Source organism: Rhagoletis zephyria, unplaced genomic scaffold (assembly GCF_001687245.7).
Source record: "Rhagoletis zephyria isolate East Lansing unplaced genomic scaffold, Rhagoletis_zephyria_1.1 Rzeph_scaffold_00029, whole genome shotgun sequence".
Taxonomy (NCBI): Eukaryota; Metazoa; Arthropoda; class Insecta; order Diptera; family Tephritidae; genus Rhagoletis; species Rhagoletis zephyria.
The window spans coordinates 50910-118593 of record NW_016157113.1 but is presented as its reverse complement, the minus strand read 5'-3'; the positions used below and the strand labels follow the sequence as shown (position 1 = coordinate 118593).

At 35.4% G+C, this 67684-nt stretch overlaps 2 protein-coding genes across 2 annotated transcripts; both read left to right on the top strand.

The window, feature by feature from the left end:
• Positions 1 to 13158: 13158 nt before the first annotated feature.
• unpg (homeobox protein unplugged) lies at positions 13159 to 29857 on the top strand. Its single transcript, XM_017617515.1, has 3 exons — positions 13159 to 14161; positions 28817 to 29055; positions 29462 to 29857. The coding sequence occupies exons 1-3, from the start codon at positions 13159 to 13161 to the stop codon at positions 29855 to 29857; spliced, it is 1638 nt and encodes a 545-aa protein (XP_017473004.1).
• A 25396-nt stretch (positions 29858 to 55253) lies between these two features.
• Pgant1 (Polypeptide N-Acetylgalactosaminyltransferase 1) lies at positions 55254 to 62774 on the top strand. The gene is made up of 4 exons (XM_017616885.1): positions 55254 to 57021; positions 58695 to 59094; positions 60087 to 60208; positions 61258 to 62774. The coding sequence occupies exons 1-4, from the start codon at positions 56294 to 56296 to the stop codon at positions 61889 to 61891; spliced, it is 1884 nt and encodes a 627-aa protein (XP_017472374.1). The 5' UTR covers positions 55254 to 56293; the 3' UTR covers positions 61892 to 62774.
• The last annotated feature ends 4910 nt before the right edge of the window (positions 62775 to 67684 follow it).

The window sequence follows — 67684 nt, the reverse complement described above, 5'->3', positions numbered from 1 at the left end:
CCTTATGCACCAAAAAATTTTATATTTTTCAATTCTACTGAATTTTATCTTTTATTTGGTATCCATATTGTTAATCTATATAGCACTGAACTTTCAAAATTTCAAAGTCCTTTTAAATATAATCCTGACCCCAGAGAAAGAAATTAAAAACGCAGTTTTACTATATTTGGCTCGGTATAATCCATGTTATCATTGACTTGCTTTTATTGAGGGACTTATGCCACTTTCAAAATATGTAAACATTTTCAACATTTCAATGCAGATTTTGTTTCTGTTTTTGTCTCTCCCTATTTATATTTTCGCCACTGTATGTCAAGCGCAGAAAGGAATTAGCTATCCTTCGGTTACCACTTATGTTTGCGCCTTAGTGGGGCGATGTGACGATCAGGTGAAATGAAATTTCTACGTATGGGTAGGCTTTAAGTTTTTGCTGTGGCACATCCGGGAATGGTTGACAAATTACATTGATATTCCTTTGTAATAAAAATTATCGACGGTTAAAATGCATCGTATCTCATATATGTACATATGTACATATATAAATATACATAACACATATGCATTTACTTTTTTATGTAAAAGTTAAAAGAGAAAATTATTCTAATATACGAGTAATTGACGAGCTTTGTTTGTTTTGTACATAGGTATGTAATAAATGTAATAAAGTTTTGTGGTTAAGAATTCTAAAAAACAAAATCAATAATTATTAAGTACATGTTATTATTATAATTTTAGCCGGTGCACATATGTATGTATGTATATAATAAAACACTTGCGAATTTTTTAACAAAAGGATTTGAAATTCATATTCGAGGGCACAGGGTCATAGGCAAACAGTATGTATGGCCCTCCTGTAGTTCAACCTAAGGGCCAACGCTGTTCAAGAACGGTTACTTCCTAATGGAGGGTATTACGCGATACCGTGTCAACGGTACCTTCTCGACATCGGGCCCGCGGGTAGGCGATCATAAGAACAAGATGAGGACGCTAAGAGCAGGAACCTTTTAAAACTCTGAAGGAGTGACTATGTACTGCGCTAATGCTAGCATACTCGGTTCCAGGATCAACGCTGATTTTGGATGCGGATGCTATTGGTTATGCAGAAGGAGGGGTATTGCCGCAAGTAATTGATAAGTAAAGTAGAGAGACAGTAGGTGTTGTCAATCTACTTCAAATAGTGAAGCTCTAAAAATCATCTTATATATAAATAATCAAATATATTTTCTTTACACCCCTTTTACGGCTAAACTATACTTCTAAGGTATAAACAATTATATATCATTATAAAGGTATTTTGATGCTGCTGTGCAGAGAGTTACTAAAATTTCAAATTAGTTTTAAATAAGGCGCAAAAATTAATTTAAAAGTGACACCAATACAAATACCATACATGTACATGGTTGGGCGGAAATGCCTCCTAAATGTATGTATGCTTTGATATTGATACTGAATTAAAGAAAAGTGCTAAACAGCAGTTTAGGATTAAGATATGTGTAGATTAAGATTCATGCAAGGAAGAAGGTAAAGTTCAAAATTAAAAGAAGAAAAGGATAAAGGCAAATATTAAAATAAAAGTAAAGAAACCTAATGTTAAAGACATGGAGGAAGGCAAATTTAAATACTTAATATAATGACAACGGTAAGGGTGAATATATAGGTGAAGAAAAGCATGAAGATAAAGATCAAGATAAATGCAAAGGAAAAGATACCGATAAAGATGAAAAGACAAATATATACATATATAATATAAAGGTAAACATAAAAATGAAAATAAGGATAAAAGTCTACAGAGACGAAAATAGAGAGCGAGAAAGTAATAGAGATAAAGGGAGATAAAACTGAAGAAAAAATACGTTATGTTCTTGTACATATATTATGTTGTGATATGTTGAGTTATGTTATACCATGATATGTCATGTTATGCTATTTTGTGTTATGTTATGTCATGTTATGTATGTTGTGATATGTTATGTTATGGTATGTTGGGTTATGCTATGCTATGCTATGGTATGTTATGTTTTTCTATGTTATGTTATGCTGTGCTATGTTATGTTATATTATGCTATGTTGTGTTATGTTATGGTATGTTATGTATGGTATGCTATGTTATGTTATGGTATTGCTGTGCTATGTTATGTTATGTTATGTTGTCCTATGTTATGTTATGTTATGCTAAGTGCTGAGTTCAACTCCCATCTACTCAACTCACCTCAACTGATGCTATTTCACCGCAACTCACCTTATCTCACCTCAACTAATATCAACTCAGCTCAACTCTCCCTAACCCCACCTTAACTTATCTAAACTCACTTCACTTCAACTTACCATAACCCACCTCAACTCCCCTTAATTTTAGCGGTTGAATTTCAACAGCTGGGCGAATACAAGTAACTTTAAATCCATTTGAAGATTTAAGAACATACAGTTTGAAACGGTAATACGATTACTTGTTTAATTTCTGAACCATGAAAAAAGCTACATATTTGAATAACATCCGGCTAGTTAATTTGTATACATATTTAATTTTAACTACCCAATAGCTCTTCAACCATTTTACTTTGCAACATTTAATAAGAGCTACTATGTAGATTTGTTTGTGTTGCAATTACTCGTAGCTACAATATATATGTATGTACATAAGTAAATAATTACGAAAACATTTTTAAACGCTGAGGTGTAACATCCGCTCGAATTAGAAAAGATTTGTCGTGACATCGTCTATGCATTTGGCATTTTGACAAATTTATAACAACTTCGAGGTAAAATGAGGTCAAAAAATGTTTGCTAAAACCCGTCAAATATTCATCAACGAATTTAGAAGTCATGAATCCCCAAGAATTAGACTTAAGCATTATACAAGAATTTGCAGTGGAAAATAGAAGAAAAAAAAGGCAAGCAATTTGATCGAAGCTACATTTTTAGTGCACTAAACGAATTTACTACTCTCGCACAGAAAATAAAAAACACATTGCAAGCTGTACATACATACATAGTACATATGCATATATGTACATATGTAAGTACAATTATTCCATCCCAATATGCCTCTTGCAACTTGCAACGCGCTTCTGTATTGTCTCTTTTATTTATTTTTGTAGGGGAAAGAAGTCAAATTAACGAAAGGCACCGAAGCGTTTCATGCGCCGAAATAAATCAGCACATCGTTGACGTCCGGGTCTCGCCCAATCGCCAAATAGTTATCGCTCGCTGATTCCCCAACTCCAACCATATCTATTCGCTTCCCTTTCCCCACACTGTGAGGCATTTTTGTTCGCACCAAGTCTTTTTTTTATTTAGAGTTTATGTTGAACTTTCATTTTTTCCTTTTCGCTGCTGGGCTGACTGGCGGAGGAATTGCAGTAGTTTGTAAGTGTTTAATATGTTGTCGATTGTCTGTAACAGCAAAATATACAACAGCAACAACAAGGAAAACCAGCAGCAATGACACGACAGTACAATAAAAACATATTCACTGGCAGTTCAATTACTTGCAACGAATATGTACTATATTTGTACGGACGTGTGTGTGTGGAAAACTGCGTTATTTACTGACAAATTGTCTGGCATTGCTGAAATAATTGTGCGACGCTGAGAGCTCACAAAAATTCATTGCAACAACATTGCTGCAACCGATTGCATTTTATAGTTTGTTGTATATATTTACATATGTGCATGTATGTATATATATAGTTTGTTGTATATATCTGCATACATATGTATGCAGACAACTGCAAATTGTTTTGTTGATACATTGTTTGGGATTTTCGTTCTTGTCTAGAGAGTGAAATCGTCCAATTGTGTTTATTTTTAATTTTTTATAAGTGTGAACCGGATGGACGGCCATTCTTCTGGTAGAGATGTTGGAGAAAACTACTACTCTGCTGCCTCATTTTCAGGAATATTTTGATAGCCAGGGACTCAAATTAAATCTATAACGAAGCGACTATACTTAAGACTCTTTAGATAGCTTCGACGTTGTTGTAAGCTGGCTAAAGTAGCTGTTAGAAGTTATGAAAAGTCTGTCAAACTCAAGGATTTCCAAAACTGATTGCATGAGCCAAGGCGAATTTCACTGAGAATCAACTATGATGATTTTTTCAACCAAGTTACTCTTTGTTTTTTTGTTTTTATGGTAAACAGTGCGGCCGAATCCCAAAAGAGCGACCGAAATTCGAGAAAACAAAGTTCCTAGATAGGCCTTTTTTACACATAGTTGGCTAAAGGGATCACCTAAGAAGCGAAAACTATTCCCTGTAACGACCTGTACCCTAAGTCCTCTCTTTATATTCATTTGTAGTGTGACCTTCTCCCAAGCACAACACGCTAGAGAAAAGGAAATCAAACAGAATCAAATGGATTTTACGTCTGAATTTTTAAGAAACAAAAATGTAAAGGTATTTTTAATCGACTTCACAAAAAGGAGAAGGTTATCAGTGCGTCGGAGTTTTTTTATGGATGTTACCGCATAACTTTGGACCACGTTAACCGATTTCTATAATTCTTTTTTTAGAGGAAAGGTGTTACCTCACAGGTGGTCCCATACTAATTTGGTATAAATTTTTATATGGGAATTGAAGTAAGTTTTGTTTTTTGCTTAAAAATTACTTGTTTATTTTTAAATTCGAGTTGTTAAATGCAACCGTAACACCACGCTGTCGGATGCTGCCTTTAAACCTATTGGAGTTTATGTAGAAAAGTATTAGCTACAAAAAAAAAATTCTCAAAAATCAACTTAAAATTTTGCACTTAGTGACACTAACTTTGAGTGGGCTATAAAACTGTAAAATCTTTCTAAGATCCGCTATTTCGAATTTTGAAATTCTGACAGCGGATTCGCCACCGCACATAAGAACAAAGTGGCCAATTACGACGACAGAAGTAGAAAAGCAAAATTCTTTAAATCATATCACACATACATACGTTTATAATACTCTTTATAAACCAATCCACAATGTAACATAGAAATTTTGACTTTAACGCAACGCAGTAGCTCTAGCAGAAGCCCAAAGTTGGGTTTTCCATCGCTCGTGGAAATACATAATTTTTTCTTTGAAGCGGTGATAAAATAATTTCGAACTTCGCTTGTCTAAATGGGGATAGTGAGACGTCAGTTAAGTACTTTATTTTGAGATTTTTGTTAATAATATAGTTGTTTATAGAATGGTTATAGTACGTATTTTATAAAACAACATTTATTATTTAAAAAATTTGTAAGTTTTTATATAACTAGAGTTATAAGAAAAGTTCCTAAGAGTACAGCGATCTCTCTTCAATAGTTCGAAAATCTAACAAATTGCCAATGTAAAAATATCAAGTACTCGTTCCCCCGTTTCCCCATTCATTAAATAGAGGATCTTTTTCTTATATTAAATTTTCGAAATTCAAAACGGCAGATCAATATGGCGGACGAATAAAAAAAAAAAAAAAAACTATAGATTATTATGAAAATTGGAATCCAGGAGTTTTCAGGGTCGCTGATTATGAAATTGATAATATATTTTCAAAATTCAAAATGGCGTAAATGGTTACTCATACGTCATGTACTACGAGTATGACTCACGATATTTTGTCGTCTTTTCTGCTCATATTTACATTTATCATACAAAAAAAAAATCTAATTTTTATTTGCTTATTCACCGTTCCTTTATTTAACCATAGATTTTCTTCATTAGTAGCTTGCTTTTTCGTAAAATAAAGGTTTTAATACAAATGAAAACATTTACAAAACCTTCGTTATTTTTTTAATTTTTTCTCTGTTAAAGTTTAAATTTTTTTCATAAAATATCCACACTAAATATCTTAAAATTTTGACGCGATACGGATTTTCTGATAACGGTATGGAAACAGCGATGACCTCTCCTCCTGGATATTAAGTTTCATAACAATCACTAATGTTTTAAAAAAGTCGTCCGCCATATTTGATTCGCCATTTAGAATTTTGAAAATTTAATATATATTTCGAAATCAATGATAACGAAAACCCCTAAATACCAACTTCCATTGAAATCTGCCAAATACATATGGAGTAAACATTTTTGTCGTGTTATATTCTCGATTACAGTGAATAAAACATGGCTACCTAATGAAATAACTTTACGAGCCAAAGTGAACAAAATTGGTTAAATGGCGGCTCTTAAAAAAAGCATGAATGAAAAGGGTACATTATACATACGTAAATATTTATATATGTACATAAAGCCATATGGATATATATATATGTATTTATATACACACAAGCGTTTGTGTAGAAAACTTCATGCTTATCCATTTAAATTTTGCACTTATGTAGATAAAAAAGTATTTCAAAAGCCACCATACGAATAAAAGTTTATTTTATACATACATAGGTACATACATATGTATGTATGCATGAAAGTATGAATGCTAAGTAGCGCGGAATTTCGAGCAAAACGGCGTTAATGACAGCCAACCAACCAACAGCTGCTACATACAATACAAGTCTCAAGTGCTGAAAATATAATTTTTTACAAATTACACAAATCGAATGGAATCGAAGCTGTTAATAACGCCTGAAAACGCCATTGGCATACAAATGTCTCAATTAGCAATCAAATGGCTCAATTCATCTTTTTTTTATAAATATTTTTTCATCGCCAATTGTTATGTTCTTTTATTGGAGTTTTATACATGTACATATATCGTCGTTTAAAGTACAAAACCGCGTATCAACAAAATGCAAAACCGTATATGTGAGGTTGCATAAATTAGTTTCTAGAGAGCAAAAACACTCTGTTTTCAAAATGGTTCCCTCTGTCTGCGCATGCGTACCGTTTACTTACTTTCCGGCTCGAGCACTCGAGCATTTAGAAAAAATTTTATATTTAACAATAAATCGAACTAAAAAATTAAAAATAAATATAGTTTAAAAAAACTAAAAAACACGCTTTTAAAACATATCAAACTAAAAAGTAAAAAATAATTCTTAATATAAGTTGAAAATAATAATGAACAAAAAATACTAGTATTATTGTGAAAAATGGTGGGGCGCTCTTTGCCATATTTTTCGTCTATCGAGCAACCCACACTTTTTCACAATAATACTAGTATTTTTTGTTCATTATTATTTTCAACTTATATTAAGAATTATTTTTTACTTTTTAGTTTGATATGTTTTAAAAGCGTGTTTTTTAGTTTTTTTAAACTATATTTACCTCCCTTTTATTAGCCCGGGATGTAACTATGTAATATTGATACGCCTAAAAGATGCAGCGATTTCTATTCTCCAGCTACATACGTGATGACAGTACGAATGGAAATTATAATAGCGAGGTTTTAGTTTTTTAAACTATAATTTTATTTATTTATAAAGCAATCGCACTCTGGCTAGTATATTTTAGGACGAATGGATAAGGTTTGAGCCAAGAGCTTGTGTGTGCAAATCCAATTTTTGGCAACAAATGTCAGTTACGCCGTTTTGCAGAATGACGATACGCGATTTTGTACTTTTTTAAACGACGATATGTATATATGTATATTAGGGTGGACATAAAATACATGCGGGTAAAAAGTTTAAAATGTTAAGCTCTCAGCTTCTACGATTTTTCTAAATGGAAAAAATATTATCCGTATTTTTTTGTTTACAGAAACCATATTTAGAACAGCCTCAAAACAAATGCAATTTTTTGTATGGGGAAAAACACGTACTCATATAAACGGTATAGAAGTCTTGAAAATCAATATTTTTCGATCGGAAAAGTCTATTTCTTTTAAGTAAGGTTGCAGTAACAATACCCATTTGTTTATTTGACCATTTTTTATTATTAACTATTATTTATAGGTCCCCCAAAACCCAAAAACATACAATGGGGGTACTAATAAAAAATCGTTTGGATTAAAAAATGGTAAAATTGATAACAGGGTGTCTCCTGAAGAGAAACAGAGTTTTCCGATCGAAAAATATAGATTTCCAAGAATTTGATTCCACGTCCCCATATAAAATACATGGAAAACTTCATGAGCTTTGAGGCAGTTCTAAATATCATGTTTTTTTTTTAACAAAAAATACGGTTATTCTTTTTAACCGACTTCTAAAAAAGGAGGAGGTTATCAGTTCGTCGGTATATTTTTTTTTTTATGTATGTTACCGCATAACTTTGGACCACGTCAACCGATTTCGATAATTCTTTGTGCATCGGAAAGGTAGTGTCTCAGGTGGTCCCATACTAATCTGGTTAAGATCCGATCAGCGGATCATGAGATATATATATATATATTTTTTTTTATATGGGAGTTGAAGTCGGTTTTTTTTTGCTAAAAATTACTTGATTCCATTTAGAAAAAGCCTAGACGGTGAGAGCTTAACATTTAAAATTTTTTTTTACTACAATAATGTACATATGTACATACATATCCATCTATACACATTGTACACGATACAGTAACTACGTATGTATGTTACCAGCTTTAGACAACTGACTTGGTGGTGGTTAAAGAAACCACAATTATGATTAACTGAGGATAGTGCCAAGTAGATGCACCTTGTGACTGACGGCATCACAACAGGAACGTACGATCGAGCTGAGGCGCCCGCCCTGCGACGAAATACTTTACGGTGGTACCGGGGCGACACCGTACAGCGGACATACAGGGAGTTTAATTTCGGGGTTCAGGCTTTCGAAACTTTCTCCTTGTATAAAAAAATAAGAAAATTTTCATACTACATCTCACGCGGAGGCATTTTTTCATAACTTTTTCGCACACCGTCTTCAAAAGAGTCACAACTCAAAATTTGACATTTTTGAAATTATGCGCTAAAAATGTACACAGAGGTTTTATTTACGCTTCAGTAAAAGCTGGAGCAAATTTTTGTTATAATTTGTTGAAAAAAACATCATGGTACCTATATATTCGTCCGATGCATTGGGTTGTTTGTCTACTGTTCATCGAAATACAGTGGAGTGCTATTATTTGAAATTTATGCTGTCTACAATCAAAGGACCAATACCTGTTATTCTTTGCTTTGAGAACCGCTGAATGCCAAACGTACCTATAGGGGAGCATGCTTTTATTTGTGCTTACTTGAGAATGATCAACATTGAAACAAATTGCTGACCGAAGCTCCACTCACGTGCCATCCAAAGCAAATACGAACTTTGTTTGCGATAATGTTAACAACATGCGCACCATCAAACCCTTGAGAACTGTAGGAAATGCATCGTGAAAGCCTCAGTGAAGATATGCTAAGGCAAGCACGTGTAACCGCTCCAAATCACAAATGAAATGAAAGCTCTAATATCGATTGAGGGTTCATCCAGGCCAATTAACCACAAAGTCATTTGCCAACTCGGTATGCCAGCATCGACACGAGATAGAAAGGCTGGGCAAGACAGAGACTTGATGTGAGAAAAGCAGTTTGATGAAAATCAGTTCAAAAATTTTGTGCAAAAGCACAAAAGATTTTAGTTGTGGATCCGTAGAAAGCTTATAACAAAATCAAGCAACGTACATATCACCAATTAAAAAAAAAAAAAAGAAAAACAAAAATATTTGTTTGGTTAGCGTTTACGAAAATAAAAAACTTTTTTCAATTTTAAAAACCCAATTGCGAATGTATGTTCTTCTTCGGCGTAGCAATGTGCGCCAGATATTGCTAGTATTTATATATAAAAAAAAAATTAAATTCATTGAGGCGACGATAAATAGTATGCCGTGCAAATTATTTGGTATGTTCACACAAATTATGAATTAATTTAAACGTAACGCTGCCCACAACAAGCACATATGTATGTATGTAGGTATGCAATTACATATAGGCTATGCCATGAGGTGTTGTTATGCATACTTAAGCTATGCATTCATGTGCCACTAGCCAAAAGGGAAACATTTATTCGCAAATAGTTGTTTTCGATTTCAATCAGTACAAACTGAAATAAAGGCGATTAATAACAAAGTAAATTAATTTCAAAAACCTCTGTAATGATATAAGCTAGCAAATAAATTTAAGTTTACTGCTGTATGTACGTACACACAAAAACTTGCATACATGTAAACTTATGTACATAGATACACTCCCAGTCATTTGAATAGCACGCCCTTTTAATCCTCAGTATGCACAGTTTTCCTTTTTTTTTTTTGTTCGGTATTCATTAATTTTTTATAAAAATGTAGCACACTCTTCGTCTAAATCCGATTTTAAAATTTTATACAAATTTAAAAAATATTTCGACAAATTTAAAAAATATTTATCCTAATGAACTGCGGTGCATAAGTTAGTAATATTTTTAGAAACAATTTTTGGGAATGCAAATTTCAAGTGGCTACAAAATACTGTTGATTTTTGAAAATTCTTCTTGTTGACGGTGCTGCGCATTTTCTTCCATATACAAAGTATGCTCGACAAAATTTATATACCTATTCAAATGACTGAGACTGTACATACCCGTAGGTATGCGTTTGTATTTGAAAATTAATTATGACTTCGTAATTGTATCAAAAAATTAAAAATGTCTATCGTGCTTTCCTGCTCCGTTAGCCTCTTGGCTAATCGCTAATGATGCATATCCGATATATCATCCGTCACACTCAGTTTCCTTGAAGTCTTATTAAAGTGCCAACAAATTGGTCACTAATCTTTGCCAGCCGCGCCAAAGTCATCAACACTAACACATTAACTGCGCTCCTTTATTCGGTAACGTGTGTATATATGTATTTATGCATACACCAATATTAGGGTCGCACTTATTTATTTTAGATGTTTAGAATGCAGTTAATTTATTTTCTTCGCTTTAATTAATTTTAATTGAAGCAACGACCGTTCGCAACGTCATCCGGATGAAATTCGAATGCGATACGCATATTAAAAATATGTATTTTCTTTTTTAAGCTATACTGAGCTTCTCAAGCTCTCAAGCAAAATCCGAAGAGATTGGTTTCATTATATCTGTTGCTTGAAAAGGTACTTTGCAATTGCTGTAAATTTTCTTGAAGAAATAAATACACAAGCCAAGGCACATTAAACAGTAGGTAGTAGTAGTAGAGCAGCTAATAAGATTTTTTTTAAGTATTTGGTCTCTAAACTGCCAAATATTGTTAATTTATTTCATAAAAATTCTCAACCGAAATCTTTCAGTTTCTATACAAAACATTGATTTATAAGGTTTTGGGATAATGTTCAGCATCTTGCACAGCACACTGACGAGTTCGAGCTAAAAAAAAATGTGGCTCACCCTAACGTACCATATCTACAGTCAGTGTTGCCAAGTTTTGAATTTGAAAAAGCACTTAAACCCAAGAAAAAGGTTTTTTTTTTCTCGAATAAAGCACGAAATTTTTTTATTGGAGGATTTAATGGACTTTGTATGCATATGAAATTTTATTGTAGGCGTGCCGATTCAAATTTTTCAAAATTAATGTTTCTTGCTCGGCGGCCGAATTTATTCTGTTTTCTATAAATTCAAATATTTTCGTCCAAACGACGCGACGTAAATATTTTTGTTCTTATTTTCTAATTTGCAACTGTGTCCAGCGTTGCTCTTTCGCTTAGATTTGTGCTGTTTTTTCTACAATTCCTACCAAACTAAAGTAACAATAAAAAATGAAGTTTCATAAACTATGTGGAAGTTCAAATCTATGCTGAGGTCTGTTATGATCTCGTGTACTAAAGTAACATAAAGAACTTTTCTTTCCGACCGCTTCACACCTGAAGCATAACAAAATTTGATTTCCCTTTTTAAAGTTTCTTATTTGAGTGCGAATAGTGGAAAAAAGCTGCGTACTCGATTATTGCTTTTTACAACGATACAGTATTCATTTTACTGTTAGGAGATGCTGGTGTTTTTTTTTTTTTAATTTTCGTAAAAAATTATAACAAATTCAGCTCAAACTTAAGGCCTAAAGATCGATTCCTGGTCCCAGAAACATGGACGTTTTTGCAGGCAATGGCAAATTACCGTATGTAATTTTGACATGATTGAAAGTGCTGCCACATATTTTTTTTGGCAAACATATGCTCTTTCGCTTATAATTGTCATTGTGCCATGATTTTGTTTCCATTTTTATTAAGCTCCGTACGAAACTTCCAATTGCTCTAAATTTAACTTTCATTTTGGTTTCAGATTTACAGTCTTGGTGTCTTCAAAGTAAAAACAGAAAAACACCAAAAGACGAACCAAGCCGTAAACTCAAAAATTTTTTCATTTTGAATTAAGAAATGCACTAAATTTAGTGCAAAAAGCACCAAGTTGGCAACAGTGTCTACAGTATAATCACTCACTAATGGGAAGGCGTATTCAAAGCAGCAGCGTATGCGAACAATTTTATTATAACCCGATTCAAGCAGAAAGCAATTATGGGGAGGTAAAAAATAAAACATCAACAACCACAAACAACTACAATAATGAGCACCGGTAGAAGTGAGCAAATTAGCCTGCAGCTTACATACGAACAAGTTGCTGTGAATATGTGTACGAATGTATGTACATATGTGTGCGCCTGTGTGTTTGTGCGCAGCCAATACCGGTTGGCCGCCTGCTGTGCGCTCTTTACTTGTAAACTCATTCATTGGCATGCGCCATATTGGATTTGCTGTACTATGAGGCGGAGCTTGTGCTCGTTGTTGGTACATCAGACAACAAGAACGGAACTTTTCCAACAAACACCACCATTACGGCCGACTGGCGAACACCAAGCACGCAGCCAACCAAGTGTCGTGTGTTGTCGCACCAAGTATATGTTGATGGTGATGTGACGCTTCTGCTTGGCAGCGCAGTGCGGTGTGTAATTGTTTGTTTGCTCGCGTGTGTGTTCGTTTCGTCAGTGCCAACAGTGGGAACAGTCGCAGGCAGCGAGCGACAGTTAGTTTGCTGTCGACTTTTCAACGGTTCAGTGGTTCGTACTGTTTACTCGCCTAAACTTGTGGGCGCACGGATAACTCTCAAGTGGTTAACAATAGAAATTCCAAAGCGATCTTTAGTTGTGTGTGAAGGTGTTGGTAGCATAAATTTTTATATAAGTGCAATGTCACAAGCACTACGCTGTGCTCGCTAATGTGTAACTACATATTTTTTTGAAAATACTTTTAGTTATTTAAAACGAGCATTAAAAAATTGCGTGGCACAAAAATCTTTGAAAAATATTAATAAGATAAAAAAGTGTGAAAAACAGCAAACAAAAAAATAATAGAAATTGCTCGAAAACGCCATGGAGGGCGCTCGACCTCTGGAATCGGACACCACTAATAAACTCACAAAATTCTCTACACCCTTCTCCATTGAGAGTTTGATTGCGAATCATCATCACCACCAGCAACAGCAGCAACAGCAACAACAACAACAACAACAACAACACGATCAAGAAAGAAGCCCACAAAAGCTAGTCAACGCCAATAATCGCGACCAAGACCAGCTAAATGCACGCGCCTTAGTCGCCACCTCTGCCTTGGGTCTCACAAATTTCCCCTTCTACAATCCCTGGCTACATGGTTACTTTGCACAGAATCACGATCGATTAACGCAGCTGATTTCTAGCGGTTGTTATCTGTCAAACTTCACAAAAGCTGAGCAAAATCTAAGTTCAACGCCACTGCCGGCACCCCTACTCGCGCAACTGGCGGCAAAAAGTGCCTCATCACTGCCATCGCATCCGCATCTTATGCCAGCTAGTGGCAGCAGCTTTCCACCCAGCTCGAGTAACGGTGACCATCATGTACGACCGGTGCCGTCGGTGTCAGCGCATTCGTTAGATTCACAAATGCCAGCGCGTTTTTTGTTCAATCCGTCGGATGCGAATTATCGCGAGAAGGTTTTGTTGAGTAATTTCGGTGGTCTCGGCTCAAGTGGTGCGTCAGTAAACGCGTCTCATTCGAATCTTGCCAATGATTTAAGTGACGATCATCAACGTTCAAATTTTGAATTCATAGGTGATGATTATGTTCATAATTTAACGGTACATACGCGCCTGCAGAGTCCTAACCAGAATAACTTGGTTTTAAGTGATCCAAATGCCAGCGATATGACGTTGGGTGCTTCGTCCGCCTCCAGCTGTGGTAATACCAACAGTCGTGACTCGGACAAATCGCATACGTCCGAAGCGTTGTTGGATGTGGGCGTGGACGAGGATTTTGATTGTAGCGGCGATTCCTGCAGTGACATAAGCCTTACAATGTCGCCGAAAAACTATAGCACTGATATGGATAAGAGCAGAGGTAAATTTAAAGAGGTTTTTTTATTTATCCATTTGACTTAAACATTTTCCTGACGAAATAGTTTTTGTTTGAACACAAACGAAAAATGCAACCAAACAATTGCATGCCAGTGCAGAACCTAAACGAATGGGAAACGTCAGGCGGAATGCGAAAACCAGCCAGGCAAGATGAGGCTAATAAGAGCCGCATGTAGATTTTCTAAATATTAAAAAGAGTCACACAAAAAGTACGTACGATGGTCCTCTGCAATAGATACACAATTCAAAATTCAAGAAATAAAATCCCTTACTATTTTTAGTGGCTCATGTCTCTAATCCTTTTCTAATCGATGTTTAATCCTTGCTAAAGTGGGTAGTAAAGGCTACTAATATCAGTATTAAGCATTAGAAATGGATTAGACACATACACATGCACATATTAGAGACCTGATCCCCTTAACAGTAGTAACAGTTTTTATTTTTTGAATTTTGGAATGTGTCGTTATTGCAGAGGGCCGCCGATGTAAATATAATCTCAATTAAAGCTCGTTCGTTAATCACCCCGTTTACACAGTTAAATCTCGAGTTATTAGCTGTGCAATTTGTTGTGCTGGTTTTTCTCACAACTCAAGGATAAGTTAAATTTCTTCTCTGCGCCACTGGTATGACTTGTTTGTGTTTTAATTTAATATTTTATTAAAACCTAGGAAATACCCGGCGTACTTCACTGCGTCTTAAAAGTATTTTTGTGTAGTTACTCCCTCCCGAAACTCTTATGGCTTCATTCATAAAAAATAAATAGATTTGAGGAGCTTTATGAATTGAGATTTTCAAACAAATTTTCGATTTATGAAACATTCTCAGGGTATTCATCTAAACACGTAAATGCCTCGTAACTGTGTAAACCTCATATATAAACCGGTTTCCCATACAAAATTAACCAAGTTTACGAGATTTACTTGCTTACGAGGCGTTTACGAGTTTAGATGAATTGCCCTACTTTTTTTTTATGAATTAGGGACCTTTTTTAATATATTTTCGAAGGTATTTAATCCTGGAAATTTAATTTATAATCTTCCAACTCGATTCTGTATATTGTGCACTTTCTTCAAAGGTGCATTAATTTAGTGTTTAGCTTGAGATAAGATCACTTTATCTGAATAAAATTTTTCAAATAGGTGGCAACCCGCTACAAAAATATTTATGGCAGTAAATTTTCTTAAACGTCTTTAGTTTGATACCTGTGTTGTAATGCTGCATTTATTTTATCTGCTTAATAATTTAATAAAATTAGGTGGCAATCCTACCCAAAAATATTTTTGGCAGTCAAATTTGCTTGAATTTTTTTCCATATAATCAATTCCACCAGATATGCTTATATTTTATTTTATTTTTTTTTTTAATAATTCGAGTGCTTGCGTACAGTTATCCACAAAATAAGAGGGGTGCAATATTTTGGCCGGTGTGGCTATTTGTCTTTTGTTTATTTAAAGTTTTTTAATTATTTTTTTTTTTAATTTGTAGAAAAATTATAAAAATGCCGCAAGTTTCCACCAAAATTTCAAATTTTGTTATCAGAACCTTTAGACAAAATTTGGTATGCAGTTTTGTAGCCAATTTAACTCTAGTATAACAGTATAGAGCAAGTTTCAAGTTGGTAAAAAATCTCGTTGATTTCTGAGAATTTTTTGGTTGAAGGTGTTTCACGTTTTTTACATACAAAGTATCGAGCCCTAACCNCAAAATTTTCTTTTTGATGCAGAAATGTATCTCGATGCTCTAGTAATATTTCTGCATCAAAAACAAAATTTTGAAAAATATGTCGCTTACGTTATTTTGGCGGTTAGGGCTCGGTATGTTCGAAAAAATATTCTTTTATATATCGAGCCCTAACCCCAAAATAACGTAAGCGACATTTTTTTCAAAATAGAAAATAGAAAATATTCCTAGAGCATCTAGATACATTTCTGCATCAAAAAGAAAATTTNGTTCGAAAAAATATTCTTTTATATATCGAGCCCTAACCCCAAAATAACGTAAGCGACATTTTTTTCAAAATAGAAAATAGAAAATATTCCTAGAGCATCTAGATACATTTCTGCATCAAAAAGAAAATTTTGAAAAAAATGTCGCTTACGTTATTTTGGCGGTTAGGGCTCGATATGTATGTACAGAGGGGACACTGCCAGCAAAAAAAAATTTACGAAATAAAAGGGATTTTTAGCAGCTTAGAACTTGCCTTTATCAGACCTAACTTAAATGGGCTACAAAACTTCAAACCAAAATTTTAAAATATCGATAACAAAATCGATAATAATATCGATAAAAAAAAAATCGATAACAATATGGATAACAAATTCGATAAAAATATCGATAGCAAAATCGATAAAAATATCGATTATAAAATCGATAAAAATATCCATAACAAAATCGATAAAAATATCGATAGCAAAATCGATAAAGATATCGATTATCATATCGATAAGTTCCGAAAATATCTCAAATCTGAAAATCGCTCAAATTATTTGTAATGTAAATTTAATAGTAATAATTGACCTCATTAATTTTTTTCTTTTTAACCAGCTTCAAAAAAAGGAGGAGGTTATCAATTCATCGGAATATTTTTTTTTATGTATGGTACCGTATACTTTTAGACCACATTAGCCGATTTCGATAATTCTTTTTCTATCGGAAAGGTGATGCCTCAGGGGTGGTTCCATACTAATTTGATTTACATCCGATCATTGGAATATGAAGAAATTAACTGTTTTACTTCTGAATTTTTATTTTAGAATTGAAGTCGGTTGTGTTTTTTGCTTAAAAATTACTTGTTATTGTAACAATTGAGTTGTACCGAGCCCTAGAAAGGAATTTATATTGCATGGAGTTTATTATAAACTTATTGAGGAGTTAAAATAAAAATTTGTTAGTTACCTTAATTGCATGAAAATTTTAAAATTCGACTTCGTCTTTACACCAAAATCGTAATTTTTTCAGTATTTTTAACCGACTTCAAAAAAGGAAGAGGCTATCTATTCGTCGGAATATTTGTTTTTATGGGCTAATTTCACAATGCGTAGTTAACTCGGAATCGGGAGTTAACTACAGATTTTTGTACTGAAAATCTCTAGTTAACTGTCGATTCGGAGTTAACTACGCACTGTGAAATTGGCCCTTAGTATGTTACCACATAACCCATTACGATAATTCTTTTTTTAAAGGAAAGGCGGTACCTCAGATGTGGTCCCATCCTAATTTGGTTTAGATTGGATAGTGAATCATGAAGTAATTAACGATAATCGTAAAGTTTTAAATGAGAATTGAAGTCGGTTTTATTTTTTGCTAAAAAATTACTTGTTTATCTAAACAATAGCCTTCGAAAAAGAAATCGATAAATTGTTTTAGGGCCAAATTCACAGTGCGTAGCTAACAACTGATAAGAGTTTAACTATTGATTTTCATATTCACAACGCTCAGTTAACAAAATTTTAAACCAGCTTGCCCCCATAGTTAAACTGTTGTGAAATTAAATTTTTATTGTGGAACGAATTTCAAATTTGAATAGAAAAGTCTTGATTTTTAGAATTTGTATATTTTCAGGCGATATGAATTTGCGTAGTTATCTATGTAACTCTGAATATAAATTCATAGTTAAACTCAGGTTGATACACCGTGTTACACTGGTCATGAACTTTTTAAGTTCCGTTGGCTGGTCGCGTAATTCAAGAAACTGCGTTTTAAATTTTTGTAACACCCTCAAATTCTCAACTTATTCTTAAAAAAGCATTTGCACATGACTTCCCGCACTAAACCATTTTTAGCTCTGTTATTTTTTACCCAATTTCAAGTTTTTATATAGCTCTGAAAACAAGAAAATTTTTACTATTTAAAGAAATAATAAGTTTTGTGAGTACATTGTAAATGTGTGGACTAAGTCTGAAGTTAACAAAGATTTTTATTATTTTTCGTAATTAGGCATTATTTTTTTTCCAAAATTTCCAAATAAAGTAGTCTCTTTCAGTCATTACTTCAAAAAAAAAAAAGTTCAATTCCGAGTAAAACTAGGTACCATTTATAAAAATCAATAAACAATTTCGGAAGTTTTGAATTTTCTTAAAATTTTTCAAAAATCACTTCGATGTAATTTTACAGAAAAATGGAATCAGTTGGATTGCATTCATTTTCAGGTTTCAATAGTTCATTATAAATAAATTCGAATTTTTCTCTTTAAAAAAATGTCATGACTTTATAATCTGTTTATCGATTTTAATGATAATGGTACCTAGTTTTACTCAGAATTAAACATTCTTTTAGAAGTAATGACTAAAAGATACTACTATCTTTTGAAATTTTGGCAAAAAATGTAGTAGAAGCGGAAGAAATAATAAAAATTGGTGTAAATTTCATATATATTCCACAAAATTTTCACATAATTACAATTCACTTAAAAACCTTAATATTTCCTTAAAAAAGACAAATATTCTCCTTTTTAAGGCCATATAAAAACTTAAAATTGGTTTAAAAATAACCGAGCTACAAACTGTTTAGTGCCGGAAGTCATGCAAAACTGGTTTTTTAAGAATAAGTTAAGAATTTGAGGGTGTTAGACAATTTTTTAAAACAGTTTCATCAATTACCCGGCCAGCTCTACGACCTGTACTAGGTCACTTAAAAAGTTCGCGATTTTTTTTTGTATTTTGTAGCACCGTGTTTTTACCATTTTTTTTTTAAGTACATAAATGACTGATATGATTGAGTAAAAATTATTAAATTTACTGTTACAACTTATTTGAAGGTGATTGCGCCCGTACCTGCGTACGCCCATGAATACACTTCCATGGGCGTAGCCAGGTAGGGGCAGGGGGGTGCTCGAGCCCCCCCTAACTTTTAAATTGTCCTTATATATATATAAAATAGTACCCTGAAATGCCAGCTTAATACTACAAAATTTAAATCAAGGTGTAGGGCGGGACGGGGTTTAAACTTGTATATTTGAAACTGAATCTCAATGTTTAATTTGTCAGTGTTATGTGATTTATGCAACAATTGCTAAATAAAATACCATCTTGGTCTTATTTTTTTTAGGTATGTTCTTTTTAATAAATATACATTTTTGGAATTTTAGTAAACTAGGACTGAGTATTTTATATTAAAGTAAAACGATGTTAACTAAAATTTAATTTTAGCAATTTATTAATTTCATTACACCCGCAATTAATTTCATTAGATCTCGGTTTATTTGCAACTCCTCTTCGACTTTAAACAACACAATTTTAGCTGCTGCAAAGTGCTGGTTTTGATGAAATTCTTATTTCAGGCCTATTAGGAATTTTAAATTCGTCGCGTAATTCATTTGTATTTTATCTCGACCGAGACCAGCTTTTGTATTTTCGCTTTTGAATAGAATGCTACCCCATTTTTGTAAATAGAGCAAGAAATATTGAACTTATAACGGAATTTTGTTGGCCCAACTTGACTTTTTTAGCGATATTAGCCACGCCTAGTGATAGAACGATACGAGTGCCGAGTACAGAATACCGATACTTTTCATGAGTACAGAGTAGTATCGAGGACTCAATACTTTTTGACAAGTACTGAGTAAATGTCGCGAATACCGAAAATTATCGACGTTTTAAAAACTTGTTTAGGTAATTTTTTTTTTCAATTACATTGAGAAATGTTTCACAATTACCCCATGGGCATAACGTTCATTTACTTCAATACTGTCACAACTCAAAAAACCGAAAAATTACTACTGGTAATCGCTATGGAACTTTTATACAACATAGAAGAAGAGGTAGCAGTCATATGGATATTTGGCTCGGTTAAAACGTCCTAAATAATTGGAAAACGAATCTCTTGCCATACCTTCGATAACACTGGCCACAAAAAAAGTGGTCTTTGCTTTTAACCAGACCCACATACCGACATTTATTGAGGTCCATTTGACTCGTGTACCTTCTAAATTTGGAGTTAATTTCGAAAATTGTGAAAAAAAATAGCAAAAACGAGTCAAACGGACCTCAGATTCGGATTCAGTGGGTCGAAATACGTGGCGGCAAGCGGGTCTGGTTAAAAGCACACACCAATTTTTTTTTGTGCCGGTGTAAGGAATGGGTTAGGAGGGTGGTCTTCGGCTCGATAACTTGGCAACTTTCCAGAATAACGAAGCCTTCGTTTTCCAATGTTATTCTACCTTGGTTTTAAATTCGAAATCCAGCTCGCTTTCGAAGAAAATTTTTGTGAAAGGGAGCTTATCTTTCCTGTCTAAAGACAATGGCTTTAGTTGCTTTTAAAAGCTTCAGACCTTTGGTTTTAAACATTTATTTTACGCTTTTAAACTTTTTGCAAGTTCTTTTCAAAAACTACGTTCGAAATGCTTGTTAGTTCAGACATCAGCTTTTAAAAGCAATGTCTATTCAATTTACAAAAAGAAAGATGTATATATAACAAAGCAATCTGATTTTTGTTAACTTTTCGCGTTTGCCTTAAAAATACTTGGAAGTACGAGTATTATCGATACTTTTTTGCAAATATGAGTACTGGCATCGATTCTTTTTTAGAGTATTATAAATGAGTACTAGTATCGATACTTTTCTAAAAAGTTCTATCACTAGCCACGCCCATAATTTAAAAAAAAGTCCATTTCTTGCAGTTTAAAATTCCCTCTCATAAGGAAATTCTAAATATAAGTTGTGGGCATTTTAGCTTTTGCAGTTAGTTAAATATTTCAGCTTTTGCCTTTTTAAAAATTGAAGTTGGATGACGTAACAGTAACTCTAAATGGCCATTTTTTTGTTAAAAGCTTCGTCTATCTTATAACGTACCTTGTGCAAAATTTCATTAATCCATCTTCAATAGATTTCGAATTACGGAATTAAAAGCAGCTAGACCATATATTTAATACTCCTATATTGGCAGTAAGCATGGTGTAGTAATAACAAGGTGTTGTCAGTAACTTAACCTCACTTTTTCGGCAGGTCTATTCCGGTCACGCATTTTAAAGTACTAGAAAAGGTACTAATTATTTACTACCTTTAATCCGTGCATACTATTTAAATTAAATGTAGAAAAATGTATAATTACAGGCTTATAAGCCTGAATATATGTTTGTATCGGCAGCTCCACACAGCTTGGACATATATTGTAACTTTAAAAAAGTAAAAGCCGTAAAATAAGGCAATTTCCTATAAGACTGTAAATGATTTTCTAAATAGATTAAAACACATAAATATCGATAATATAAGCGAATTGCCAATTTAACCATGCAGCCACTCTATTCTAGTGTATCAGTAGTTCATTTGGCTCAATATTATGACAATGCAGCAAAAGTTATTTAATATAAAAAAGCGCCTTCCCATACGATTTCTGGGTACGTTTTTTTCCATTGATAACCACGATATCTTTTTTTTTCTACTTTTTGCGGGAATAAATTATACAAATCCAGCAATTTTAAATATTAATATTGTTCTGAAAACACCAAGTTCTTTAAAAATCGCGGTATTACTAAAATGGAGTATTTTAAATACTATTTCCCAACGAATAGTAGTATAAAAATTAAGATCGGCAGCACTGAAAATAAGCATGCCGATCTTGTCAAAATCACAACAAAGACGTCGCTACTGACAACACCTTGGGCAGTAAGCTAACTTTTCAATGTGTAAGCATTCCGAAATCAAAGCGAGACAGTCTAGTACCGTTTTTGTCAATGTATTGTGTACTTGAGTGCCGCTTTTTTATATGTGTTGTGTACATGTTTATTTATAAACGTATGTGTTCCTTTTCTTTCGTACGTGTTTATTGATATATCTGTACTGTAGTGTTTTCGGACGGTACTAGCTCTTACTGCCAATATAGGAGTATTACATATATGAGCTAGACTCGTCAAATCTTACACTGTGTGGCGCCTTTTTCGGAAACAAATACTGAAACATATTACAATTTAATTCCCTATGCGCATATAAATGCAAATGATAACTCTTTAATTTAAAAAACTGCTTAGCACACACTTTACATACAAACATCTCCAAAATATTTATTGAACTATGAACTTATAAAAATACCACTAAATGCTTTTATAAATATATGTTTATTACGCAAATTTTCCACGGAAGAACATCAAAAATTAAAAATTTGCTCACACCAAACCGACTGACGCGACCATTTCACAACAAATAAACGTTTACTGCGCTTTCATGAGAAAAACGATTATAAGTGTGTAAAATCAAACATCATGTGTGCTTTTAGACACTTCGTGTTTAAAATTTAGACATATTGGTTGTAAAAAATTTTTATAAGAATATTAGACAATTTTTTGTTTTTCACATAAGTAGGTGCAAAAATGCCCATTTTTGGACGCCAAAATAATTTAAACATGAATTTACTCCTATTGTAGTCTTAATTTTATACAAATGTTTTAGAGTGTATATTAACCACATGAAAAGGAATAACTTCGAGGCGCACGAGTCGATATATTTGGTAAACCAGTATTTATGGTCCGATTTCGTTCGTATTTAGAAAGCTTGCTTTACAAATATTTGTTTTTACCATTAAATTATTTTCGATTTCGTCTTGCAAAAATACTTTAGAATCAGGGATGTATTGCGAACGTTTTTTTCTGGTACGGTCTAATGTACAGACTTACATACATATGTGCATAAATAAATCGCCAACAGTGTGAGTATTTGCGAGAGAATGCATGATTTTGTGAAAAATTAAGCTGCCCACTTATTTTATAGATACCTTTTATAGTTACTTGCCCTTAGAATTTTTACTTCTAAACCAGTTCCGGCTTTCAAATCGATTGGCTCTGCGATCACCATTTTAGAACGATTTGCTGCACCCTACTTACCTCGGACATACATACATATGGTCACCGCACATTAGATTCAAGACAGTCACTTTGCTGCATTGATTTGCATTCAAGCACAGAATAACAAAGCTTGACTAGAAATGGTCGTTATGGCTAATTAATATGAAAGTAAACATTTCCATTAGATTCTCAATTCCGCAAACAATTATGATTGCACATTTGCATAAAAGCATTTAAGACACAATGTTAGGCGTCAATCAAAACTTTCAACTCTTCTTTCAACATTTGATTCCACGACTCTACGACATCACGAAACCCAGGCGCGAAGTTGGTGGAGTGTACACGGTTGAGTGGACTTTTCATATTTTAACTGACATTTTGACATTTGCAACGCCACTGCGTTGAATGAGTGTAAAAAAATTAAGAAGACAAAATAATGAGAGAATGAATTTACTATTGTACTATGTCATTTCTATTTCGAAATCGTTCTACCCTCATTTAAACAGTTGCAATCAGTTTGGTGGTGTTTTTTTTTTGTTGGTTTGTCCAAACCCTGCATTGTAAGGGGTGCTGTGGGAATCCAGTAGTAAAAGCAGCAACAGGATTTAAATATTGCTGGCAACATGTTTGTAAGTATGTAATTTATTTTGTGTTGTTGTAGTGGTAGAATTGGTGGGAGACGTGACTGTTGCCACCCGTATGCGATCTTTGGGAGGCGTATCTAATCGCAAAGTAGTGAAAGTCATATATATATGTATGGTTGTATGGAAGTATAACATTTGACACAGCAATAATCATCATCATCATCATCAGCTCCCCACCACAATCCGACGAATTAAATATTCATAACTGACTCTTTGATAGCCGTTTAAAATATGCGCGAGGTACAGTGGAGCCAAATCCTGCTAATGGGAACAAAATGATTTGTTAATTGATTAAGGTCGTTTTCTCGGTGACGAATTAACTCTTTTTCGGCAGTGAAATTTCAATTCTTGTATTGAAGGTCAATAGCCAACTGCCCGAACGAGAGTTAGCTCGTTACTTTGCATAATAGCCTAAGTTAAATATTTTTTAAACTAAGTAATATGCTGAAATGTGACAAATGATTAAATAAAATTTCAATGTAGGCTATTTTTGTGTATACGTTTAGAGTCCGATCCCTTGGCAACGATTTTTTTTTCAGAAGAAATTCATGCTTATTTGGAAAGAGTCCAAAAAGCTGCCAGCTAAAAGGAAAAAAATAATTAAAACACCAGCACACAAAAAATTGGTGTGTGCTTATAACCTGACCCACCTGAGGAGATGTATTTCGACCCGCTGAATCCTAATCTGAGGTCCGTTTGACTCGTACGCCCTCAATTTCAGTAAATTGCGAAAATTACGATTTGTTTTGCTCGAAATTCACTCAAAATTTTGGGGGTGTACGAGTCAAATGGACTTCAGATTCGGATTCAGCGTGTCCAAATATGTACATGTCGGTAGTTGGGTCTGGCCGGTGTTTTTGTATGCAAAAGTGTACCTCAAACGTTCTACAAACAACGAAGTGCAAAACTGAGTCCATGGTAATTTTTGTTAAATATTTGCAGTTATTAAAGATAATATTTTTTTGTTATTTTTGTTTTTATAAAAGAACGGTCTATGCTTCGACCAAAACCATATTAATCAAAATTTCAGAGCTTAGAAAAGATCAACAAATTTTAACAAAAATTTAAAAGTTTTTAATCTGAGTCTTTAGAAAATGTTTGCGTATTTACATATGTATCTAGTTTTACAGCCGTTAAATTTTAGTACAATAAAGTGCAAGTTTTAAACGGCTGAAAAATTGTTTGCAATATTTTTATTTTTCTGGCGGCTTTTGCCGGTTTTTTCATAAAACAAGTGCAATTTATAAAAAACTAACGATGATTTTTTTTTCGTAATTTTATTTGCAAATGGTCTTGCGCATTTTCTTCCACAAGAAATCTCTTGCTTATTTGGAAAAAAAAAACTATTACATTCTTTTCTTTGTTTTTGTTTTTGAGAATATTCGGCTCTATTATGGTTGTAGAACATCGATGTAATTTTTTCAACTCAGCTACGAAAACCACAGTATTTTTGGGGAAAGGTGTTCTTCGCAAAAATACTGTAGTTAGCGTAGCTAGAATTGGACCTAGTCCCAGAATTTTCGAGGTATCCGACTTGAATTTTCTAAAAGGGTGTCTTTTTATAATGTACTGGCAGATATATTTATATACCCGGCGTGCTTCACTGCGCTTTAATAGTGTTTTTGTGCTGTTTAATACGTATTGTAATATGTCATTTATTTTATCAATTTCATTTAATACACTTTTTCTCCAAAAATATTTTCGGCAGTAAACTTTGCTAAACGTCTTCCGTTTGATACCCATCTTGCGATATTCAATTTATCTTATCGATTTAACTGAATTAAATTTTGAAACAGGTGACAACCTTTCACAAAATTATTTTCGGCTGTAAGCCTTCTTAAACCTCTTTCTGTTGGTAGCCATATTGCAATATTTACTTTACCTTGTCCATTTAACAAACTGCAATTTTCAAAAAGATGGCAAATCTCTAATTATTTCTTTTCGATATTTTAAATTAGACCTCTAGCAAGAACCACTTCATGTTGAAAACTTTTGATCAGTCGCGAAAAAATGCATTCGTAAAATGTGTCCACAAGTTGTAGTCCGGTTGCGACGCACAGTGGCGGAAATACTCCATCTAGCATGAAAAAAGTCAAACTTTGTCTGCTTAAAATCGTGCAAAATTGTGATGGGGGTTTGTTGTCAAATTCCCTTAGGTTATAACTGTATTTCTTTTTTTCTGTTTCTCCTCTTGCTTTAGAATTTGTAACGCATAAAAGTCGAGCAAACTAATTCAGCTTTCGTTGCCTATAGTTTTTGTGTAACTAAACGGGTTCACGTGTTAATCAATTACTTTTGCAATACTTTTTTTTATATCATTTCGGCACGAAAGATTCTTTCCGTTTTGTGTAAATAATTGTTGAAATGTTGTAGTTTTTGTATGTTAGATTTTTATGTGACTCTTATTTTGAATTAGAGTTTCGAAAAGGAGGACCCCGGAGTCCGGACCCGGACCCCGGAAAGAGGGAAACCATCTTGTTCCAAAATAGAAAGACCTTGAAAGCCGTTTTCTGAGAAGTGTTCGAGAGAAAAATTCCTCGAAGTTCCTCATGTTGGCGATAATAGCAGCGAAAACTCGTTCTAACAACGAAAGTAAGCTAATGTAAAACCGGAAAGCGAAATGCTGTCAAAATGTTGGGCGAGATGAAAGTTAGGAGTTTTTTCGTGCTAGATTAAGAGTATTTACCACTGTGCGACGTTCGTGATGCTCTGCAATTATCGCTAGTGAGTAAGCTATCTCTATTGAAATGTACGCTTTTGATCCATATAAGCTTGGGGCCCTTCAGCATGCTTGCTTCATAAATCACTGCGGTGAACAGTTGTTTGCCGATATGACAACTTTACCGAAGCATACAAGTGTTAAGAATCATTTTAATACGAATATCGAGCATGGATCGTTTCATTTTGCTCAATTCATAATCACAACAACACTACCATTCCAACTGAACTTCTTGCGATTATGACTTCATTTGCAGAGACCCTTAACATTCAATTTGCCAAAATGAAGTGTGAGCAAATTTAAACAAGAATTTGTTGATAATTCCGAAGAACAAAATATTTTACGCTTTGTTTGCTTGGATTTCACGCTCAAGTGAGAGTGATTGTCAAGCAGACACTTACACACATACATACATACATACTACATGCGCACATTTGTATGGTTGGAGTGGGTTCATTCGTGGTGGAGGTGGCGGTGTCGGTGTCGGCAAGTGGGTGTCATATTTCAAACAGCCGCAACAAATTCAACCGAAATCGATGCGGCAACCGCCACTAATGTCAAAGCTACTGGCATTTGATGTTGGTGTTGGCGCTGCCGTTGCCTTTGGCGTTGAATTTGTCTTTACTGCTGTCATAACGTTTGCCACAAGCTTTGACACACCCCATTAACCTCTTCCATACAAGATGTTGCTTTTGCCGCTATCGCCGCACACCGCAGCCGCTTCTGTAGTTACTGTTGTTGTCTTCATAATTTCGTTTGACAGGATATTAAGGGGCGGTGCAATCGTCCGGTTGTTTATGCGTTCTCGCCAAGCTTCAATTGCATTTCTTTGTAGTAAAAGTAATTCATTTTTTTGTGACAGCACAGATTACTTAACTGCGCTTAATTTAATTCATACATAAATATGTATGTACGTTATAAATGTGTAAATATTTAGATGTGAATTGAGGGTGGGGGTTTGATTGCCGAATGGGACTAATTTAATTTGTGTGTTGGGGAGACACAGATTTCCGTTTGAAAAAATTTGAATATTTGCAGGCGTAGTTAATACTGTATACAAATATGTTAACTTTAAATTTGAATTATTTATTTACTTATTAATTTGAAAATTTGAAAAAAAGAAGAAAACGGAAGTCAAATAGAAGAGTGGCCTTATTACATATCGTTCCCTTAATTCACAAAGGCCCTAACCAACACTTTTTTCGAAACTGCGTTTTTCATGGGTTTTGGTAGGATGTATTAAAACACCTCTCCACTAAAAATTGGAAAGTGTTAGTACTATATATTATAATGTTTTTTTGCCTCTCCTGTAAAATAAAAAATTTGCCGGTTAGTGCCTTTCCCTGGGGCCGAGAACGCGTTCCACTACTGAAAGCAGTTTTGTACGGGAACAATATGAAAACCAAAAGGTTCGGGAATGTTTCCGAAAAGAACAAAATGCGAACAAAACTCTCGTGAATTTTCAAAAGAAGAACAGAACGGGAACAAAACTTTCGGGAATAAAATAAGACAAAAATCTGGGGAACCTTCTGCTAGAGAACTAGACGAGGAAAAGTTTTAAGAACTTAACCTCAAGAATGAGAGGGGCGTCTACGTTTTGGGAAGAAACATCGTTTCAGTCACGATCGTAAATTCTAAGGATCATTTCAACTCACCTCGTTTATCATTGCGGTGAACTATTATTTATTTTTTTTTATGGCCTTATAACAATTACACTCAACAATTTTATTGAGCTTGAGGCCATTTTTAATGAAATCTATTGCGGAAAAACAACAATAGTTTAGTAAAATGGTAGAAGTTATAGCTGCTATTTCGGAGATCACCACATTTCTATATCAGACTTCTTCAGTGGGGTTCGATCCAACGACCCTAGCTGTCTCAGCCACTGGCCTGCACGCTGTACTTGTTTTTTTTCCAATTTTTTCATGTGAGCCAACTACAATCAAGCTCAGGTATTCCGCCACTATTACACTTGTGGTGGTTTTTTTGTTGGTTTTTGTTAATAATTCTATTTTTAGAATGTTTAACTTTTAGATGTGCTCGTCTTTAAGTTGCTCTGCACCTTAGCGGTTTATTGTAAAAAAGGGGAATAAAAAAATAAGCTCGAATAAAAAACCTTAATAATAAATTATAATAAATAGAAATTTATATGTATTCGAAAATATGTTGCAATCGTCTTTCTTACAGGACTCCACACAGTTTTTTTACTATGGCAAGGTGGGGCCTCCTTGTTCCTTTTTAATTCGTCGGAAGATATATATATTTTTTTTATGTATGTTACCATGTTACCGCATAACTTTGGACCACGTTATCCGGATTCTATAATTAATATTATTTTTTTTAAGACAAGGTGTTACCACACAGATGGTCCCATACTAGTTTGGTTTAAATCCGATCATTGTATCAAGAAGTAATTAACGATAATCTTAAATTTTTATATGAGAATTAAAGTCGGTTTTGTTTCTTGCTTAAAAATTACTTGTTTTTTTTTTTTAATTTTAGGCTACACACACTCTGATAGTGAAGACTGTTCGGATGACGAAACTGTGAATGGACAAAACGACTCGCATAAGGATTCTGCGAGTAGTTGTGGGGGTGGAAATTCCAAATCACGCCGAAGACGTACCGCTTTTACCTCGGAGCAACTGCTGGAACTTGAAAGGGAATTTCATGCAAAGAAATATTTAAGCCTGACTGAAAGAAGTCAAATAGCGACGAGCCTTAAACTTAGTGAAGTACAGGTGGGCAAACAAATACTACTTACATACATACATGTGTAAATATGTTCTTGTACATACTAATTGGCTTAATAAGCTGTAAAGCTATAGCAAAATATCGTCGCCCGTATGCCAGAAACATGCATGAGTAAAAAGAAAATTTTGGGAAATCAAGCTTGAAAGTTTTTCTTGACGAGAATTAACTGTAAAATATGTACTTTCCGTGTAGGCATGGTATTCTGTGTTTTGGTATAACATATAACATCCAAAGCTAAGTCAAGACAACACAATAACTCAAAACTGATAAATTTGCACATTCATGCTTCTGGCATGAGGATGACGATATTATATTAAGCTGATTACAAAAGTTACCCAGTTGTACTTAGTTGCCAATTAATCATTCTTTTTTCACCTCCACAAATAATTGCAGGTGAAAATTTGGTTTCAAAATCGTCGCGCCAAATGGAAGCGTGTCAAAGCTGGTCTCACATCGCATGGCCTCGGACGTGGTACTGGCGGTGGCACCAAAATTGTTGTACCCATACCTGTGCATGTGAATCGGTTCGCGGTGCGTTCGCAACACCAACAGCTGGAGAAAATGTGCCTGAGTGGTCCAAAACCTGATCTGCGCAAGAAAATGCCCACCGAGCTTAGCGGCTTCGAGAAGTTCAATGCGACCAATGGCGTGGTGGCGAGCTTAAGCAATGGCAGCGCTGCTGGTGTTCTCAGCGCTACAGCGACGCCGGCAGCATTAATGGCGGCAGCAAATATGGCGGCGGCGAATACAGTTACGGGTACTTTGGCGTTGGCGCGGAGCATTTATTGAAAAATTGCTAGTTACATAAGTAGTTCATATTTCTATGTTATTTTGAGATTTTCAACTGAATAATTAGGAAAGATTTGTAGTTACATTTTATTTATTTAGATTTTTTTTTTTGATTTTGTTTGATATTATTGTTTTTAAGTATGAGTTTGCAAAAAAAAAAAAAACTAAAATATTAAAATAAAATAAAACAAAACAAAAAATACTAAAGTGTACACATAAATTGAAATAGACTAAATAATAAGATGAGACAAAAAAATTAAAACTCAACTCTTTCTTTTCGCAGAATATTTTAAAAAGGCTGGTAATTGATGTGTATTACATATATTCATGGGCGTAGCCAGGTAGGGGCAGGGGGGTGCTCGAACCTCCCCCCTATCTTTCAAATTTTCCTTATATATATATAAAATAGTACCCTGAAATGCCAGCTTAATAGGGTCGAACAAAACATATAACAAAAATCTTTTTACGAAAACGAATTAAAAAACTTGAAATTTTTGGGATAGTTTGTTGATTTTTTTAATAGCGCACAAACTTTTTTAAAATTACAAACATTTTTAAAAATTGGATTATATAACATAAAAATAAATTATAAAAACTTATGGGTTATAATTTTGACAGGGGCTGTATGTATGTATGTATGTATGTTTTTACTAACCCAGGCCCGGCCGCAAGGAGGGGTTTTGGAGGTTTAAACCCCCCTGTGGAGGGAAATATGCATAAAATTGTGCCATCGTTTAGTTAATAATGGTAAAAATATTTTAAGATCTCAAATATTTGAGATATCTTTTCAGAGATAGTAGTCGAGAGATCTAGGTTTAATTTAAGTCAGGGATGTTCTACCTTTTGTTTCTTCGCTAGAGCTTCTAAAATATTGCAAGAACCGCGATTTTTTGTCAAAATCTGGAGCTGATGGAAACTTTATGCTTACGGATTCGTAATCAGCATAAAAAATCTATCACAAACAACTTTTACATTTGCCGCTCCGATTTTTTTTTTAATTTTTGTTGGGCTGTGTTATCCATTAAAAAATGAGTAAAAATTCAGATATCCATTTTCTCCCTATTAAGCTAGCATTTCAGGGTACTATTTTATATATTTATAAGGAAATTTTGAAAGTTAGGGGGGGCTCGAGCAGCCCCCTGTCCCTACCCGGCTACGCCCATGCAAGATAGTATGAAAGACTTTGGGCCTCATGCATAAAAAGTGAGCTTAAGCTCCGACTCGATTTTCAGTACAAATTCTTGAGCTTGAGCTCACCCTTTCAGTGCAAAAATTGAGTCTGAGCTTAAGCTCACTTTTTATGCATAAGGCCCTTTGTTTATTCTGGCACGAAAGTCTTACACAAAAAAAGCTTCTTTGCCAACTTCATGGTGAAAGCTCTTTTGACTGAAAGCACATGAACATGTTCCAGCTGGAGGTGTACATACATCATTTTGCTCGCGCTGCTCCAAGAGCCGCAATGGCCGAATGAGCAAAGCACTAGCGGGACATTCGACTGATCCGTGGTTCGAATTCTCGGTCAGCGAATTTTTTCATATATTTTAATAAATTTTTTCTTTTTAAAAAATTTTTTTTTTAATTTCATTTAATTTTTAAAAATTAAATCCTTTTCTTTTCTTTTTTTAATTAGATTTGTCCTATTCTAATTTAATTTTCTTTTCATTTTAAAATTTTATTGTTTTAAAACGAGCTCTTTTTTATTTTTATTTAATTCTTCCGAGTTTTTTTAACGTTAAGATTTTATGGATTTAAAAAGAAAAATATATGTATATATTTTTCAGTTTCATTTAATTTTTATAAATTTATTTTATTAATTAAATTGATTGCGTTTTGGTTGTTTGTGCTTCCGTTTCGGAGAACGAAAATGATGCTGAAGATGGCGCAACGCTGAAACCGGTTTGTCTCCAAACCAAATTCGAAAAGAGATGACAGAAAATCGTTTCACAATACATGATAGTATTTTTTTTTTAATTTATTTTCTCATGGATTTTCTGTTTTTATTGTTTTAGGAAGAAAAGTATATTTTTTTATATACTTAATTTAATTTTTCCAAACATGTTGCTAAAGGATAAACACAATAACGATTAGACCTCCTTTTCAACAGATCTTTCAATTCGTATTGTGCGGTCTCCTTTAGGATAGAAAGTATGTATGAAGCCCATTCGTTGGCGAAAATTTACAAATTACTATGTTATCAGATAACTACTACTACCAAATATTGATTATAAGAAAATTGCTGATGTTGACATGGAAATTAGGAGAAATTAGCCAAACTACATACGTACATACATGCCTACATATATGTATTCTTCAATTCACCTTATTCATTACACCAATTAAGTAGCTAATTTATAAAATTTATCACGCACCACACTTCGGTCCAAGTGGCCGGCAAATGTTGAACTCAAGTGCGAGTATATATATATGTATGTATGCCAAATAACCCAAAAAATTGTCGTTAAGTAGTGCGTGTGAATTGGTGCATAGGTACATAAGTGAGGAAAGTGAGAACAGAGAAAAGTCAACTGTCAATTTCACACATCGAGAGTCCATAACGAATAGCGTAATTTAACGCACCAAATTGTAGCAATTCACAATTTGAAGAGCCAACAAAACAAGTAACGATAGCGAGCCAACTGCTTATTTAGTTATACTAAGGGCCTACCGAAGTGGTTGGTAAACAGCCATAATGCGGTACATAGGATGTGAGTGTGATGGTACTTTTCGATCGGTGTGGATGTGTGGATTCAAATACATACATTTGCACATATGTATTTGTATGTATGCACGCATGTTGCTTACCATTTAGGCTCTCATTTACAGCATCAGCAAACAATCACTCCAGGTGTCTCACGTGTCACGCCCCAAAAAAAAAAAAAAAAACGACACAACGACACTAACTGCCAGACTGAGTCGATTAATCGGGTTGCGCCGCACCGCAATGGCAAAAGAGGGCGATTTCCTGTGTGCCTACCCAGCGGCTGCTGCAAATGCTTTAGGATTTTACCAAAGCAGGATTTGAAAGGGATCTGTGGCAGCTAACAGTGGCTTATAAGCGATTGAGGTTGACTTATTAGCTGCGTAATGAATTGTGTTTTGTGTGTGAGTAATTCTCACTCAGTCCGGTAAGAAGGGATGTAAACTCGTACGCACATAGAAGGCTATGTATAGTAAGTTACTCCTGCTGCATGCTGAATGCTTTGTCGTGCGTATAAAAATTATAAGTAAAGTGTCGTTTAAATGCGGCAAATTGCCTTTTGTTGTATGTATGTGTGTATGTATGTATGTATGTATTTTTCAACTCTGCTTTTGTATTCGATTTTATAATTGCTCTTTTTTGTTGTCGTTGTTGTTGCATTGGCAGTAAGTGAACAGCATATTTGCTGAAAAACCATTTGGACTGCCAACAAATTTGCGTCAACGATCAAACAACCCTCCGCTGCTACTGCTGCAGTTGTTGTTGTTGTTGTTGTTGCTTTTGTATTTCACTGCGTGTCACGCACTAAACCGTTTTATGTTGTGGCACGCCTCCAAGCGCGAATACATTTGTACAATTACACATATCACAAAATCACACACACCTTACAAACTCGTGTAATGCTTTTCTCGAAGTCGTGTAAATTGGTTTGCTATGTTTTGAAAATCCAATTGCTCTTTGCTCGTTTTTGTTAATTTGTTTCATTTAGTGTTTTGTTATACTTTTACTTGCACATGGCAATAATTGCATAACAGCGTTCAAAATCTGGAATGAAAATTTCTACAACTTTCAGTTCTTCTTCTTCTTGTTTAGCGCTGTAACCGCTTAAGCCAATTTGGCCGAGTTCAATGAAATACGCTAGTCGTTTTTCTTCTGTGCTTCTGGCATATATTTCAATCAATGTATTTCGAGAAACATGTACAATAAAAAATTAATCAAGTATTTGCACTATTTTAGCCTTAAAACGTTTATTTATACTAGAAAATACAGAAATTACAAATTTTTTCAAGGTCACTCGAAAAAATCATAGTTCCTTTTTTTTAAATAATTTTGAGAAGTTTTCAAATAGAATGTTCATATTAGCGACAATGAACGTTCCCATCAAATACGACATATCTGTGAAGTCTCAAGAGTGTGCCTCAAAATTGAAGTAAAATGCAGGATGCAGAACATATCGTCGCCTTAGAGTGTAAACCTGCTAACGACCAAAAAACATATTTTACTGTAGAGGCAAAAAAACTAAATATATGTTTAACTCTAAGTCTAAGGGGCAAATCCTACATATAGTTTGTTAATCGCGTTACGTTCTATGGCCCTAATCCACGAACGAATGAAAAAAATTACGAATTGGCGAATTTCTAACTTAGCAGGTTTTAGTTTTTGTATTTTCAAAATTGAAGTGGTTTTTTGTATGAATAAAATTGTTTCTATTTTATTTTTTGTGATTACGAGCTCAATTTAAATGTTAACTAAAATAGGATTCCATTCATAAAAACAATCAAATATATAAAATAATACAACAGATTTATTCTTCCGTTTATTGCAACAAAAATAGGCAGTTTATAAAACATATATTAGTAACTATACGTGAGTTATTCCTCTCTCAAATTAATAGTACAAAGCCCACATATAAGATAATTTAAGTAGGAACTCAATAATGCCAGAAAGTATGATACATATTATTCAATCATGAGGTAAATTGTTATAGTAGGCGTGGTAATCTTCAGGAAGTAATCGTTTGAAATACTGGAGATCTATAATACTTTCTGCGAGCAATCGTACACCTACTCTCATATAAATTCGGAAGGTGAGAAAACGGCAAGGAAACAGCTACTGGGGATTTTCTTTGCGTTGGAGAATCTTAGTTTGAAATGTATGCCGCCACTTGGTGTATACCGTAGGGCTCGTATATCAGTTACTTTAGCAGCACCTTTGCCGCGACCGGGACGAATGCTATTAAAGAATTGAACTGTGTTAAAGCTTTTAAAGAACGTGTAACTAAGATAAGTTACGTCATATGGTTTTGGATTTTTTCTAGCTGATCTACATACTTCAATGTATTCTGCAGGAACATGGATATCTCTTTTCTTAAGTACTCGTTCGATAGTGGAATGGATACAATCAGCTTCCATTTGGGTATGGCCTACTTCAAGAAACTTTTGCTCAATAATGATATTGTTATTTATAGCTCTGGATAACAAAGCATTAGCCATAATACTGTTTCGGTTTTGATATGTGCATTCGTCGCTATAAAAAATTACTGTAATTGGCTCCCCGGAACTATTATTTGGTACTACATTTTTTTCTATCAAATCTACCCACACGCTGGAAAACTCTTCTGCATTTAATCTTCCTTCTGTTTCGTACCACGAGTAATAATAATTTCCTTGAGATATAAAAAATTAAATTATTCGCTGCATCGGCGTAGCCAGAATGAAATTTAGGGGGGGGTGGGGGGGCTCGACCCTATTAACCTGGCATTTCAGGATAATATTTTATATATATATAAGGAAAATTTGAAAGTAAGGGGGGGAGGCTCGAGCACCCCCTGCCCCTACCTGGCTACGCCCATGATTCGCTGGCTATTACCTTGGCTTAAACGCATAAAGTAATACTCTAAGATAGAACAATAATCGAGCGACAGAAGCACAATATGTTGGATTTAGCAGTTGAATTTGAACTGATTGTACTTAGCAGCTTTACTCATCAAATAATTTTTGACAATTATATTTTTATATTGACGTATTTTTTTTTTGCTTGCCAACTTTGGAATCGCCTACTCCTTCGAACTGCATAAAAAGGTCAATTTTGCCAAAAAAAAACGGATTTAGCAGGTTTACACTCTAAGCCGAAATTTAGAAATTTTACGATTTTTTAATTTCAATAATATAAGATACTTCAAAATATTAAAATTAAATAGTTAAAATGTTTTTCTTGACAAATGGAACGAAGCTAGTGTAATAAAACTAGTGTGCCACCAAATGAAAAAATTACATTGAGTATGACTATGATTTGAAAAACTAAAATTCTATTTTTACAATTTTTATTGGCACACTCGAAATTCATTCTAAAATTTTTATATAAAATTGTTACATGAAGAAAGTTATCTATATGTGCTTAAGGAATACTGTGTAAAAATCTTCCACGCCAATATTTAATTACTTATATGACTTTGAAGTTAAGGCGTGCGAACAAACGTGGTCAGTGGCGGATCCAGCGGGGGGTTTTGGGGGTTAAACTACGTGTCAGTCAGTGGCGGACCCACGAAGGTTGTTTTAATATGGCGCATATGTATTCGTACTTCGAGAAGGGACTTTAGATACTTCTCAATTTCCTACTCAGTCCAACTTGTTTTGTCCTTATGCACCACTAGACCCACGAGCTTTTTCTGTCTAAATTTGAGAAGGCAGAATAGACGGAACACTTCATTTTACCAATGATGTCAATGTGGTTGGCATACGCCAGCAACTGTACGCTCTTGTTTAGTTATGGAGCTCTTATTATCTTTTCTAATATCAGATTATATAAATCACATGAAAGCAATCTCATGAAGCATGTCTGAAATCTCGTTCGATATCAAACGTCTCGGAGAGATTCCTGCCAATTCTGACTCAGCCGGTTATATTGCTCAAAGTCATTTTAAATAGCCATATTTAGATATCTCAGCGTATAGGCAACTCCTTTTCGTCCAGGGTTAAAAAAAAAGTTGGCATTAAAGTACTGGGATCTAAAAAGGATACTCTCCCAAGTAATTTGAACACCCGGACCCCGCACAGCACCAGCCCAAAGTTTTCTACCCGTTTTGTGAATGGAAAATGTATGTCAACCGATTTTGATAGTTATTTTTCAATCGGAAAGGTAGTATCTCACAGGTGGTCCCATACTAATTTGCTTTAGATCCGATCATTGAATCATGCAAAAATTAACGGTATTCCTAAATTTTTACACGAGAATTGAAGTCGGTTGTGTTTTTTGCTTAAAAATTACTTGTTGGCCTTAGAAAAAAATTTGGGGGTTTCTTGGTTTTTTCCACGAAAAAAAAATGTTCGTCGACCCTAATGTTTCACTGCTACTGAAAGCAGCAATGATATGTTTTTTCTTGACGCAGCAATTCAATTGCGGGTACTTATGCACATACATACATACATACATACATATTTATGTATAACATTTCATTATTATGCGTTCTTGTGGGAAATTAAAATGCGTTCATTTTTTAACATTCAAATATGGCGCAATTTAAATTGCTCAACTTATTGAATTACATACAGCCATTGCTCACAAGAAAATCACAGCAATCAAAGCGTTTGCCAGCGAACTCATCTAAATAATTTTATCGTTTTACATTATTTGGCCATTAATTATGGCAGCGGGCCAGAGGTTGCCGCACGCAGCGAGAACGCACATTAATGCCACATTATGTTGCACTTTTAATTTTGTGCGACACATTAACACTCATACAACAACAAAACAAATGTAAGCGAATAAGGCAAGGAAACAGGAGTAGTTGAAAGTGTCTCTTTTCATTCGATATTAACACCCTCCAGTCTGCTGCCTCAACTGTGTTTGCGTACGTCCTTCAGCGTATTCGAGGCATGCAGTCATTCCGGCTCGTTAAAAAGCAGTTTCAAGCGCAACACAGTTGCGTTAATTCCTATATATATATGTGTATATATATACATATATACAGTATTGGTTTGCCTTTAGCTCAAACATAAAAGCAAAACCAAAACCTTTATGAAACTAAACCAGGTTTTTATGCGCTTGGTTGTTGCCATATGCCCAAAATGTTGCATGAAATCACCTACTTCCACATGCTTTATAGTTTCTATTTTAATTTTTTATTTTATTCACTTAGCACTTTAAACCGCTCCGCACCATTCAAAGGAAATGCTTTTAGCGGCAAGCAGCAACAAAGTCAGGCATCACTGTTGACAGCGGCGCATCGCAACGATGGCATCGGCAGCATCATAAATCACAGCAAATGCGTACTGTCATAATTTGTCATTGAGGCGTGGAAACGCCTTCCTTTTTGCTGGTGTTCCGTTTGCTATTCAAGCTTTGCCATTTTCCAAACACGCTAGGGACTGATATGTACATAAAAACATAAGTATGTATGTATGTAAAAGAGTAATCGCAAGAATAATTCAACATTTGTACTTAACATATTCGTATGTATGTCAGTAAATATCGGCGCAATTATTCAGATGCATGTAGTTATAAGTAAAAATGTCTACAAGCATTAGCAAAAGACATATGCTTACATAGTACATATGTATTGTTATGAAATAGAAGAAATTATAAATCAATAATCTAGCAAAAAGAAGCCTTAAGCTTGAGTTCTATACTAAAAGCTTCAGATGTTGTTCTTTTGGTTACTGCGTAGGCATTACAAGCTCTCCACAGAAAGAATATGACTTACAAAAATTCAAGGATAACTTCCATAAATAGTTCCTACATGATCTTCAAATTTTCTGCGTAATGGACACTCACGCATTTCGCTTCGAACTTCGAAATCTCTAAAAAGCTGGTACCATGCCATTTAAGAATGAAATTCGCTCTCAGGGATCGGTTCGCTGAACCTAATTTTTTTCAATATTCGTTCTAAGTTGGTACAACGTCTTTGGCCTGTTGGCAACCACAGAGAAAAAAGCCCAGAAGTGCTAGATCGCACCAGCTCGGTGGCCAATTGACCGGATCATTTCTCCAATAACTCCTGCAGTTTTCACCTAACCCTACAAAGTCAATAGCATCCCTTATCACAGCATGAAGGAAGGAGGTTAAGCTTAATTTAGGGTTACGGGTCGATAAAATTACCCGAACTTTTTAGAGTTCAACTTTGGCAGCTGCTCTACATCTCAGCGCTTATAATTTCAGCCGTCAAGCAAGTGCAGACTTGGAACAAAATTCTAACTGATCACTGGTAAAACTGTGCTGACAACATTCAAAACGATTGGCCGGAGGATTCTCTAATATACTGCTCCGGAACAAACAGGACGAAGCTCCAGACCTATCTGAATGTTTTACCAGGGCTTGTCAAAAAGATTTCTTCGAGTTAATGACAGACACTTGCTTAAAGCGAGCTGCCACCAAGACAACCTAAAAGCCGTATCATGGATCTTAATGACGAGGTCGGGCTTGACAAGAGTAGCCATAAACATATATCCCATGGATTGAATCAGTATGGTATTTATATATAATTTAAAATTTTCGTATCTTGAAAACAATGTTCGATTTGTCTTACTTTGGGCCAGATCCATTATGGATATGTATTATAGCAAGTTATACTCCTATTTATCCAGAGTACCCACGAAATTCCCAACCTTTGTACATAAATATGTATGTCCAATAAGTGAAGATGCCACGATCCATTACCAACACCAATACCATTACAACTAACACTAGCATTAACATAACAATTACCATTACCATTACTATTACTGTTACCATTACTATTATTGTTATCATTAACAGTACCATAATGATTAACATTGTCATTACCATTAACGTTACTATTCGCACAACGCTTACTATTTCCATTACAATTACCATCCCCTATATCAATCCTATTTCCACGATAACCAATACCATTGTCATTACAATTACCATTACCATCATCGTTACAATACCATTAACATTGACATTAACAGGTATATTCTGCACGTTGTCGAAGATTATGTGACCAGCAAATTTTATTACCAAAAAATGTTACCACTTCTTTTCGCCGCGATTCTAGGTACGTTGGTAATGCAGTGAAAATATTCAGCTATGAAGATTTGTGGAAATTCCTGTATTGCATATTTCACGGGACAATATTTTGTTACCAGCTTACGAGATGGTAACCAAATTTACCGGTTACAAGAGAGCACAGAATGCGGAAAAGATTTAAAAATTGACAGACACTTTAATTAGGGGTTATAAAATTTATGTTACCAGCGCGGAATAGACCTGTAACTATTCTATTACTATTACCATCACCAATAACTACACCAATCTTATTCCACTTAGATACCAATAGTAATCAACAACACATTGACATTATCATTAAATTTATCAATACGATTACCAATACCAATTTCATACATTATATACAATACCATTACCGATACAATTACCGTTACAGTTACAGTTACAGTTACAGTTACCATTTAAAATAATCATTTCCATTACAATTAACATTGTCATTACCACTAACTTTACTATTGGCACTATCTTTACCATTAACATTACCATCACCACTACTATTACCTTTGCCATCACCGTTACCAATACTTTTTCCACTATCATTATCAATATTATTACCAATACAATTTACCATCTCCAATACCTTACCCTTACAGTTACCATTTTCATTTGTGTTCTCATAAAATCCATCTTCTCTTAGAGGGTACCCTTAAAATCTGTCGTTCTCCAAACGTGGAACATCATTCTTCGTTTTATTTGGCCCTACAACCATTTTTTCGGTGATGCTTCTGCACTTGCTCCGTCCATTGTGCTCGCGAATTTTTCCGTTGTCCACGCATCTTCTTCGATACTCGTCGCTCACGCGAACAGGACAATACATCTGGTGTAGAAGAGTTCTCTCAAAAGCCCCTAAAAACCTTCCCATCTTTGTTCAACGTTAAAAGGCATATATGTATGTATGTAAGTCTGACTCTATGCTTGTAAATAGGAATAAGCATAAGTATTTACTTCTAATTTTCCTACGCTCATCGTTGTAAACTGCGTGAGAGAAAAATTCCCGTCGGCATTTAAAAGAAAAGCCATTTTACTCCTTCCACTTCTACATAGGTAATATGTTTACGTACAAGTTTGTACATGTGTGAATTCTTCGTCGTGATATTGCTACTCATATTACCAGTATGCATTTACTCGTAGTAGACATCCGGACACCCGCTTTTAATTTCACCATAAACATGAGCTGCCTAGTGGCGATCGACTATTTTTCCAATTACTACCATTACATTTAATTACCTTTCACAACTAATGTGACGTATTTTGACAAATGGCTTCCGTGTCAAAATGGCAGCCAAGACTTGAGAAAATCGTAGATATTTTTTTCTTCTTAAACAAAAAATAAAATATTCACCAGCCATGCCATGCCGATGGTGCTGATTCCGGGTAAGAAAATTTACATGAAAATGGAAAATATAAAATGTGATTATGTATATATATAGAAAAAGTTATGGCATAGTATAAGAAGGTAAGAGTATGTATGTATGTATCTAAGCTTGCACCTACACTTAGTACGAGTATGTAATTTAAAGAACCACGGACTCGTTGCGACTCGGTGATCGCCACTGCCACACGTTGGCGGCTAGCGATCAGTCGACCAAGTTAAACGTTGCAACAAGCCGATGAAAGGCAAAGAAAAGAATGCCGATCTGCCGTTCGATGAGCACGATGATGAGGTGAACACGTGGAATTATTATAAAGCAATAATTGAGCATTTCGGCGATTCTAAAAGAATGCTATTTGTCATAAAGCAAAGCACAGTGCGGACAACAAATACAACACATATGTATGTATGTATGTATGTATGTATGTAGGCACCAAGCGACGGCAATCAATGCAAGAAATCAATGAGAACGACTTGAAGACGCTGAATTGAGACATTAAGTCGCTCATTGGAGTATGTATTGTGTATGAAAAATGCATAATGAAACGTTATGCGGCTGCACTGAGGGGACGCGCTTGGGAACGCTGGACGGTAACGTGTGTACGTGCCTATAAGTCATGGGAATGAGTACCACTTACATGCTTTCCTGATCAATATAATGATGATGATGAGTGTGCCAGCGCTGGATCGACAATATGGCACACACACACACATGCACATGAATGAAACTTATGAACTGTAGCACATACGAGTTGCACCAAAAAAAAAAAAAACCATAAGAAATTATGAATCGTTGGTTCCCATATGTTTTTCGACTAATAAAACAATAATGCCAGCAATAAAATTGTAATTAATTAATTCACCCAGTCAATGCGGCTCGCCGGCTGACGGCTATCAACCAGCGGCAGACAATCAGAGGAGACATTGCCTAATTAGGGATTCAGGTGGGTGATTGCATTTTTCGGATTTCAACAGAATTCCAGAGGTGAGGGTGCATGTGGCCGGCAGCACGTTTTGAGGGGTACACGCTACAGTGTGGCGGCAGCGGCGGTGCTGACAGTAGCGGTTACGAGTATTCGTGTACCGCGCTTTGGCCAACGTTTGTTGGCGTATCGCGGTGGCAGCGTCAACAGTCGAGCGCAGCTACTGTACTTGCGCGCGTCTCTACCACCTCCCCATGCGCATGCGCACTAGGTAGCAATTGGTCGTCGATCGACAATCAATGAACCTGCGCGCCTGTCGTGCAAAACGTTCGGGCTCATCATTCAATGCAGCTGTCAATGGTCGCAGGAGCGCTGCTGCGTCCCTTTTCTGGCGGGGTTTTTTTTTTTTTATCGCCAAACATGATCGCAAACAAGTTGCTATATAAATGTGAGTAGCAGAACTATTGTAAATGTAAAAATTGTATGCTCGATCAGTTAAAAATTGTATTTGTATCTACCTGTTTGCAATTTTTGTGATTTGCATAATGCAATCGCCCAATCGCCAATCGCCGTCTGACATTTCAACATTAATGAGTTGTAATAATGACTTAATGCGGCTCGCGACTTTCAAGTCGAAAATGCTCGTTCTTTGTAAACGATAATCGATAGTTTATTGCTATTTTAAATGCGAGACGAGTGCCATATTCTTTTCTTGAGGTGATGTCGCGAATTTTTTGTTTAACAAATAGCTAGCAATTAATTCAGCAATTTGTAATTTTTAATTGATTTCTTTGGATAGAAAGTTGATTGTGAAGTTTTAACTTTGTAACTTTTTGAGTATTGAATGCAACTTTGCGACACTAAAATATTCATAAATAACGTTGGTCGATGCCCTGATCAGAGCTAATCCTTGTGTAGAATGATATCCGGTATCTGATACAGCGGAGTTAACAAAACCTGAATATGTTTTGCATGACGATCCATTTGTAAACCCGATCCTTTTGTCAACCCGTGTGGGGTCACTCCGTCGTGTTCGGTTTAAAGATCCTCTGAAGTCTGCAGCGTCAGTTCGTCATAAGGTGCGGCTGCCAGCGTTACTGTTACTGTTACTGTTACTGGAAGTTACTGTTCAAAATAGTCCAGAGCCTTCATTTTTCAACCGATTTGAATACTTTTTTTTTTTTTAATAAAAGCTTTTTACGAAAAGCTTGTTTCAATAAAATCGTGTCTCATCGCATGAGAGCCCTACTTCTTATGACAACCACGGTGAATTAAAAAAAAAACTAAAAACCCTAATGTTGAAGGTGGCTCGCCCGCCTGGTCGATGTGCTCGCGAAGATTAGGGCTGGCATCACCGTCTTCCCAGAAATGCGATGGACGGCGTAAGGTAGGTATTCGGACAGCAGAAAACTACAACTGGTGCGATGAGAAATATCACTATCGCTGATAAGAATAAGAAGAAGTGTGCCCACTTCAAGGACATGCTGTGATCGGGCGCAAGTAGGACCGATATGAGGAGCTTAAGATGAAAGCGAGTCGTTCATGTTTTCCGCAAAAAAAGAGGGAGGTCGAAGTATGTGAGAGCGAAGAGTTTCAAATGTTGGGCTTATTGGAAGTTAAGCGACTTACGGAAGTTTTCGAGAACAGGCAAAACGCCTGTTAGACCGAACCCCTTAATCATGGAGATAACTCTTCTCTACCCGGCTGAGTAGTCAAAGCACTGAAACCAGCGTAAAAGATGAATCTCTGACCCCAATCGAGGTCGAGGTAGTTGATATCGCACCACTCGACTCCTGATGAGGTGCGAACAGCAAATTTGAAGAACAACAAAATTGATGGTCAGCGGACCCATTCCTGTCGACCGGAATTTAAGTGTGCTCCGCCCAAGCGATAAGAAGGGTCCCGCTTTCTGAACATGCTCGTCCTAATTTATCGCTCAGAAGGGCGTACGATGGCAACAAGCGGACTTTGGAGTATTCAAAGCTGTATAACGTTTAAACGGCGTTTACACACTTCACACTTCTCTCATTGTCCTCGTCACTGTCTTTGATTTTTCGAATATAGCGAATTGGCCAATAAATTGGGCAATTCGGCCACGTTTTGATTAATTTGGGAAAAATAGGAAAGACATAATCGCAAAATAGTGCATAATTATGAAAAATTGGTTTGTGTTTGGCTATTTTAGTAAATGATACGAGTCTCAAGGCTTATTTTAATACATGTAATGATGCTCCGTCTTATAGTTACAGTAATAACTATAATACAAGTTTACTAATTTATCCTTTTAGATTCTTTTAAGCTACGTAACTTGCGCTGTGACCCTGTATTGTTTTAGAATAATATGAATTAATCCTTCAAATACATACTTATGTATGCATGTATGTATGTATGTATGTCTATATATAAACAATTATATAAATAAATAATTACATATATATCTACATATATGCATTCATACATATGCACATTTATATGCTCTCCTTTCTGCCTCAAATCCAGTATTTTTTTACAATACTCTATGTTTTATTCATGGATTATTGTTTGTGGTTTAGGTTTGGCTCGAAAATTGTGCATCAATTTCCAAATCACACGCAGCGAAGAGGGCGTTGCCAAACAATTCCGACGCCACGCAAACAACGTCATCAGTTTTTGGCCAACGCTTTGGGCGGTGGGTGAGATGGTCGCCAGTAGAAGTGGTGAAAATGACGACGTAAGCGTGGCATGTACCGTGGGGGGCATTAAAATTGGGATAAGTGTATTGGTGTTGAAGTGCTAACGCACAAGTGTGGGAATACATTTATGAGTGTTGATTTTTTCGTTTTGTGAACATAAATACATACATACATACATATGCAAGTATGTGAGTATTTGTAAATATGCTTAGGGTGTGAAAATCAGATTGAGATTTGGATATTAATTTCAGTGCTTGCCAAGTTTTGTTGTCAAAATTTGTGTAACTTACTGAAAAGCTATCTTTTTTTAAATTTTTTCTGACCAAGGCCATCAACGGACTAGCATTTCTACGTGTCGAAAATTGAGAGTTTATAGATTCTATAACGGGAACACGTATTCTATCTCTCGTCTTCTTTATAACTTCAACAGAAGTTGTTTTATTGAGCTTTGAACCTGGCAGTCATATTGCCAATAGTCCTGTGTCCCGTTAGCATTCCCGTTTGAAGTTGTATGCTCTGTTTGGATATTCCCAGCAGGATTCACATCCTCGCCGATCTAGTAATGACCAGAGCTATCGTACCACCTGTTGCGGTTGTAGGATTCATGGATGTTTGGAGCCGGTTCCTCTGGTCTTTGCTTGCCAACACGTCCACAGTCTTCTGGAAGTCTGTAAGCTTCCTTCAATGGGAATTGCTGGGAGAAGGTGTCTGGCACCTTCCTCTTTTTATCTGTAAAATATTGGAATCTCATTGTCATCAATGTTTAAGCGGTTCCAGAATACTATGTATTTCTTTCAGGGATGTGAAGTTCAAATTTTTGGCTATACTTAATCTCCGTGACCTAATAGTCATAAATAGCCTTCTTGTTAAACCACAACCCTGCCCAAAATGGACACATGACCCATATAAGGCGTCCGTAGTTTTTAGACATCCTATGGCTTTGAGTGCTCATAGCTGCAGAGCGTTTCAGATAACATGACTATAGGTAGATTATTCAGATATGCCTCTAACACCATCTGGTTAGTTAAACGAACTGCTCTTGATGTGTACCTATAAACTAGCTAACCGTTGCACTCTTTGCCAAGCTGACTAGTTGGAGTTAGGTGAGAATTGAGCTTACAACTTCTTTAAACATCCTATGTATAGTTTATAACCCTGCGCTCCGCTCCGGAGCTTGTTCTGCTCCAAATTCATCCTGCGAAGCGCCTCGTTCAGAAGTTTTCCTTATTTCCACGACTCTTAAGAAGCTGCTGATGTCTCTATTGCCCATCTGAAAATTTCGAAAAATCCCTAAAATATCCCTAAGTCTTAAGAAACCACCCCAACCCTGGGCTTTTACTGAAGCTAAGCACTTTGAAGGATGCCATGTTTCAAATTCTGGATGAGGACGATATTCTTACACCAAGGTCAATACCTAGGCAATCATATAGAACATACATGCTCAGGTTTTCCTTTCGCTAGCCCACAAAACCGGCATTTCGTATCAACAGAAAGCCCCATTTTACAAAAATGGTACCTCAGCTTGCTGTGGCCTGTCAGGTATCGAGTGCTATTTTTTAAACCCAATCGTCAAAGATAAAGCATTGATCCAGATACTCCACGAATTGGAGTTATAATTCTCCCTTTTATATATGCCAGTGAGCCACAAACTGAGTCCTCCCACCTTTGAAGGTCTGCGGTGAGATCGTTGGATGGCCGCATAATTTATGAATGATTAAAATGTTTTGGAAGCCTCAAACCAATATATCTACGGATATGTTACTTAATAATCCAGCCATTAATACCATCTACTGGTACCACTAAAAAAGTAGCATATATCCCACGTAGCTGCTACACCGCAGCAATTTGAACGAACGGAAATCCGTGGGAGTAACTAGAGCGGTTGCAGGCGGTGCCAGTAGCAATCAACACATTTCCAGCATATTTAGATGCCATACCGCAGAATGCGAGTAAGTTGTTGACACTTTGGCGTTGGGGGGGGCTAGTAGCAGTGACGACAATATACGCGCGGCGCCCGAGCAGCCACAAGCTGAACCAGCAAGTTGTATCTTTTTTAAGTGCTTTGCTTATGTTACAATAGTTACAATTACAGTTTTTTATTGTATTTTATTTTTATTTTTGCGTAGTCACCAAAATGCGTGTAACAATGCCCAGCGTCTACTCGGGCAGGGCATTGAACGCTGGCGGCATTTAATGCCGTTGTAATTGTGGGTGGATACCCGCTGTGGCATAAATTGCGTCCGGTGCACTCACACTGCAATATTTTTTTTTTGTTTGTTTTTTATGTGTTTTTTTTTTTTATTTTGGCAACTAAGTAGAAGCTGCGACCTAAGAGATTTTTTAGACGTACCTACCTACATTCGTAAATAAAATGCGGATGTGTGATGTCCTTGCTGTGTTTTGCGGTTGTCCCTTCAATATTGAATTTATTGCCATGTATCTGTAGATTTCGTGACTTTTCACTTTCATGTACTCGTGCATTCCTAAATACATGTACATATGTACATATGTGTGTATTTAGCAATTGCAAATTGCGTATCATAAGCGCTGCGGGTGGTACAGCACTACTACCGCCTCACCATCTCTGCCGAACATCTTCTGCAAATTCTTCTCGCTCTAATAGTTTCCTTCGGTGCCCGCCTACGAAAATGATGTGCTCGAACGGTAAATTGCTTGGACCGCTACACCGGATTCGATTGCTTAATTTTTTTTTTTCATCCACTCCATCCTCATCTATCATCATGTGAGAGTGAGAGTGAGTTTTTTGAGTTCGTAAAACTAAAAAAAAAAAAAAAACTTAATCGCGCGTTGCATTTCTAATGTCCTTCCTTTGCCTTTTCGCTGAAATACTCAACATTCAGGCAGCTACAACTACACTACGCTGACTGTTTCGATTGGTTTGCCTTATCCACCGATAAGCAAGCAACATCGCTTCACCTGCACTTGCGTTGGGTAATTTGTGCGCTGTAGCGGGTGGTTACCTTCATCATTGACATTGTATCGCATCAGCAGTGACGCGGCGGTTAATCTGTGATTTATTTGTGGCATATTTTGTCACTTTTCAATTACGTTGGTGGTTTCCTACCTGACCCCCTGCTTGGCTATGACCTCGTAAAGTATGCATGTACCTACTTAGATATGTGCCTTTAATGCCACTTGTGTATTTATGTGTTTATACACGGATTGACTGCAGGATGCCATGCCCAACACACAGTTTTGGTACGTGTGATATTAATCGTTACTGTATTTAAACTACATTAGCTATAGGAAATGCATTTTACTGCAGACAAAGGTAGACCAACTTTTAAATACATATGTATGTATGTATGTGTAAATGTGCAAGCAAATATAGTGCTTATGACAGGGCCGGATCGTGAGTTCGATTTTTTTTTTTTTGGGGGGGAAATGAGAATCAAAAATTTTGTACGCCCAAGTATGATAAACATTTTATTTAATTTTATTATATATTGTTTATAAATGAATTATATTTTTATAAATCATATGCTTTGAGTCATATGCTTTTGAGAAAAATACACCGTAGTAATTTTAAAATTTCAAAATTACATTTCTCGACTGAAAAATAAGATATTCGAGCTAACTCGACAATACACAGTGTACTTTTTTAAGACTTCATGCCAATTAATCGTATCACTTTCGACAGAAGCAATATTCTGATATGAAACAAAATGGCTTTGAAAGCTAATGTAATTGCCTTTCAAGGAAAAATATTGCCATTGAGCCACAATCACTCCTTGATCTTAAAAAATTGGTCAAAAATCGCGTTCTTCGAAAAAAAACACGCGATTCCACTGTATAAAAAACGAAAAAAAAAATGTCAACCCAATTTGAAAAATGCATTATATACTGCATTTTTGTTTGACTTGCATGCAGCTGTGCATCCTTAACACAATTTTATATCCCTCGAACAACAAGTCAGTTTCTGTGCTATTCAAGACCTTTAATTTAAGCCAAGGTAGAAGTATCTAGGCGCTTTGAGAGCTAAATTGTTACGATCTGAAGTTAAACATCGAGATTTCATTCGACATTTTACGTTTTTTTTTTCTAATTTCGGAGTAAAAACTAGCATAGCAGTTTTGAAGTTCGGTTTAAAATTGTTATAACTTGGCCCTTAGAGGGCCTTAGCACTTATTGTTCGAGGGATATAAAATTGAGTGAACGATGCACAGCTGCATGCAAATAGAAAAAAATGTAATAAATAATGTTTTTTTTTTTTTAATTAAGGTGTTACAATTTTTTCCCCAATTTTGAACAGTGGAATCGTGTTGCTCGCCTCAAAATCTATAATACTAGTATAATAAAAAATACATACATTTTTTTTGTTTTGGAATAAATCCCGTGGATTTTGCATGTTTGTTTTCTAAAAAACTAGTTTTGGCCAATTTATTTTAGGTCAAGGGGAAATAATTGTGGCTCAGTGGTAATATTTTTTCGTGAAAGGGATTTACTTTAGCTTCCAAAACCATTTTGTTTCGTATCAAAATGCTGCTTCTGTCGAAAGCGCTACGATTAATTCGCATGCAGTGTTCAAAAAGCACACTGTGCGGCTTGTGAAAGGACAAGAGATGTATTTTAAAATGCTGTGCATATTTTTCAGATATGAGTTCAGCGACAAAATCTATTGGAAATGGCCAACTTCATATCAGAAAAAAATCTCATTTAGCACGAAGTAAAATCACACTACCAAGAGTGTGATTGAAATTCTAAACCTTTTTCCCATATTACCCTCCCTTCCCCTCGGAAGATCCGGCCCTGGCTTATGATAACCATGACGCACAATGGGACTACAGCGGCCAAAACTAATAGAGACGGGCTAGCGAATTCTCAAAAACTACGCAGATACATAGCAAAATATGCAGCTAATCCAAACTAAAAAATAAATAATAATAAAATACACTACAGAATAATAATTTTTAACCAGATACCCCGATAAGCAGCCAAGTGTGAACAACCGCAGTGTTTTTACTACATAATATGGTTAGACAATTTTGCCAATCTGTTGTGTGAATTGAAATCTGCAGTCAATTTTCTAACAATTGCAGAATAGTTATGCATTAAAAATTAAAGCAAAACGAATATTTTAATAAAATTAATTACAATTCTTTTAAGGGTGCCAATTCCTTCTACGTTCTGGCCTGCGCACTTATAACCGCCTACCGCGCCCCCTGTCGCAGAGCACTGCAACGGCAGACACCAATGCAACTACTGCAGCCATCCACTACTAGGTAGCAACAACCCTTCTCTTGGGGTCAAAACATAGTGGAGCGGCGAGCAAAGCTTCAATTACAAACGTCTAAAGCTGAAGCTCCATAGCAGATTTTTTTAGGCGAGCAACTCCCCATCAAAATTTTTGCGCTTGACACTTTTTCGAACCTTTGAGAGATATCGACTAAAAAATGCTGGTTCGATAAAAGTGATACTTCTTTTACGATTACATCTTAATATTCAATACCTTTGTTCACCTCTTTTATATTCATTTTCATAAAATAAATAAGTTTTCTTTGCGTTGTATTGCCTGAATTTTGTGTTGCATTCATTGAAAATGATACGATGACATAACTCCAAGTGGCTCTAATTTTAAAATTTGGAATTATGTCACTCCTTAAGACAAAAAGCCAATTTTTTATACCCGAGCACACTTGTGCACAAGGGTATTATAACTTTGTTCACATAACGGTTGTTTGTAACAGACAAAACGAATCGAGAGAGATATAGACAAATGTATACATAAATGCTCAGAATTAAAAGAGAAATCGAGTAAGCGGTGCCTGTCTGTCCGTCCGTCCGTCCGTCCGTCCGTGCACACGATAACTCGAGTAAACATTGAGATATCCTAAAGAAACTTTGTACGTGCACTTCTTTCAGGCGTAGGACGGATGGTATTGAAAATGGGAAAAATCGGACAATAGCCACACCTACTTCCCATATAACGGTAATTTTCAGAAATACGAAAACTGCAATATTTTAGCAACTACTGAATAATTTTTAGACGAAAAATAAGAATATTATAAATTTTTGGAAAATGGGCGTAGCCACGCCCACATATGGTTACATGTGTATATCTTGGTAACCGCTGCACCAATTTCTTCCACACTTGGCTCAGTTGTTAGCCTTGCTACAGCATACCAAACGGCCGAAAATTTCAATAATCGGACAATAACCACGCCCACATCCCATATAACGGTAATTTGGAGAAATACGAAATCTTCGATAAATCAGTAAATATTAAAGCTAATTTATTCAAAAATGATGCTTACAACAATTCTTTACCAAGAAATACGTTTATGATAACATTTTGGAAAATGGGCGTGGCACCGGTAACCGTTCTACCAATTTGTACCAAACTCGCTATGGTTATTGGGCTTGTCACGTAAAAGCAAACGATTGAAAATTATTGAAATCGGCCTAAAAAACGGTAAATTTCAGAAATGCTTGAAACTTCAATATTTCGAAATTTAAGAACGCTAATTCACTCAAAATTGATACTTTCTTTCGGAAAGGTGAAAATCATGCATTACCTCATATATTATAAAACTTAGACTTTCTTAATTGGGGTTTTGTCACTTCTTATAAGATGTCATAACCCCAATTGGGATAATGTCAATCTAGAGCCTAAAGCATACTTTCCATCTTCTATTAAAATTTTTTTACGCAAAAATTATTCCGCCGCTCTTTTCCGGCAACGCTGAAAGGAGCATTCAACATCGAAGGAGAGTTCTGCTTCGTAAGGGCCACAAACCCTTAGCGCGGCCGAAGGCCGCCTACCCAGAAAGAAGTTCTGAGCAAAAAAGTGGAACCTTAGCAAACGCGGCGTCTAGTAATGACTCTCAGTTATACATCTGATCTATATTAGATCACCTATAGGCGATGGCAGAAAATAATGTAGGCGAAGCCAGCAAAATTACATGAGGGATTTGGAACTTCGTTGCCTTTTCATTTGGAAATATGTCACTCCTTATATAGTGACATAACCTCAAGTAAAAAAATTGGATATTTATGTCACTACACAAGGCTGCAACGCCTGAAAAATCTACTATGGAGCTGCAGCTTAAGTACGCTCTGCTCTTCAATATGCGCTCTCCCATTGAAACATATGCGTTTGTAATCGGCGCTTTACTCGATGCTCTTTGCTCGCCGCTACACTGTGTTTTAGCCTTACCCTCCACAACGCGACGAGTTTCCCAAGGTATACGAACCTACTACAACTGAACTGCATCGTACTCCGGAGCAAGATCGAAGAGATAACCGTATTTATGGGTCGGCATGGCATACAATATGATCCATAAAGATCACGAGCGATACAATACTGAAGGCCTAGCGTTCATCCTACATCATACTGTGCAGTATCGTCTAATTTCAGGAGAGACTGGCCCCAGGGCGACAACCTTAGAATACCAGGGCATAGCTGTCCGGTGAGGGGATGCCGAGCTCGAAATATTTAACGTGTAGTTACCCCCTGGACCTGCTGCGTGGCAGGATATTACCCTGAAATAGGTGCGCTCCTCAGAGGCGAATACCGCGTGATAGTCGGCGATATTTGGCATTCAATTCCGTCGAATGATAGTAGGGGAACACACTTGGCTGAGCAGATAGACGATCCGACATTCTGCACAATGAACGACGATGCGCCCCAGGATTATGGGCAGCTGCTGCAGATCGACTTACATACTAATTGAACGCGCTGGTGTGATAACCAGCATAACGTGGCGAAGGATGCTGACATTAGCATCAGAACATCTGCCCATAGTCATCTCGATTGATAAACCAGCCGACTGTGCTTCCGCGGAACACCGAACTATATCTACTTTTCTAAAGGTGATTGGAAAGGCTTGGAACGGCATCGCGAAAGTTACTGAAAGCACCTTCTCTTCCCTTCCCACACTAACTGACGTTCAAGTAAGTGAGCGTAAGTTCCGCAGGATGTCACTGCTGCTGCAGCCTGATTCATTCCAGCCGGATGTATCTCAGATTTTCCGGCCGAAGCGGCTGTTGTAGCTGATGAGCGTGAAAACCTTCGTCAGGCCGTTCCCCCGAAATCTCCGAATTAGGGATTTCAGTACGGAGATTCGGTAACTTGTGAACATACATAAGCGGAAGAGCACTTAGAGACCTGCAACTTCACCTCTGGTGTGAGCATGCTTTGGTCAAGCGTGAGGTCATTCTCTAACCCGACGAAGCGTGACGACAGAGTCGAAATCTCTTTCGGCGACCGCGCCTTGCCTTGTAGCCTGATGCTGAAAAAATTGGGTCGTGCGGAAGAAGACTATCTTACCAAGGTCCTCAACCTAATTATGGCCACTCTCATCGTTCCAGACATCCGAAAAATGGCGAGAGTGGTCCCACTTCTGAAACCGGCCAACAAGGAAGCGAAGACAGTAGAAGCCTTTCTACTCCCGCATTACACGAACCATCTGACACCAGCGAGGCATCAGCATTGATTCCGTAAAGTGAACAGCACAATAACAGCACTTAGGGCCGGTTGTTCAATGTCTGGTTATCTACTTGCTTGATACTTGCCGGTTAAACATCATTATTGACGTTTTCGACATCACGCATATAACATGTGATCGATAAAGCAGTCATTGTATTTAACCGGACATTGAACAACCGGCCCTTAACTACATAAAGACTCAGATAACGCGTGGCCTATACTGTAACCGACCCTGTGAGAAAACAGTCCTAGTAGCGTTGGATGTGTCAAAGGCATTTTATGACTTGTACTCGAAAGTAAACGGTTACCTCTCCGAACTTTATTGCTTCTTCACTGCAAAAAATTCCCCTAAAAAATTCTCGGCAACCTTCTTTACCACCTGGACGAAGGAAGTCAGACAGCAGGGTATTAACGTCGATGGGGAACCAATTCTGATTGGGAATAACCAGAACATCTTCAGGTTTACCGCAAATAACCTTTAATTTGTTATTGGATGTAAGAAATATTTACCTATGTTGCTGTATTTTGTGAGAAAACTAATAAAAGATTTGAATAATTGCCTCTACTTTATTATCTTTTATTTTAGCCTAAAGAATTTTTAATTTAGCTGTTTTTAGCTCTTTTTTTCCATTCAGTTGGATTGCTGAAAAAACTTCTGGCAATACAATCGCAAGATATAAGAAGTGATTAGGGTTCGAACGATACTATCGATATTGAGTAAGTATCGATACTGAGGGTATAAAAATTAGTACTTTAATACTCGATACCTTATTTGGTGATTTTACTCGATACTTTCCAAAGTACTCGTAGTATCGAATACTTTTTAAAAAACACACTTTAAATTTTGTCTTCCATTAGCAACCCAATTTTCTTTGCTTATATGGATTACTATCATTCAATTTTGTCCATCACTTAAAATAACCTGAAATTTCGTGTGGTCTGTTACATAACATAAACCAAATAAGTTAAAGTTTAATGGCCTTATTGATAAAAAATAAAGTAGGCTTAAAGAGCTTAAATAAAATGACACTTGCATACATTTTTCAGTTTATAGTTTATAAACCTTTTTTATTTTTTATGAATAAGGCCATAAAAATTTACTTTAAACTTTACTTTAAAGTTCACGAAAATACAGAATTTTTAGAAACTTTTAGGGTATGCAGTTTTGTAACCTATTCAACTTTCCGTGTAGCCTACTACCGTTGACTTTTAATTAAAACTTGCACAATATTATACAAAACTGAATAGGCTACAAAAATGCATACCCACAAAGTTTCCAAAAATTCTTAATGAAATTTAAAATTCGTGAAAGTAAATATGTATGCACATTTAACGTTTAAATTACTTCTAACGTGGAAGTAAGTTCTGCAATGAAATAAAAATCAAATATTTTAAATGTCTATTGTTTTAATTTCAGGAAATAACTAGATATACGATTGAAGAACAAAATAATTTTAGTATACCAAAAACGTATTTTAATGAGTCCGATACTGAGTAGTATCGATACTTTTTCCCTGATACTTTTAGAGTATCGATACCATGAGCTCGATGCCAGAATGAGTACTCAGTATCGATACCAAAGTCTGAAATTTCGAACCCTAGATGCGATCACTAGAAGAAAAATGTTTCACTTAAAACTTTTACAAAAGCTTCACTCTTTTTTAAGGTATTAAGGTTTTTCAACAATCAAATTTCGATCTTTGGCCTTCGATATCTCCATAATTTCCGCGACTAATTTTAAGTATTGTTATAATCAGTTGAAAAAGCTCTAACGATTCCTATTTTTAGTTTTTTTCTAGCGAAACAGTGCGTATTCTTTACTGGTTCCAACAATCCTGTGAAACGAAGAGTTTACGAAATTAACTATTAATGGAAGGAAGGAAGGAATGGAAGGAATCAAAACAGTAATATATATTTATATAACTTTTAGTCATCAATTGTATTTTAAATTGTCTAAAAATACCAAATCTTAACGTACATACTTTTACTTAAAATTACAGATTGTTGGTAGTCCATCTTCCTGTAAACCTAATCAGAGTTTATTTGACAGATGCACACTAATCGGCCATTTTAAAAACTCTTTTCGAGCCGACTTTTGAATATGTTCTGATTGAGCGTTTAACCACATATGGTGCAAACGGCCCTTAACACTCAGCAAAAAACGAGTAAATTTAAACAAAACGGCAACGCTGGTTTACAACGAAGAACAAAACAACAAAAAAGACAAAAAAAAACAAAATTCTGAGTAAACGTCAAACAGCAGAAAGCAACAGGAAACAATAACAACAAAGTCGAAATCACATTCAACAATTGTGGGTGCAGCATCGGTGGCACTGGGCCAGAATATTTTTTGCAAATTTATACTTCTCTACTTACCAGTCGCCAAAGTAAAACACATTTTTTATCCAGCCGGATAAGTTAAATAAGCAGTGAAAGATGTTACATGAAATTAGTCAATAGGAGCTATTATGAATGCAATATTCGACAGCTTTTTGCTTATAAAAGCAGAAGAATTGATAACCCCAGAGGTTAATGCTAACAGATTGTAGGCCGTGAAAATTAAAACTTCGCCAGAGAACGTCGAGCGAAAGAGCGATGAAGAGCTTAAACAAAAATGGGCAATAATAAATAACAAAAGAGGTAAGCTAAAATGATCTAGAGTTGGTTGGAGGCCGATCTGTGTAACGTCTCCAGCAGCAGCTGCTTGGCTGAGGAAAAAACGACTGTGTACGCTTTTCTACTGAGCAGTGTTGGTGACAATGAATTGTGAGCCACAAGTTGCGCTTTGTGGGTCTCAATTGTTGGGTTAGTACATTTTGGCCACATCACGCGAACAGTCGTGCAGCTACGCTTCGTTACGATAGCTTCAAGCGCTGTGGTAGCGGTAAAACTGGATTTGATTTTCTAAAAAATTGTGCCATAGCGAAAGAAAGACGAAACTAAACACCGACTAAACGAACCAGCCAAACAGCTAATGAACTAACATTAGCATAAAATTCCATTTAGATTGGTCAAGAATTTAAGGCGAAAGTTGGAGGTTTGAGTGATAGCTGCAATGCAGTAATTAAAGTGGTAGCAGATACAGGCGAATTTTTTATTATAACTACATATTTGATGTAGTTTACTAGTGTACGGGAATGCGTACAACATCAACAAAGTGCAATTCTAATCCCTGCTCCCTTAAGTTACATTACGGGAATATAAATAAGAATATTAGACCCACTATTAGCGATCATTTTACGCCACTCCTCGCATATACTTCACTCAGCTAGCCTTAACACAATATAACTGAAAAAATGTTACGTTCCTTCCGTTCTTTTTACGGCAAAATAATAATTTTTGCGCTGGTGGCTCTCTGCTTTATACTTTACATTAAAGTGCTGCAGGTGGAGGACACGTTAAGCGCAACACAGCAGCAAAATGCAAAATTCAAAGACAACCCCGAGGAAAACGATGTACTACCCAAAGATGATCAGGCTGAGCGCGGAGTACATATCAATCCACGACATCGAGTACTTGAGCGTCAGGAAGATAATGAAATTCTAAAAAAACCAAAACAAACCTCACGTCAAAGTGAACCACCATATGAGCTAAGTATACGTTTGGATTTGGAAAAGCAAAATTCGGCGTTAGGTGCGCTTGGCACGGCAGCGCACTTGAGCGGCGAAGCAGCAAGACGTGGCGAGGAGATTTACAAAAAGATATCGCTGAATGAAGAACTCAGCGAACGGTTGCCTTATAATCGAACTTTGGCTGACTCGCGGCATCCTGCATGTTTGAAACATACTTTTGATGTGCCAACTTTACCTAGCGCTAGTGTTATTATAATTTTCTTCAATGAACCATACTCTGTATTGGTACGTACGGTGCACAGTACTTTGAATACCTGCAACGAAAAAGTGCTCAAGGAAATAATTTTGGTCGATGATGGTAGCACGAATGAAGAACTGCATGGCAAGTTGGACTATTATATCAGCTCGAGAATACCAAATGGAAAGGTACAAGTGCTGCGATTGAAGAATCGGTAAGTTGAAGACTTGTGTGATATTATCATGAAAACTTATATTTTTTATATAGGAGCAAGATAAATTTAAAATTAGGTTTAGGTATTCGTTTTTCTTTCCTCGTTTATATTCAACGAAAGGCAACTTCGCCTAAGTCTAAACGATGCACCGAAAATCCGATAAGGCCAAAAATTAGACGAAATACTTGAATCAAGATCGACTCCTTCTGATTCGCATGGAGATATGCTTTGCTTTAATTACGCAAAATGTTGCATACTAAGTTTAGCGAAATATTTTAAGAAAATGTGTATAAGAAGTTTTCCCTCTCCTGTAAAATTTTTAAAAACGGACTTAGCAACTTTTCACTCTACATATATCTATGTTTCTTAAATCTACCGAACTTAAAAGGTTTGATGGTTAAGAAATAAATTCCGAAAAGCAATGACCACATATTTCATTTGGAAATGGAGTGCAATGTATGTATGCTTATATAGACATATAAACTACGAAAACTATATTTTCCTTCATTCATTAGGTCAAGCTACTCATAAACTCTACTAAAAATTGCTCTTTGCTCTATACGACAGAGTAATAAACGATGTTCAAAAGCAAAAAGCGATTACATGGTTATTTGCGCAACGAATATCCAAAAATGATTGCAAAAATCTCATTGAGGCTGCAACAATATTGATGCGCAACTTGCTTCGCTTGCACTTTATTCTACTCGAACTTTGGCAACTAAAAAATTCATGGTTTACAACTCATAAATTATTCGGCATCTTCAATATATCGCTAGCTCAATAGATTGCATCTTGAAAGGTCAATAAGCCTTTACATATAAAAACATAGTTTGGCCTAAATGCCATTTGTCAATTCTCAGAGCGCTGAAGACTTTGTGCTTTAAACTTGCTCTACAGCAGAGCATCGATATACATACGTATCTACATATATACCTACAGACAAACATACATCGACATCGTTGCTGTATTCTTCACTCATCATGCTGTATTTAAACACATCAAATAGTAATCATTTTCACTATTCGAACCTAAATTCGATTAACGTGCGATGTGCCAAACTTCTTACCTTACGTTTGATTCGCTCTTGATGTTTTACTAGTCCAAGCAACTTTTCTATTTGCATATATCTATACTTGCCGATACCGGTGTAAATGAATGTGCATAGTTTAGTGTGGCTTGTAGCTGGCGGTTGCTTAACATCTTTTTTTTCCATTTGGTGTGTCTGCTTTTAATTTGAATACTTGATGCTGCGGAGGCTGAATCCAGCCTCTGGGTGTTGTATCATTTGTTTTGCGGCGAGCACTTTACACACATATGCATATTCATATACATACTACAAATACGTATACGTATGTAGGAGAGCAGGAAATCTTATTCGCGTATATAGTTATTTTTATATTTTTTGAGATCATATTTAGTATTTTATTACCAATAAATATAATACTTGCAGTAAAAATAAACTGCATATGTACAAACGTACACACATATAATGCAGGAAAAAAATGATATGTGCATATTTATACACTTGTTGTTGATCTAGCAAGTTCAGCTGCCCACTTCTGAACGGTTGGTTATCTTAGCTGGACCACCTCCGCGTTATTTCAATAAGTTATTTGATATTTTATTTGCAATAATTAGTAACCAAATCTCTTTCTATCCCCACCCTCTTTTAGCCTTGGTTTGATACGCGCCCGTTTGGCTGGTGCGCGCATTGCTACCGGTGATGTGTTAATCTTCCTGGACGCGCATTGTGAAGCGAATATTGGCTGGTGTGAGCCACTTTTGGAGCGTATCAAAGAGTCACGCACCAGTGTGCTGGTGCCGATTATTGATGTAATCGATTCAAAAGATTTTCAATACAGCACGAACGGCTATAAGTCGTTTCAGGTTGGCGGTTTTGAATGGTCCGGTCATTTTGATTGGATTGAGGTGTCAGACCGTGAGAAGAAGCGTCAATTACGTGACTGCAATCAACCGCGTCAAATATGTCCTGCATACAGTCCGACTATGGCCGGAGGTTTATTCGCCATTGATCGGCGTTACTTTTGGGAGAGTGGCAGTTATGATGAACAGGTGAGTATTTGGGAGAGAAGAATTAGACCATTGGGGATGTCCCAATTAAATCATATAATTAAGTAATATGTCATTCAACAGTTGAATATCGTTTCAAAGGTCGGATTGGGTTAGTTTTGATAATTATTCTTGGATAAGAAAAGGTTCAGTTGTTTCTATTTTTATAAACAACATTTTATTTAATTGAAAAAGGAACTGCTTCGAATTTTGTAGGCTTTTTGAAAACCTTGAATTAAATTCTCTAACACTAAAATTTTTCATGTTCGCTGGCCAGTAATTGTTATTTAAACATTACTAAATATAAATTAGCGATATGAATTGACGATATACATATGTAAATTTACGATATATATATTTACATTTAGCAAAAATGCGATTTTCAAGCTGTTGTTATTGTAACAGCTTAAGAATTCTTCACAGAGCTCTTGGGGAATGACTCCAGTTACGTAGATTCGACTGTCGTTGGAACGTGATCTTTCAGATTATTCAATTTGTAAAATAATTTTTGAGACTGCCCATTGACAATGTTTTATAATTCCCTTGGCAAAAAAGAAACTATTTTTCCTTATATGGAGCGTGAGGCATTCATACATATCTATGTACACAATAGCCCAACTCCGCTCTGGCTACTGCAGCAGGTTGATTTCATACCTGAGCAGAATTAATGCAGATGTGCCAAATGAATGCCCGGCATGCGGAGAGACGCCCCATGATTCGAAGCATCTCTTCGCTTGCCCACTGAACCTTTGCTAACGCCTTTGTCCTTAGGACAGACCCCATCGATTCTGCAAGCTTCGTGCTAGTAGAGCTTGACGACAACGATTGAAGGACTTCCGATCAGGGTGGTGTTGTTGTAGCCACTACAACAATAATAACAACAACAACATGTACATAAGTGTATATACCTTCTTATTAATTGTTTCTACTTATTCCTCTAAAATATTTTTTTTAGTGTTTTTGTACTAAATGTTTTCTACTTTCCTTGATTGCAGATGGATGGCTGGGGTGGCGAAAATCTGGAAATGTCCTTTAGAATTTGGCAATGCGGTGGCACCATTGAAACGATACCCTGTTCGCGAGTGGGTCACGTTTTTCGAGACTTTCATCCATACCAGTAAGTACAAATGAATTAACGGTAATATAAATGGGTAAATTTGATATTAGTTGTACGGCGGCCCCCATGGGCGAGTGTTTGGAGGTGTCACTTAGAAAGCTTCAGGTTTGTTGCCAGGGCCACGTGAAATATAAATTATACTAAAAGCCTAACTTGTTTATTAATCAGTACACAAATTCTCTAAAAAGTTTTTTGAAAGCTGCTAGAGTGATAGTTTTTGATCTGGATCATTCCGGTTTGCGTAGAACGGATTTCGTGGTAACGTCTGAATTATCTAAACGTACCAGAACTTTTAACTAGAAATAGTGGAAACTGACAAAGGTCTATCTAAGGCTAAAAGCACTATGGCAGCTTTGAGCTATGCATGCATTAAAGTTCGTCACACGTGATAAACAGGGCGTCCGAATAGAACTAGTTCGTCCCAAGTACTTTTTTATTGTATAATAAAACTACTGGGGTCTTCTACACAGACGTTAAGTTGAGTTCATTTAAGAATACTAGAACTTTTGTATGAGGAACCGACTATAGAATTTATTTAAAATACTGTTTCTTAATGTTTTGTTTACTACTTATTATAACTCGAAGTGATTCTGATTTCCGCATGAAGAAGTTCAGCGAAGGTTTTTGCACCCACTTGCATGTTTTTGAAGTTATATATGCTAAAAAAAGGTATTGTTGTGAGGCTTTTTGTTCAGGAGTACAAAGTAATTTGCGAGTATAAAATGTATGCGTACAATTTTTCCTTTCACTTACATATGTATGTACATATGTATAACATTTTAATATACATATAATATCATATTCGGTTTAAGTAAATTTATTTCTTGCCGGCAGCCTATATATGTAACAAAAGAGGCCAAGCTTGTATTTAATGTTTAAACAAGTGTATCCATTCTGTTTCAGGGCTCTTCAACTCGATTGCCTTTCTTTATTCCAATAATTACGACATAAATACATATATATATATTCACTTGTGTTTATTATACAAACTGTTTTTTTATATTATCATACTTTAGAGCGCTTATTGTTCACTCTATTTTCACTTCCAGATTCCCGAATGATCGCGATACACACGGCATCAACACCGCACGCATGGCGCTCGTCTGGATGGATGAATATGTCAATCTCTTCTTTCTCAATCGGCCCGATTTGAAATTCCACCCCGACATTGGCGATGTGACGCATCGTGTAATGCTACGTAAGAAATTACGTTGCAAAAGTTTCGATTGGTATTTGAAAAATATTTATCCGGAGAAATTTATACCCACCAAAAATGTAATAGCGTATGGTCGCATACGTGCCGTTAGCAAAGACTTGTGTGTAGACGATTTGTCGCAGAATAATGAGAAGCCCTACAATTTGGGTATATTCTGGTGTGCCAAAACAGTGACAAAATCTCAATTTTTTACGCTCACCAAGTCGCATGTACTACGAAATGAGTTAGGTTGCGCCACAGTGCCGCATAGTGATGGGGATGCGCGTGTCGTGAAGATGGTGACATGCATGGATAACGATGATTACAATGAGCAATGGGACTATGAAGATGAACATTTGATGCATGTAAACACCGGCTTGTGCTTGGATCATAAGGAATTGCGTAGTTCAGATGAGATACAAGTGACGCGCTGTGATAGTGAGAGCGAAACACAGCGCTGGACCATACAGCATGGTAAATTGCTGTGAAAGCGGCAGCGAGTGGCAGCAGAGTAGGTGGAGAGAAGTCAAAAGTTTTTATTATGTATTACTTTAAAACTAAAATCAAAGCCATTGTGTAAATATTGCAAACAAAACATACAGATGCATATGCACAAATCGACTTATATATTATACATATGCTTACATATATATGTACATATATGTATGTACCATACGGAGTGTACAGTTTTTCTGACTACTCCTTGTACCATAGCTAGGGGATTTACTAAATATGTAAATTATTTTGATACGCAAAAATATTGTATGCTAACATTACGAATGTATGTATGACGCGAATTATGTAATGAAAGCGAGTATGTGTAATTACGTGAAACTAAGCATTCCTCATTGAGACCCGTTTGCTGTTTGCGCCAGTCTAAAAAAAAAGTAATTATTTTACATTCATACGTTACAACTAAATTTAAATATGTTTGTAATTACTGAGCCGTGTAGTTAGTTGAAATATATTTAAATGTGATTTGCTTTTTTAATCTTGGCATAAGATTACCGGACGATTTAGCGTGAAGAGTGTTTATATATTTACATATATCTACATACTTACATATGTTTATATCTACATACATATGTACATATATGGTTTTTTTTTTACTGCAAGTCAAATCACATATGTATGTACATGTTTAATTTAATTTTTTTACTTTCTTCATTATGTTAATCGGCCTTATCTAGAATTCCATGTGTAAAAATATTCCCAAAATTATGAAGTAAAAGCAAAACAAACCGTCAAAATTTGGCTTTGTTTTACTTCAAATTCATGGGAACAATTTCTTCCCATGTAATTCGCGACTAAGCTGGGTATTTGCAAATTAGCACTATTCTAATATGTACATACGTAGTTACTAAACTCGAATAATGACAATAACTCATTTAATTATGACAGCGAAACATATTTATGTATTTTTTTTTTTGTATTTTAGAAACTAGTTGGACGTTATGTGCTTAAAAAATCCTTATCATTGTAAAGTTAGAAATAATTATATACATACATAATTTGCATTTACCTCCATACTTATACATACATACATATATTTTATAAGTAGCAGTATATCTGTGGTCACAAGCAATAACCGCCTAAGTCGACTCAAGAAATAATGGAGTTATATATGCTATTGTATTTTTCAACCACTATTCCATGTGTATGTGAAATCCCCATCTCGCCAGCTAGACTACTTATAAAGTTATAGGCGAAAATATTTTGGTTTCCCCATAAGGCTAACATTACAATCGAAATGTTTAAAACGTTTTTTCTCGAATTAAAGTTTTTCGACTTAGGCGGTTATTGCTTATGACCACAGATACATATAGTATTTAAAATTAGTATTTTATTTTGAGTTGTAACTTCATACTATGAATATAAAATTATTGCATAGAGTATTCGTTTTTATACAGATTTACAGATTTACATATGCACATATCTATGTGAGGCCATGAGAGCTCGTGTAGACATTTTGAAAAAAGTAAAGTAAAGCAGATTATTTACCTTGAAAGTTACCGGATACGACGGTGGTTTTTTAGACATCACATTATGAGTTTCGAAAATTTGACATTTGTTAAGCAAAACAACATTGACAGATAATATTCTGCCGAGTGGTTTTGATTTAACAGCCTCTCAAGCAAACATAGCTTGGAACGGATTCATTCGGCCTTTAGTCATGAAGTGCCATCAAAATCCACTCTTTATGACTCGTTTGCAGAATTTAAACTTGGACGCGTCAGCCTCAGTTAACTGCAGTTGCTGCAAACATCGATGCTGGGCGAGAAATTATTCTGATGGAACGGCATTCTTGCACATTGGCAAAAGGCGAAATGAAAATGATTTTGCGTGTACATTTAGTACTGAAGAAAGTCTGCAGTCAGAGCTAAATAAGAGGCTCCTGAGGACTGGACCAAAGAAATGCTGAAAAAATTCAATCGTGTCTCAATACTCAAACCATCGAATCCCACACAAAATTTATACAGGAGAAATATACTACTTTGGAGAAAGTCTATAAAACAGCAACCTTTCTGCATTTGCTTAAGGATTGGCAAATCCGATTTCCACATTCTAATTTGAAATGAAAATCGCCGTTATAAAAGGTAAGACTCCTGGAAGCGATCGAATCGTAATAAAAAATCGTTCTGCGGAAACAAATTACACAGTTATAGACCTTTGCAACTAAATTTTAAATCAAAAACCAATAACCACAAATTTGAAAGCATGCTATCGTTGTCCCCATACCTAAGGCCCACCAGCGTCGTACAGCCGTTTCAGGCTTCAGACCCACCTCACAAGAGGCCGTTGAAGCATTCAGAAACCATGTTTATGAGCGTCCCCACTTCAGAGTTGAATTCATGTTTCGACAATTAGTGGTTTCTTCGAATGCAGAAGTGTATAAAACTTAAAGGCGAATATTCTGAAAAAACAGGAGTATTTTTTTGTTAATAAAATGTGTACATTTTCTCCTTTTTCCGGAAACTTTCAGGGTTACCCTCGTACTTATAATATGCAACAGCAACACATAGCTACAATGAGTTTCTTAGATTTTACCAAACAATTGTTAAAAGCTTTGTTCATTCTTTCATGTTATCTCAATTTAATGTTTTTGTAAATAGGCTACACTGGCCCTCATCGCCTTCTACATATGTATGTATGAATATGCAGCTGCGCCCGTCCTCAAATATATTTTCTTGTAAATTGTTTCATATTGTGAATAAAACCGTGTTGTTAAAAAAAAGATTATGTATTCGAAAAGGAGCTTTTATTTTACCTTGGTTGGTTTTTTTGCAAGAAACGATTTGCAGCACCCCTATTAAATTCTCTTACAGTGTGCATGGATTTTTTTTTGTCAAGTAAATGTGCGTTTTTTAAAAATGGTAGAATTAATTGGTATTTAATCTCATCAAATGAATTCAATGTTGTTAACTTCGAATTTATACTAAATTGCTTTAATGTGTATATGTATTTTCACTGCTAAAGTGGCTTAACTAAAAAACTTTTATTTATATCAAAATCATATTCCTATGCGAAAATCAATTATATACATATATACTTCTGCACCAAAATTCATATTCATATTTATATGTGCGTATGTACGTGTACTCGTGTGATAATTAAATGATCTAAAATAATGAATAATACAACAACATATTTACATACACATGGGAAATACATATAAATAAATATAAAAAACATTTTTTATTATTAAAAATAAACACAAACCCTAAATTACTAATAGAAAAGTCTTTATAGATACATATCGTTATCTGAAATGCAAAAAAGACGTAACAACATCGTAAATGAAATGGGAAAAGTCGTGACTAATATGTTAATTTTATAACGCGATGAAATTCATTGTATAAAAGTGAATTTTGCATCTTTTATTAATTATGATTTTTTGCATTTCAACGATGATGTTTCTTACGTCTTTTTGCATTTCAGGTAACGATATGCGCCAAAATAAAATACAAACAATTTCGGAAACTAGAAAAAAAGTATATTTTTTATAGAAAAGTACGTAATAGAATACCAAGTTTTGTAAATTCACAAATGCCATAATGAAATAAAATCATACTGCCGGCCACTTGTTTTTTTTTATTTTTCTTAAAAAAATTTAGTATATTGAATATACCATTTTCTATAACAAAAAACATATATGTACATATATGCGATCTTCAAACTTTATTTAAAATTTTTAATAATTCAACAACTTTTCTTCAAAATTTCCAACGCTTTTTTATTTATTTTTTTTAATATCTATATAGTTTTGTAGCCCATTAAATTTTAGTATGATTCATAAGGTGCAAGTTTTTAAGAAATTGCGTTGATTTTTGAAATTTTTTATTTATTTTTTGTTGAAGTTGTTCGGAATATTCTTTCATCCAAAGTATGTTCGGCTATTTTTTATATGGAAGAAAATGCGCAAAACCCTTGGCAATTTTTTAGAGACTTGAAACTTATACTTTATTGTACAAAAATTGAACAGACTAAATTCTAAGCATTTTTTAAGTGTGAAATTTTGATGAAAATTTTTTCAATCATAATAAATTTTGTATAATGTTTGAAAATCGGATTTACGTAGGTTTTGTTAAAGACTATGCTATATTTTTATAAAAATGAATGAGTAATAAATAAACAAAAGGAAAACTGTCAATAATTGGGTTGAAAAGCGGACGTTATTCAAGTGGTCGGCACTGTACATACAACTATGCTCATAAGGAATAACAGCCAAAGTCTAGAAAGGACATTTCGAGAAAACAACTTTTTATATTTGAAATTACTCTAAACGCTTCGACAGACGGCAATGTTGATCCGGAATTAAGGCGCAGATTTTACCCTGACAGACGGCAGTAATGCGTATTAACATACCGGGAGGTCGTGGGTTCGCGTCCCATTACATTTTTTTAATTTAATTTTGTTAATGTAATTATAGTTGTTGTGGACTTTTTAATAAAATTAAACTTAAAAAGTTTAAATTTTAATAAACAAAAGAAAAAAAAATAAAATAAAAATAAAGATTATATAAATATTTATTTGGCACTGGCTTCTAGGAAATTGTAGTACGCAGCTCTCACCAATCGGCTACCGCGAATGCTAAGCACGCTTGCTTTTTTGCCTATTTGGACAATATACAACAGCTGGCCTTTTTGTCCAGTGTTGTCATAGAATATTCCGTGATCCGCATTAATTTTGATCAACTGCAGTTCATTCCCAAGTTACGTATGTAATTCCGAATTAACGAGTTGGTCCGGATTAGAGGTATACGCCGCCGAGCCACGCCGCCGCCGCCGCCGTTTTTTGTCATTCCTCACGCGCCGCCGCCGAGTTACGAAAATACCGGCGCGGCGGCGGCGGCGGCGGCGTTCGGCGCCTAAGGCATTTTGTACAAAATTTTCATTATGTATGTACATTGAATACATCGTTTGAAGGAACTAAATACTACTTGTATAAAAACACAATTTTACGAAATGAAAAATACATTTTTAAATTAGTTTTTTTGCATAATTTGGGTCATTAGACAAGAATATGATCTTCTTTGTTTTTCCAAAAAGAGCGTAACCCAGAAAAAACATAGGTAACATATTTTTCGACGAAAGCGTTTATTACATTTAAATTAGGGTCGAATACTGGTAATCTAACGATTTTTTTCGGCAGTAGACAATTCTTTTCAATACTACAACAATACTACTTTTTATACACCTACTACACAACAAGAAAGTTATAACACAACAAAAACTTTAACGCCAATCTCTCAGAAAGCAGTTTTAATAGAAGCGGCCTCTTTGCATCTAACTCCTCAATTAGTGGAGATATAATAAGGACAAGTTGATTTTTCTATGTATTTTTATACCTTTCATGAGCATGAAATGGTATTATAACTTTGGTCCGATGTTTGTAAGTACCAGAATAAAAAGAGATAGACCCATTAAAATGTATACTTATATGATCAGAACGTCGAGCTGAGTCGATTTAGCCATGTCCGTCTGTCCGTCTGTCTGTCTGTTCGTCTGTTTGTATGCAATCTAGTCTCTTAGTTTTCGAGATATGCGGATAAAATTTGGTGGGTGGGCGTATTTTTATAATGTATTAATCATTTGTCGGAACCGGAAGAATCGGACCACTATAACATATAGCTCCCATACAACTGATTGTTCAGATATGAGATTTTTCGTTATAACTTCTCCATTTATGCGGCTAGGAACATGAAATTTTGCATTACTTGCACCCATTATCAACAGAATACTTACAGTGAAAATTACAAAGATCGGGTCACTATAACCTAT

Coding starts and splice junctions, on each gene's coding strand:
- unpg (XM_017617515.1), top strand. CDS start 13,159: ATGGAGGGCGCTCGACCTCTGGAATCGGACACCACTAATAAACTCACA. Junction 14,162..28,816: donor TGATATGGATAAGAGCAGAG/GTAAATTTAAAG, acceptor TTTTAATTTTAG/GCTACACACACTCTGATAGT. Junction 29,056..29,461: donor TTAAACTTAGTGAAGTACAG/GTGGGCAAACAA, acceptor AAATAATTGCAG/GTGAAAATTTGGTTTCAAAA.
- Pgant1 (XM_017616885.1), top strand. CDS start 56,294: ATGTTACGTTCCTTCCGTTCTTTTTACGGCAAAATAATAATTTTTGCG. Junction 59,095..60,086: donor GTGGCAGTTATGATGAACAG/GTGAGTATTTGG, acceptor CCTTGATTGCAG/ATGGATGGCTGGGGTGGCGA. Junction 60,209..61,257: donor CGAGACTTTCATCCATACCA/GTAAGTACAAAT, acceptor TTTCACTTCCAG/ATTCCCGAATGATCGCGATA.